This window comes from Vespula vulgaris, chromosome 1, assembly GCF_905475345.1.
Source record: "Vespula vulgaris chromosome 1, iyVesVulg1.1, whole genome shotgun sequence".
NCBI classification, from domain to species: Eukaryota; Metazoa; Arthropoda; class Insecta; order Hymenoptera; family Vespidae; genus Vespula; species Vespula vulgaris.
Genome location: NC_066586.1, coordinates 5,519,873 through 5,590,551, shown reverse-complemented (window position 1 = coordinate 5,590,551; position 70,679 = coordinate 5,519,873). Strand labels below are relative to the sequence as shown.

General features: G+C 35.1%; 7 protein-coding genes and 1 long non-coding RNA gene across 25 annotated transcripts in view; 4 read left to right on the top strand and 4 right to left on the bottom strand.

Moving 5' to 3' along the window:
• LOC127070088 (uncharacterized) overlaps nt 1-4,298 on the bottom strand; it is a 5,700-nt gene extending 1,402 nt beyond the window's left edge. Inside the window, exons 1-2 of the long non-coding RNA XR_007784000.1 lie at nt 3,994-4,298; nt 256-3,848 (exon numbers count right to left, since the gene is read on the bottom strand). This is a non-coding gene — a long non-coding RNA (uncharacterized LOC127070088). The remainder of the gene's footprint in view (nt 1-255; nt 3,849-3,993) is intronic.
• Nucleotides 1-25,245, top strand: part of LOC127070045 (potassium voltage-gated channel subfamily H member 8) — an 83,199-nt gene extending 57,954 nt beyond the window's left edge. For 9 of the 13 annotated variants that reach the window (XM_051007935.1, XM_051007934.1, XM_051007889.1 and 6 more), the window contains 14 exons: nt 7,659-7,892; nt 9,052-9,183; nt 10,886-11,013; nt 12,601-12,829; nt 15,279-15,442; nt 17,976-18,189; nt 19,155-19,334; nt 19,457-19,656; nt 19,834-20,083; nt 20,246-20,514; nt 20,666-20,814; nt 20,920-21,085; nt 21,252-21,627; nt 21,887-25,245. In XM_051007935.1, the coding sequence (XP_050863892.1) occupies nt 7,659-7,892; nt 9,052-9,183; nt 10,886-11,013; nt 12,601-12,829; nt 15,279-15,442; nt 17,976-18,189; nt 19,155-19,334; nt 19,457-19,656; nt 19,834-20,083; nt 20,246-20,514; nt 20,666-20,814; nt 20,920-21,085; nt 21,252-21,627; nt 21,887-22,095 (2,900 nt within the window). In that variant the 3' untranslated portion in view covers nt 22,096-25,245. Of the gene's footprint in view, nt 1-2,016; nt 2,129-7,658; nt 7,893-9,051; nt 9,184-10,885; nt 11,014-12,600; nt 12,830-15,278; nt 15,443-17,975; nt 18,190-19,154; nt 19,335-19,456; nt 19,657-19,833; nt 20,084-20,245; nt 20,515-20,665; nt 20,815-20,919; nt 21,086-21,251; nt 21,628-21,886 lie in introns of all 13 variants that reach the window. The other 4 variants (XM_051007936.1, XM_051007877.1, XM_051007866.1 and 1 more) reach the window with 4 other exon arrangements.
• Nucleotides 25,246-27,105: 1,860 nt separating this feature from the next.
• Nucleotides 27,106-30,353, top strand: LOC127070860 (mitochondrial 2-oxoglutarate/malate carrier protein-like). Of its 2 annotated transcripts, none has more exons than XM_051009405.1 (6): nt 27,106-27,451; nt 28,065-28,280; nt 28,386-28,516; nt 28,588-28,758; nt 28,844-28,943; nt 29,019-30,353. In XM_051009405.1, exons 1-6 carry the CDS (start codon nt 27,393-27,395, stop codon nt 29,218-29,220), a joined length of 879 nt encoding a protein of 292 aa, XP_050865362.1. In that variant the 5' UTR covers nt 27,106-27,392; the 3' UTR covers nt 29,221-30,353. The 2 variants fall into 2 exon arrangements, with proteins under 2 accessions (XP_050865362.1, XP_050865369.1); XM_051009412.1 differs by lacking the exon at nt 27,106-27,451 and adding an exon at nt 27,645-27,820.
• Nucleotides 30,354-30,376: 23 nt separating this feature from the next.
• Nucleotides 30,377-35,541, top strand: LOC127070836 (DNA repair protein Rev1). 2 transcript variants are annotated; one of them, XM_051009341.1, is made up of 7 exons: nt 30,377-30,512; nt 30,660-30,726; nt 30,902-32,324; nt 32,405-32,846; nt 32,937-34,635; nt 35,091-35,230; nt 35,388-35,541. In XM_051009341.1, exons 1-7 carry the CDS (start codon nt 30,454-30,456, stop codon nt 35,539-35,541), a joined length of 3,984 nt encoding a protein of 1,327 aa, XP_050865298.1. In that variant the 5' UTR covers nt 30,377-30,453. The 2 variants fall into 2 exon arrangements, with proteins under 2 accessions (XP_050865298.1, XP_050865307.1); XM_051009350.1 differs by lacking the exon at nt 30,660-30,726.
• Nucleotides 35,534-41,240, bottom strand: LOC127070847 (GMP synthase [glutamine-hydrolyzing]). 4 transcript variants are annotated; one of them, XM_051009372.1, is made up of 9 exons: nt 41,093-41,240; nt 38,539-38,806; nt 38,228-38,440; nt 37,840-38,137; nt 37,174-37,651; nt 36,842-37,083; nt 36,583-36,753; nt 36,053-36,484; nt 35,534-35,963 (listed from the first exon to the last, which is right to left on the bottom strand). In XM_051009372.1, the coding sequence occupies exons 2-9, from the start codon at nt 38,757-38,759 to the stop codon at nt 35,862-35,864; spliced, it is 2,157 nt and encodes a 718-aa protein (XP_050865329.1). In that variant the 5' UTR covers nt 38,760-38,806; nt 41,093-41,240; the 3' UTR covers nt 35,534-35,861. The 4 variants fall into 4 exon arrangements, with proteins under 4 accessions (XP_050865329.1, XP_050865339.1, XP_050865320.1 ...); XM_051009382.1 differs by lacking the exon at nt 41,093-41,240 and adding an exon at nt 40,081-40,642; XM_051009363.1 differs by lacking the exon at nt 41,093-41,240 and adding an exon at nt 40,190-40,642.
• On the top strand, nt 40,647-43,116 carry LOC127067326 (cytochrome b5 domain-containing protein 1-like). Its single transcript, XM_051002132.1, has 4 exons — nt 40,647-40,720; nt 41,670-41,707; nt 42,337-42,521; nt 42,601-43,116. The coding sequence occupies exons 1-4, from the start codon at nt 40,647-40,649 to the stop codon at nt 42,838-42,840; spliced, it is 537 nt and encodes a 178-aa protein (XP_050858089.1). The 3' UTR covers nt 42,841-43,116.
• Nucleotides 43,117-44,911: 1,795 nt separating this feature from the next.
• LOC127067321 (malate dehydrogenase, mitochondrial-like) lies at nt 44,912-48,283 on the bottom strand. The gene is made up of 6 exons (XM_051002118.1): nt 48,094-48,283; nt 47,681-47,976; nt 45,642-45,899; nt 45,418-45,550; nt 45,138-45,340; nt 44,912-45,010 (listed from the first exon to the last, which is right to left on the bottom strand). The coding sequence occupies exons 1-6, from the start codon at nt 48,281-48,283 to the stop codon at nt 44,912-44,914; spliced, it is 1,179 nt and encodes a 392-aa protein (XP_050858075.1).
• A 21,914-nt stretch (nt 48,284-70,197) lies between these two features.
• The window catches only part of LOC127064415 (uncharacterized), a 4,373-nt gene continuing 3,891 nt past the window's right edge, over nt 70,198-70,679 (bottom strand). Inside the window, exon 7 of the transcript XR_007781670.1 lies at nt 70,198-70,679. This exon is cut by the window's right edge and continues 1,305 nt beyond it. The gene's annotated coding sequence lies outside the window, so the exon portion shown is untranslated.

The following is a 70,679-nucleotide window of genomic DNA, read 5'->3' as shown; positions in this document are numbered from 1 at the left end:
TAATAATTTACGAAACAGAAAGAGCCTTCTCCTTTTTATTTCAAAACGATTGTTCTTTATAATTAATAAATTTACAGTATTTTTTACTTTATACTCGTTGTAATATTTCACAATAATATTTCATGTTCACGGATGCAGATATTACGAACGTTTTGTTTTTCTTCTTCTTTTATTTCTTTTTCTCTCTTTTTTTTTTTTGTTATGTATAAAGACGGAACGGTATAATTATACGAAGTAAGTATAAATAAAACTCACAAAAATATTTTCTCTCTTCGTGAAGAAAATAATCAGGAACTAACAATGGTTATCGCGTTTTGTGATTCATTTAAGGAGAACGAAATGTCTGGGTCTTATACAAATGAAATATTTCAGGTTGCTTGGCAACGTCGATAAGTAAAATTAATTTCTCATTAATAACGCTAACAGTCAATTACAAAATACACAGTTTATTTAACGGATCAATATGAAATTAATGTGACGAGCGAATTTCAGTATGTGACATAGCAAATAATAATTGTACGATAACCGCAACAATTAGCGCATAGTATTATCTTATTCGCTTGATTATTCGACTTATACAGGAAAATCCTGGAATGACAATAGTCATCGTTTCCTATTAATGCTTGGAAAAGTGGTCGATGCTTTCTAAAATAGGATTGAACACTTATGCTATTCAAACTGCATATTATTAAGCATTGAAATTACGGCTTTGTCGAATCGAAATTAATTTCGTCCTTTCATTACATATACGCGATTATCTCTGAAAGACAGAAATTCGAAACAAAATTATTTTGACTTTATCGTTGTATTTAAACGTTCAATTTTTCTTAAAAAAGTTTTCTCGCCAATGTGGATGTTCAACGGTCTGAAAGAAAGAAATAGAGTGCCTTGATGTTATACGGGTAGCAACATAAAGAAGTTCGCGAAAGTAAAGAAATGTGTAGGCACTCCTAAAGTGAAAATTAATGACTGTGCGAGCAAAGAGGAGGATATAAAGAAAGATAGAGAGAAAAGAAAAGTATATTCTTTCTACTTCATCAGAATATGTAGCTCTTATTAAAATAAACTATCGTCTTATGTTAATTAAAATCCAACTGTATACCGCTTTTTGTTTCATTGGAACAAAGTACCAAGCTTAGAACGTAGAATTTGTAATTAAATACATAGGTTATCAGTTCTTGTATATCTTTAATAATGAATCTCCGAAATATTAATGGCTCTCTTAAAAACGTAATCAACATATTAACGATATTCTATTATTACAATTTAAGATCATTCGATATCGCTCTGGTATATAAAATTAGAAAGTTCACAATGAAGCAATTGTGATTTTACATTATTCTATTATATTGTTTTATCAGAATTTATATATGTAAATGTCAAGGTATACAATCGAGAGTAATATCGTTTATAAATAGTTAAGAGGAGCTTTCGTGATTACGCTTTTAAGAAAAACCGATACGTGGGGATATTTTTCTGTCCTTTCTCTCTCTCGCTCTCTCTCTCTCTCTCTCTCTCTCTCTCTCTCTCTCTCTCTCTCTCTCTCTCTCTCTCTCTCTCTCTCTCTCTCTCTCTCTCTCTTTGTCTGTACATTGAAAGAAGAATAGCTATACACACCGATTAACTTCCTCTTATCGGAATTAACGATATTTAAATATATTCAACTCTTTCCCTGTAAATCGAGTGCTTGTTCCACGAATTCGCACCGCTTGCAAATTTTTTTACGGATTAAATACTTGCATCGAAATACGATATTTCGTTCCTAAATAAATCGAATGTTAATTGATCGTTCGTTGACCAAACTTTTTCCTAATCGACCAATTTGTCCGAACAATTTCAAAATAACGAAACTAATTACGAAGGAAAAACGATTCAACGTTTAACGATCTCAACAAGTTTTTTTCTTTTTCTTTCTCTTTTCTTTTTTTCTTCTTCTTCTTTTTTTCTTCTTTCTTTTGTCTTCCTTAAAGATACAACAATGAAAGAGCTAAGAATAGCAGAGTATTCTTCTTTCAGGCTGTTTGAAGATCCCCAACTTTTTGAGGCAAAATAAGAGTCTTTGGGTGTCGTCGACGGATCGTCGTTCCGACGAAAAACCACCCGCAGTTTTCACTCTTCACGCGTATGAGTACGTACACAGACGCAACCCAGGAGATCCCTTTTTTCTCTCCCTCCCTTTTTCTCGTTTATTTTCACCCCATATATCGTCGTAGTAACAACGTCGTAGTAACAACCATCTCTACGTAAAATCCGTATTTGTTTGAGCAGCACTTTTCACGACCCAGATGCGTATCCATCCTCCTTTTAATTATCCGTACTTTCTCTCTCTCTGGCTCTCTCTTTCTCATCAGTTGGCTCATTCACATACAAACTGCTTGTCATTTCTATAAATGCCTGACGCTATTTTTGGTCGACCACTTTTCCCACTTCTCTTGGTTTTTCTCCATTCAAAGAATCCAATCTGTGACACTTATTCTTTTAATAACCTACGTATTCACATATTCATACATTTATCCAAGACAATGAGTATAATAAAAATCTCCACGGACGTATGAGCTCGTTAAATATAAGATATTACAGGAAAATAATAGAACGATCGATTACGTGTCCGATATTGTTTCCTCGTTCGATAAATTTACATCGAGCATTACATTAATCACGAGGAAACATTAATCTGATTTATTACTTATGATCTCGAATTTACAATAGATCGATCTATCTTCTTTTCTCTTTTCATCCTCTCGCATCATTTTCTTCTTACATAATACAAATAGATGATTGATAAATCGAACCATCTTTAACGTGCCAAACAAAATTACTTTCTCTCTCTCTCTCTCTCTCTCTCTCTCTCTCTCTCTCTCTCTCTCTCTCTCTCTCTCTCTCTCTCTCTCTCTCTGTCTGTCTCTTTCTCTCTCTCTCTCTCTCTCTCTTTCTCTATAAAAACGACGTTAATAGATCGAAAACTACATACACGTCAATACCTATCGGTCGCGAGCAATTCGGTTCACTTAACTTCTGATACGAGATATTCGAACGTGTCTCACTTTACCGTTGAAAAATCACGAAAAGCTTCTCTGAAATCGTTCCTCTCGAAAATACTTGCTCCTTTCCCATTCCTCTCGCCATTCTCGATTTTCCTTCTCGTTCACTCGCGAAGAAGTAAATGTAAAGATAGAAAGATAGATGGAGGTATGGTGAAAGAGAGCAAAAGAGATAGGAAGAGAGAAACGGAGAGAGAAAAGGGAAGGGATAGTAAGAGATAGTATATGAGATAACAAAAGAGAGAGAAGGAGAGAAAGAAAGGTATTATGAGAGAAAGCAAGAAAGATAAAGAGAGAGAGAAAAATAAAGAGGAAGGGATAATGGTAGCGAAGAAGAGAACGACCAAGAGAATGACAGAGAGAGAGAGAGGTATAAAGATAGTGGCTAAGAGATAGACAGATACGATAAAAGAGATAGAGAAGGATAGAGAGAGCAACAGCGACAAAAAGAGAGAGATAGCAAGAGAAAAGGAGAACAAGAGAGATATCAGCAGAGAAAGATTAAACGGACTACTGTCCATGTTCAAACAAGATTTTCGTTGCCAATACAATGCTCGATGTATAGATTGGTATGTTTAGCGTGCACGAGATAGAATCACAGCGTACGCATTAGAGAGAAAGAGAGAAAGAGAGAGAGAGACAGAGAGAGAGAGAAAGAGAGAAAAAGCTTTGGTGTTGGTATGTACAACAGTCTCCATTAGTCTTTGTCCATGGCTGCTCTGAAATTGCCGTAGCCGCTTTACGCTGCTCTTAGCGGCCGATGAAATGACCGTAAACACTACCCCCTGCCTACGTGAACACGAGAGCCTATAACATGGTAATCGATTACGTATCTAACGATCTAAACTGTGGAGGTGAAAGGAGGAGGTCGTTAACTGTACTCCCAACTCCTAATTAATTATAGATAAAATGTTAATGTTCACGATATTCGGCAGTTCTAATAAACACTCACAAGAAATCCCTTATAATGATCTAATTTCTATGCGATCTATTATTTGTAATGATCTAAAGATGGATTGTTCTTTTCTTCTTCTTTTTCTTCTTCTTCTTCTTCTTCTTCTTCTTCTTCTTCTTCTTCTTCTTCTTCTTAACTTATTCTTTTCTTTGTTTTCGTCTATGTACAATCACTAAGATCTCTCAAGAGAAACTAAGCAATGTTTTTGTTATACTGAGTCGTGCGGTCGTTTGATGTAACCTTGAATATATTCTATAAGGATAGGTAATTTCGTCTTTCGTTATAATTTATAAATAAGAAAGTCTTGCGTGTGTACGAAATGGAAAAGGTATATTCATCCTATATTTACTTTCCATCGTTATCAGAGAAAGTTTTTCTTTCTCTAATAATGTAGAAAATGTTGAGAATATAAAAAGTATGTATATATATATTTCTGTATTACAATACCTTTCCCTCGGAATTTATTCTAATAAGAATTGAAAACATTTGCAATAAAGTTAGTTTTTGATATCGAAACGATTGTTCCGAGATACTATGGCATGTGACATTTCTATTCCTTTCGTAAAAGTTTTTCCTTTGCAAGGAAAAACTCTTCTTACTATACTAGCTTACGAGAAAAACTTTCAAACGAATTTCTTTATCGATATGCTACTGTCCGCTATGTTACTTTCTCTTTTTCTTTTTTTTCTTTTTTCTTCTTCATCTTTTTCATACTTGCCGTGAGGAAAGTCTTTAAATCAAGAATGAAAAGAATGAGAAAGAAAAATATAGTATTTCTCACCCGATAAATCTCTTTCTATATCTTTGCAAACGTTTATGGAAAATCCTAGGGAAATGTTTCCGTTTATATTCGAAGCGAGCTTATATACACACACACACATATATATATATATATATATGTTTGTATATATACTATAGGGGGAATGTTATAAAACTTAAGGATGAATTTTAGTGACACGACATTTTTTATGAGCTCCGTACGTGTCACCATTAAACTTATGGAGAAATTCTGTATCAATAAAACGGTAAAATTAATAACGTTATTTCACACGTAGTTACTCTTTTCTTTTTTTTATTTTTATTTCACGGTTACTACTTTATGATTTAATTTTATGATACGAATCATATGAAATTATATTCTAGAAGCGTTCTTAAACATTTTCATTCATAATTATTATTATCTAGAGAAGATTCGATATGCTTTGACAATGGAAAACAACTTACGTAATGAAACATTATATAAAATGAAATCTTGTCGAAATAACTTCTGATAGAGGTAATTAGTCCGCTTGTTTCGTACGAATTCGGTAAGTTATACAATTAAAAGAGAAATCTCTCAAGAGTCAGTAATTAGTCAATGTCGGTGCTTAGCTGAGTGATCGCTCGAAAACGTCACATTTTATGGCTGCTCGATCGTTCAAGATCAACAGAGATAATATTTTGTGATTTTACCGACGAAACGTATTAGCAACTGTTTAATTAAAATTTTCTATCAATCTTTCGATAATGTTAGACTCTTTCGTAATATTTTAGAACTATATATACGAAATATCATACCATATATATATATTTATTTATTTATTTATGTACACGTATATGTATATCAGTAACATGGTTCATATGAACATCAAAGTCGTCAATCAAGACGCAGTGACTTTAGCTAGTTCGTAGACTGATACTAATAGTATCATCGTTAAAGTTCCTACTAATTTTCCAATGCAATTACTCTGGAATCAAGCTGACGGATTTAGCTATGTATGGTTTTGAATTTATCTCCATTTAAGCGAATAACTTTGTCTAAAAATTTCGAAGATAAGTTTGTCTTTATTTTACTTAACTTTACATGAATCCGTGTTTATAAAATTTTTAAAGGGAATATATCTGACGATGGCATAATAACCGATATAAATTGTAAGTTGGACAAATGTATTATCGATAGAAAAGTCATTTAATTCGATTATAGCGATAAAAGTAATACCGGTAGATATGTATATAAATGTTCTTTTTGCGGTTACCACAACGTAGGATTGCCTGCGGCAAATGACACTTTTCGAGAATGTTTGCATTTTAAAATGAAACGGACGGATTTTAATAGAGTATACTTGCCTGCGGCGTACACCTCTTTTAATCTTTTACATTTTATCTCGATAATAGTTAATGTCTTTCCGGATTAAAATGGCATAACGTATTCCGAACGAAAATTGACAATGTAATGATTTTTCGAAATTCTATAAAAAAATATTTATATCGTTTTTGACGAGCCAATGAATATTATACTACGTTATTTACTTTTAATTCGTAATTTTGCCTTTGTCGAACAAATTCTCTTGGGATCCCAATTTCTTTGCCCTCGAAAACTCGTTTTATCTCTCAACCGTTTCTAGGTTATTCCAGTTAATACTTTTTCCATGGGGTATAAAGTGTATCTCTTCTAATCTTCGAACCGGCAGTTTCTCAGTTTCTCGAGTATAACTCGTCTTTTTCCTGAAAGGATCTTACGATGAACGGTCAATTTGTTTTCTTCGTTTGTATACATACGTTCTTTGAACATTATAAGAAAATATAAATTGGAATGGCTTCGTTCTTAAGATCAAAAATTTATGCACACTATAACACATCTTCTGTACGTTTTACGACGACGCTCGTATTTTTTCAAAATATGAATCATAATAAAGATTTCGTGCGGCTAAAACATAAAATGACTTTTTACGTTCTCTCGTAAAGTCAGAAAGAAAGAAAGAAAAAGGACAGAAAGAGAGATGAAAGAAAAGAGAAAGAAAAGAAAAGGAAAGATTGAAAAAGCAAAAAGAAAAAAATGAAAAAATATATATTTCACATTCGTACCGAGAGGTTTTGAAATCTTTTATCGCATCGCCGTAAGAATTATATCGAGAATTATCGCGAATACGGTCGATCGAGGAAACGTAGTAAAATTAAAATTAAAAACTCGATTAAAAAATCGATACCCTCAAGTCATGTGGATCTTTTAAAGGGGATGCTTTATATCAATGAATACTTTTTTCGAGAAGGTAAACGTTTCACATTTCCTCTTTTCTTTCTTCTTTTTTTATCGAAATAACTGGGACTACGAGAATGATCCAGGAAAAGAGACGATCAAGGTGGTGCAGCATATAAAGTTAAAAATAGTATTCAGAGTTGCCCTTGAATAAATTATCGTGACGTCAGAAACACGGACAAAGCTATTCACCAATGAACCGCGCCGAACGATGCATTCATCCATCATTTTGTCTGTATATTATCATCAATAATTATATATATATATATATATGCGTATAGATGCGTAAAAAAATTTTGTTAAAATTTTTTTTTATCCACAGTGCGCTGTAACTTAACTAAAGATAAGAAAATTACTTCGTTACTTTATTACGTAGAGCTTTCTAAATGACAGGCAAATTTTCCGTTAATAAAAGTTCCTCGCACGTTCAAGCTGAACGAATATAAAGCTTTGAAAATTTCAATCGAACGATACAAAAAGGACTTTGATGTTTTATGTTTCTATTTCTAAAGGAAACCTTTCAAATCAATCGAACGTCGATTAATCATTTTATCTCTAAGCGTTAAATAATGAATTATTATTTAATTGCAGGATAATTATTTCTGACCGTGTGTTAATCAACGTTTATCATTTTTCTTCTTCTTAGATAGCAACTTCGTCCTCGGAAATGCGCAGGTACCGACGATGTATCCGATCGTTTATTGTTCCGACGGATTTTGTGAGCTGACAGGATTCGCGCGAGCGCAAATCATGCAAAAGGGTTGCGCTTGCAAGTTTCTTTACGGCTCGGAAACGAAGGAGGAAGTAAAGGCGATGATTGATAAGAGTCTCGAAAGTAAAACAGAGCTGAAGATGGAAGTCGTGTTTTATAAGAAGAACGGTAAGAGAATTTAGTTGGTGTACCGCGAAAACGTTAAATAAAAACGTTAAATTCGTTCGCACGTTTAAACGGGATTGAAATTCTTCAAATTTACCTTGGCAAACGAGTCGATCGATAGTCGTACCAAACCAGTTACGTAAACTTGACGGCAGCACGTCATTTAAAAATTTTTTTAATGAACATCGATGGAAACGAAATGTTTTTAAAAAGATTGCAGGTGCTACCGACGTTATTTTGTCGAATGCAACGTATACCGCACGATTTATTAATTTCTCGGTAATATCCCTCGGTCGAAGATTAAATTCGCAATGAAGGAAAGAATCTGCGAATCTTGAAGAAGAATTTAATCTTTCCTTCCGCCGGTTGGATGCGAATAAAAATAAATTATAAGCCGGCGTTCGTGGTAACTATGTATTTCGTTGGAAGAAAAATCACGTCGATCGTCCATTCGTTTTTTCTTGTTCGTATAAATTTTCGTTAAAAATTTATTAGAAATGAAATTGCTTACAAGTTCATTGAATCAATTTAGAGAATAAATCGAAAACACGTACCTATCTCGTATGAAAATGATCGATCGATCTAAGAAAAGCGAAAAGAAAAATATTTTTCTATTCAAAGTCGATCCATTAAAAGAGAGAAAGAGAAAATGGGGACAGAGAGAGAGAGAGAGAGAGAAAGAGAGAGTATTATTTGAATTGTTTGGCAAACAAAGTATAAAGGGCTATTTATTAAAACTGCTCTCTTAACCGCTTGCTGCCATTTTACTGAATATTCTGAAAATTAAATTAATTAGTCCCGCTGTCTGAATACGAGTCATTATTATTTTACATTAATACGAAAACCTATTGTATTTCGCTTTGGCTTTTTAAATCTCACATGACGTGTTTCGAAATAGGATACCATTCTATTTCTCTCTCTCACTCTCTCTCTCTCTTTCTTTCACCTCTTTCTCTCTTTCTTTACATCTTAGAATTTCTATCGTTTTTATATTTTCGAAAATGTCTCGTGAAACGAGATGAACTCGAAAAAATTATAAGAGCAACGAAAGTATGACGTTCTTAATTAAAATAACGATGGTAAATTTTCCAAAATGTTCAAACGTCATAATCCTTATGAAAATTTTATATAATAAAATAATTAATTTTGTTCATTACCGCAGGAAGTCCGTTTGATTGTTTATTGGATATCGTTCCAATAAAAAACGAGAAAGGCGATGTGGTCCTGTTCTTGGCATCTCACAAGGACATCACACATACGAAAAATCTTCAGCTCTGTGAGTTGCACGATAGTGGTGAGTTTTAACCATGCTTCGCTTATAAAATCAGCCTGATATAATCGTATTATATACCTAATCGCAAATAGGTTTCCGTCGTATTCGACTTTGTCGAATAAACGAAGATCAAAGATTTCGTAATGTATGTTAATTGTTCGACATTGTTTATACCATGTTCAAATTGCGATTGGATTATTTACTTCATATAGATACTGATATACACAGCACGCTTTACGCATGGCGATCACGCATCACGTTATTTAGACAATGCAACACCATTTTTAAACACACGGCACATCTCGATTGCACGTTTAAATAGCTTTTTACAAGAACCAAGGAAAATAAAAAAGAAAAGAAAGAAAATAGAAAAAGTAATTTTTCATTTACCTATATTCTAATACAAACAACAAACGTTGTGTTAAAACAACAAACACCCTGTTGTAAAATTATGAGTAAGAGCGGATTCAAGATTAATTACTCAAAAGGTATATTTTATTAATAGAAGATTAAATGTAGTTGACTTTAAAGGTATCATATATTAAGAAATTACGAAGATCACGCTCAACGAGTCAGACATAAGTATAGCTTAATAACTTATCAAATTTTTTATTTTTATATAAAAATATAAATAAATAAATAGCCAAAGTCTCTTAAATATTCTATCAAGTATTATGTGTTATATATCTTTCTCTTTCTTTTTCTCTCTATCTTTCTCTCTTTCTCTCTCTCTCTTTCTCTTTTTCTCTCTCTCTCTCTCTCTCTCTTTCTCTTTTTCTCTCTATCTTTCTCTCTTTCTCTCTCTCTCTCTCTCTCTCTCTCTCTCTCTCTCTCTCTCTCTCTCTCTCTCTCTTTCTCTTTTTCTCTCTCTTCCTTTTCCTAGTTTGATACGAGACTATTTAAACGATATCTTATTTATGATGAAATAACTGACATCGAGTTTACTTTGAATACTGAAACTTTAATATCCGCTATGAGAGAAAATATATTTTACCGAGGCAGAAATCCTTTTCGCAAAAAAAAAAAAATTACAAAAATGACCCATTACGCAATTTGTATTTTGTTTATTGTAGTATGTCTAGAATTAAAAAATGATCGCAGTATCGGGAATGTATAATTACTTTTTTCTATTGTAATGCATTTTTCGTAGTATGTAGTGATATTCGACACGATACAAATCAAATTCAATTATCGCCCATATAATATATGTCTATATGAACGTTGATATTGAGCGAACATAAACTTGAATATCGAGTAAATAAAAGCCGTTTTTGTTCGGTTTGGTTTCATAAGTAATATTAATTCAATTATACTTAAAATAATCGTACTTTGTTAGTATGAAATAAATTTTTACTTGGATCTTTAGAAAGGCAACAATGTCAAGGATAATAATCGATAATTATCTTGTAAACATACGTAAATATTTTTACATATATTTATTTATAAATGAATCGCGTTTATATACTTGAAATGAAAAGTTCAACAAAATTCTCTATGCTAAATTCATGTTAAATTAATAATAATTCTCTTCTTCTTAATATTCTTAAAAGAAATATGTTTTAATACAATTCACATCTGTAGAGCTATAATAAAACGTACGCACTTTGATATCGTCACGCTGGAAAATTTACTTCTGTTAAAACGAGGCTACACGAGGTTATAGAAGAAAAAAAAAAAAAAAGAAATCTTTTACACCGCGACGGTACAATTTTACACTTTTCAGATGCAAATGGAAATCTTGATCCTGAAGCGCCACCAGCTAATTACGGTAGAAGGAGAAGTCGTGCTGTTCTATATCAACTCTCCGGACATTACAAGCAGGACAATAAACACAAGATAAAATTGAACAACGTGAGTATCTAAAATAAATCTTGTTACTGAAAAAAAAAAACACGAAAAAGACAAACTTTCTAAGGCGCAGTAAACGATTAAACTCTTTGTATTGCAAGCTCATATATAACGGAGTGACAGTATTTTTTCTTTTCTTTTTCATAAAACTACTGAATCACTTCTGACGTGATAGTTCATTTAGTTAATCTAACAAATCAGTAGAGAATAATTTTATCGAATAAATTACTTTTAAAGTATATGTGCTCCTAGAAAAAATTAAATTAGATTTAATCGAGAACAAACTAGGAAATTACAATTTTTATTTTATTATATGGACTTATATTTGTATTAATTGTATCATATTATTGTTATTGTTATTATTATTATTATTATTATTAGAAACACGTTAGTTAGATTAGTGTGATATACATCACGATAATTCTTTGAAACAGTTTATACTTTTGAAACTATGATAATAATGTGACTTGCGATCAAACATTATTTGCATACACTTTAAGTTCTAACATACATGTAGTTTACCTATTAAATTCCACGTTCTCGCTTCAGTTAGCTGCTAACTCGCAACTGCTAATTCATTTAAGGGTCCTTCGTAATAATGAAATTTACACCGTGTTGCTCGTTGACCAAATCTCGAAAAGGAGAGCATCAAATGTTATATGAAATCTTTGTGAGTTATGCACGTTCTCGTAATTAATGCTTAGAAATTTTTTGTTTAGATTTTCTTTGCAGTAGCTTTATTATATATGATTTAAAATAATGAATTTACAACGGAGAACTTGGAGTAATATTACGAAGAAAAATATTTAGTTTATTTTACGTATAATTTAAAAACGTATATATAAATTCATAATAATTATTTTATGAATTTCCTTTGAGAAATGCTTGTAGTACGTATACCGTACAACACGTTTTGATGTTTCAGTGACCTCCTTTGCGGCGGTAACAATGAAAATCCTCTTTATGAATTTTATTAAGAAAGATAATTGGAGATTGTAATACGTTACGGTTGTACATCGACGCGGATACAAATTTGTTAAGAAACAACATAATTCCGTACGTGTATTTAGACGTTCTCACTCACCGTGACTCCATATTTTATTTCAAAATCCTTCGTCTATTCGTTTAACCAAACCTTGAAAATTCACTTGATGAAAATAATCAACGCTTTTAATTGGCAAAGAGTAGAATAGTGTACGTATATCAAGCCATACAAGCTTTTCTCTACTTTTAGTGCCACGAATAAACTACTCGGTTAGTTTCTACTTGGAGTTTGCGACTGAGTGACGTTTCCCTTTATATACTCGGAGGCCATTCAATACAAAGGATTTCTCGTAGAGAGCTATGAAACCGGAAACATGTGTATTCGTGTTACCGAGATGATTTCCTAGTTAATGTTCTGAGAGATGATACGTTCTGGAAAACTCGATATCTAATCGATCGTGAAAGTTCGTTAGCCTTTAATTATCCTTTTCCGTAAAATTTATATGAAAAGAAAAAAAAACAAACAAGAAAAAGAAAAGCCTGAGAAAGAAATAATAGTAATCTTCGATACAATCGGTGTTTTCTTTTTTAAATCGATTGTTACAGACCCTCTTGCATTCTACGGCACCTCCTCTACCGGAATACAAAACCTCAGCGATCAAAAAATCGCAATTCATTCTAAGTCATTATGGCGGCTTCAAATCATGCTGGGATTGGTTGATACTACTAGCTACCTTCTACGTTGCTATCATCGTTCCATACAATGCAAGCTTCATCAACATCGATAGACCGACTATGGTCAGTGATGTCGTTGTGGAAGCTCTTTTTATATTCGGTTAGTATAACTCTTTTGATTACTTTTTTATTTATATCTCAATTCCATAGAGAGATTTCTTACGATCGTTAAAAGAAAAAAAACAAAATGTCTACATTTTTTACTCGACATCAAATAAGTAGCAATACCGTAAGATGAGTCTGACCCATATACGGCTTTCACTACTTGCCGGATGTACCGCTCAGTATCGAGCACCTTCTTGACTACAATTGAATACGAACTTTCAATTGAAATGCGAAACTCCCTTTACAAACCTTCGTTCTTACGTCTTGGAATGATTTTATCAATGGATAGTTGATGTGACAACCTTGAAGACAAAACGAAGAAACGTCTCGTTAAAGATTTCTCGAATTCGTCGAATTTTCATTAAGAAGAGTTACGTGTATAATCGGGTCTCGAATTCATGAAATATCGATTGTCCTTACACCTACTCCAACCTATCTCTTTTCTCCTTCTTCCCTTCGCAATAATTCGTTCGAGAAAGGAACAAGAAGGGTTCTCTCTTTATCCAATTGATGATTCGAGAAGCTCGTTACTTCGAAATCGTGAGCACAGATAGATAGCTTCTTGCCCTTTTTTTTCTTTTCTTCTTTTTTCACCGTCTCCGCTTCAAACACACACCCTTCAACCCTCTCACCGTTTTTCTCCCTTACAAACCGAATCTCTTTCTCTCTCTTACGCTCTTACGTTCTCTCCCCTTTATCATACTCCGTCTCGCATTTGACTTTTTCTCCACTCGAGACCGTTTTTTCCCAGACGCGAACACAGCGAAATTCACTTTTTCTCCCGGTTACATCTATTTACCACATTCTCGACATCAAATTAATCCGCGTTATAGTCAAGGGGAAAAGAGAATTTTCTATCGCTTTAAACGAAATTCTCGGATGACGAATTCGACGAATGAGAGATCTGCCATCTTGAAAAATACTTGAGCGAAAAAGGAAACCAGAAAGGTTCCAAGAAGAATTTAATTAAATCCAGATGTCGGTGGAAATAGTCATTACTACAAATTAAATGATTATGACATCGATTATGATCATGACTTTTTAAGTTTCGTAATAGTTAGTCGTTAATCGTCGTAAGATAAGATACTAACGTCTCGTTAATTACCTGAAATAATGTTGGTTATTTTATTAGATCACGATATTCTAGATATTCGAGAGATCGCTATATCCGACATCATTATATCACTTTTGTTATGATATAAGGGTCATAACATTTGTTATAATCATTAACGAGAAACGAATTGGATCATGGCTATTTAAATTTGCTCGTTCGAGAAATATGATTCTTCATAATCGAAGGATTTTAGAATTGATACTTACGATTCGTAATATCTTGCAATCATACAATTTTACTTCGCCTATTTACTTTACAAACTCGACGATCATAGGTACGACGAATAAATTTCGTCAAACATTGGAAGCACTCTCTACTTCGTGTTAAAGACGTTCACCAAATTATTATTTGTATTAGGAAAGTTTCTATGAACTATCAACTGCGTTAAAGCAAACAGTATAAAGCGAACGTCTTCCAAGTTACAAAATTGTTAACTTTGCAACTTTACTAGTTGATCTACTTCGAGCAACCAATCTATAATATACGAATAGCAGAAACAGAGATAGAGAGAAAGAGAGAGAGAGAGTGAGAGAGAGATTTGAGTAGGCAAATTAGTTAGACCCAATGTAATCTTGTTTGTAAGTGGGATTAAATGGATTTCTCTACTTCACGCTGGAAGAGTTCCTTTGCAAAGTGCACAACGTCTCATCATGACAACGAGGGAGAGAGAGAGAGAGAGAGAGAGAGAGAGAGAGAGAGAGAGAGAGAGAGAGAGAGAGAGAGAGAGAGAGAGAGAAAGAGAATGCTTTGACCAATGTCCGATCGCACGATTTACTTGCTACTATGCTTAATGACTACTCAAGTTTCAACGTTACAAATAAACTTGGTGAATCCCATTACACGTATATACATACATGAAGTAAACTGATTAACGCTAACTAACGAAACGTATCTATATACCTCAACATATCTCCAAAAATAAACCAATAGAAATCGTTGAACGAAATGCAACGTGACTACTGAACGTAATAATAAACGAAATAAAAGTTATGAACTAACGCGATGTTGAATGAATTTACGCGACAGGAAACTTTAATTGTATATATTAGTTTTTCAATTTCGAAGATGCAAATTGCTCTTTATTATAGAAATGTTCAATTTTTTCGATGTCAATCAAAAATCGTCGATCTCAGTACGTGACAATTTTGCTCGTTAGATCTATCTTGTTTCTTTCTTTGTTTGTTTGCTTTTTTTTTCTTTTTTTCATACATGAAAGACAATACTTATATATATATATTTTTTTTTTTGAAATAATGCAACATTATTCTCTGATAAAACTTTTTTTCGTTCGATTTCATTTCTTCTTTTTTCTTGTTTTTCCTCCCCATAGATATAGTCTTGAATTTTCGAACAACATACGTCAACAGAAAAGGCGAGGTTGTGAGCAATAGCAAGAGTATCGCAGTGAACTACATGAAGACTTGGTTTTTCATTGATCTCGTAGCAGCTTTACCCTTCGATTTTCTCTATGCTTCCGATGTTTACAGTGGAGAGGTTAGTACATTGTTTGTTATAACAACTTTATCTCATTATCACTCACAAAACAAAATATATTTTTCTAGTTTTCATTTTTTTAGTTTTTTACTCGATAATACAAATCGAATAATAATTGTTCATTCTGTGATATTAAAAAATAGTCTCACTCGTTGTACGCATTTAAAGGAGGTATTATATCTCTTCCGAAAGTGATGTGCACAACGTTCTTTAATGAAATTCCATGCAGCGTTAATGCAGCGTTTCTCAACCTGTGAACCGGAAGTCAATATCGGGCGGCATTAAATTTTTAATGGATCGCTATATATTACCTGTTATCTGATTACCTAACCAAAACGAGCAAAGTAATTAATTTGCAAGAGATTTAGAGATGATTCTCGTAAAATGTTCTTACGAATATTTGCGAGAATATTGCAGTAATAGTCGTATCTTTAAAATAATATACGGTGACTCGAGTTTACTGGATTTTTTTTAAATTGTATATTATAAACATCTGATCGATGGTATCATCGAAAACAAATTTATCGAGCCGCACGATCGTAAAAAGGGAGTTGAGAGACGCTGTGTTAATGCATTAATCTGCGGCATAATAAACGACGAATGCTCGTCGAAAATCCATCATCGAAAGTTTTATGTTTTCGTTGTAAATGAGAATTTAAACGAGATGGAATCTACATATATATATATGTGTGTGTGTATGTATCATATAGTTTCAATATAGAGAAATTTATCTTCGTGAGCTTTTGAAATGAAGAATATTCCTTTTAAGTTAGATACGTGACCAGAGAAATTTCATCACGAATCTATGACCCATAAACGATATCGATATCAATACGCCGAGATTTCGCATGCAGAAATTGGAATCTCATCAGTCAACGATGTGTTGAATGCATAGAACATTATTACTACTACTTTCTATATTTCTCGTGAATTCCCGTTCTTTTATAATTTCTCAGGAATAACGAGACCAATTCGAAGAAACGTTTGAAAAGTTCACGAAGCTGCTAAATCGAATCGAATATGGGATATGTGTATATCATTCGATCAAATCAAAATTCGTGATAGTAAAAAAATAAAAAACGTTTTTAGAAAATGATATAAGGCTTTCGTTTATCAAAGAACAACGTATTATAATACAATATCCATTTCTTTCTGATCCATTGATTTATTTCTTCGTTCGTTTGTTCGTCCGTTCGTTCATTCGTTCATCCGTTCATCCGACTTTTCTTCGTTCATTCAGTTTAGTCAAGTTCTATTTTCTTCTTCTTTTTTTTCTACTGGCGACGAGCCGGTATGCAACCGGAAATTCATCAAATGACATTTCCTACGATTGAATGCTTCAATCACTACTCTTTATAAGTTCGGAAGACTCGAGCGAGAACTCGCAATTATATCCATTGTCGTCGACTACAAGATAAAATTCAAACGCAACGACGTATCCACGATAATCTTGAATACTCTCGAGTAACGGTACGGAAAATTTCATTTTGTTGCCTTATCAAAATTCGATTTACGGTTCAGTCGTTGAAAATAAAAAGAGGAAGAAATAGAGAAAAAAAGGAGGAAGAAGAAGGAAAAGAAAAAGAAAAAGAAAAAGAAAATGAGGGAAAGGTCATCGATTCAGGAATTTATTGAAACCGCCTTAAGCTAACATTTCTTTCGTGACTTTGCAATAACGAAGATTAACGTGTTTGCTTTTATCGTAAATCATAGCTATGCACTTATTTTGCGAATACACGAAAATACAATCTCCGATCGATATTGTTCAATAATATCATATATACACTTAGAGAAGGATACTTTCATTTTTAACAGCTGTGATGATCTCTTGTTTACTTCGTAATATAAACCACGATATTTTTTTTTTTTTCTTTTCTTACTCGTCTCCCTCAGCACGAGTGATAATATCGCGATCTTAAAATGGAAAAATCGACAAACAATAGTTATTTCAATTCTCATTGTTGTATAAATAGAAGAGATTAATGAATGTGATTCGTTTAAAAAACTTCGACAAGAAAATTTTAAAATTTCGCGTGTAATTCCACGCTGTAATCCCTTCTTTTTTCTTTTTCTTTTTCTTTTTTTTTCTTTTTTTTTTTTTAATAAGTAGAATATAATTATTTTATGGATAATAACGAAATACCAGACAGATGAGGTAATTTCACAGTCCGTTGTTACAACCCCATCGGATTTGCGGTCTATGCTAATTTCAAATATCCGTCGAGCGTATCTTCAGTAATTTACCTACCTTTAATAAATATCTTGATCGATAGCATACGCTTCTAACCTGTTATCTGTATTCATTTGAACTAGCTCGGTTGCAATCCATTATAGAAACTACTTATATACATACATACATACATACATATATATATATATATATATATATATATATATATATATATATATGAAATATTCTATTAAAAGATAAATCTAATTAAAAATTAATTCATTCTATCTTTTGAATCATTAATATTATTAATAATATTACAAAATAACGATTTTAATATAGCATCTTCTCGTTTTATCATAGGAATCAGGACACGGTAATATTCATCTAGTGAAATTGACCAGATTACTTAGGCTGGCTCGTTTGTTACAAAAGATAGACAGATACTCGCAATACAGTGCTGTTATCCTGACAATGCTGATGTTATTTTTTATTCTGGTCGCCCATTGGCTCGCCTGTATTTGGTTCGTCATAGCCGAAAAGGAAAGATTACGAAACGACAAGGAATGGGACCTTGGTAAGTCAAACTAATTGTATTTTCTTTTTCTACATTATATCGAATAAATTATTATATCGAATAAATCTTTTCAACGACGAAATTGTATCTAATGTCATAACTAAAATCAATGAAATATAAGTTTACATAAGTTTTTCGAAATATTTTCTTTAAAAGAGCGAAAACAATTTCTCAATTTTTTTTTTTTTTTTGCCTGCAACAAATTTCTTTCCTCTCGCTTCGAAAGTTCTTACTTGTTATAAAGAAAGAAAAAGAGGAAAGTCTTTCGCTGTTTCTACAAAGGTCATATGAAATGTCATAAAATTTCATTTTTCCATTGAATTGAATGACCATGAATCGAACGACGTTCGTTCGAGTGCGTTCAATGAAAAACTTTTTAATAAAATAAATTCAAATTATCTCATGAGAGATTGTTTGCACGTGTACATACTAGCACCTAAGGGAACACGATTCTAAGGATAGAGAAGGGAAAAGGTGAACTTGAACAAACAAAGGCGATATAGTTCACACCCTATGTAAACGTATTCCTCAAGTTTATTTTCTTTCTTTTTTTTTTCAAAATAAAGGGGATACCGTAAGGTGAAATAGATGGTATTCAAGAAGCTACCTTTGTAACTTTTTAACTTGAAAAAACGACCTTAGAATATCATAGAGAAAAAGTATAGGGTGAAACATTAATAAAATAAAAACGTTCTAGAATACGTTTAAAACTTAATCTACGACGAGAAGAAGGATATCGATAGGAAGAACATGGGATTAAAAACTTACTCGGATTACCAACGACTTTGTCGATAATAGGGGCTATCATAAAAATTGATGATTCAATTTCATTCGCGATTAATATTTGTGATCTGATTACTAACATAAGTCGTGTAACTAGCTGGGTATAATACCTTATAAGAGAGAAAGCATAAAAGATAAGTACCTAAACGATAACGAACGATGATCGATCTCATATGTTCTAGGTTGGATACATGCTCTCGCGGAACGTTTAAAAATTTCCGTGCAAAATGTAACGCACACGGAAAGCTATATCACGGCATTATACTTCACCTGTAGCAGTTTGACTTCCGTTGGATTTGGAAACGTTTCGGCGAATACATTTTCCGAAAAATTTTTTTCCATTTGCACGATGCTAATCGGTGGTCAGTTGAAATTTTCTTAAAATTCATATCGTCGAATCATTGTTATCGAACGAAAAATAAAAAACATATGTATGTATGTATATATATGTATATATAAATTCTTTCGATCCTTTTCAATTTAGCTCTGATGCATGCTGTCGTTTTTGGTAACGTCACGGCAATCATTCAAAGAATGTATTCGAGAAGATCGCTCTATCAAACGAAATTGCGAGATTTAAAGGACTTTTTGGTGCTTCATCAGATTCCCGACGAATTGAAGCAACGAATGCAAGATTACTTTCAAACGATGTGGTCTTTGAATCATGGCATTGACATACACGAGGTAATATTATCGATCACCTTACGTATATACCAGACTTATAACGAAATAAATTAACGAGATAGATAGTTATTCGAAACTTTCTATCGAGACTTTGAACTCGCTATAATAATTTCGGTAGGAAAATTTCATGAGAACGATCGAGAGTCAACGATATTAAATATATTAAACACTTTCCAGACGCTGAAACAATTCCCTGAAGAACTTAGAGGAGACGTCTCGATGCACTTGCACAGAGAAATCTTAAGCTTACCAATATTCGAAGCTGCTTCTCAAGGTTGTCTTAAACTGCTTTCTCTACACATTAGAAGCAACTTCTGCGCTCCCGGAGAGTTTCTTATTCACAAAGGGGATGCTCTCTCTTATATTTATTATCTTTGCAATGGTTCTATGGAAGTCGTTCAAAATAGCATGGTCGTTGCGATTTTAGGTAAAACTCAAAATGCATTCTTTATTAATCTCTAAAAGAAAAAAAATGTTCTTTCCGTTAAAAAATGAACGTTCAACGTTCTATGCTATATAACAATGTAACACGAATAATAACGTTCTCTTTTGTATAAACAACTAATGAAAATAATCGGGTTTATTCAAGGAAAGGGTGACTTAGTAGGCTGCGATATAAATGTTCATCTGCAGCATGGAAACAACGGTGGAGGAACTGGAGGTGGTGGATCTGGAGGTTCTGATGTTGTTGTGAAATCCAGTTGCGACGTCAAAGCTTTGACTTATTGCGACCTAAAGTGTATACACATGCAAGGCCTGGTTGAAGTTCTCCGTCTTTATCCCGAGTATCAGCACGAATTTGCACATGATATACAGCACGATCTAACGTATAATTTACGCGAAGGTTACGAAGCTGAGGTAAGCTGTTTCAATATGCAAACTTTCGATGACAAAGTTAGGAGAAAGAGAGAGAGAGACAGAGGGGGAAAGAAAGGAAATTTTAAGATAGGTTTCTATTCTTTTTATCTGCAAGTTATGCATGATTTTTTTATGAGTGTTTTATTATCAGCAGGAGTCAGACATGAACGGTCCATCGTTAACATTACCGTCGATTAGCGAGGATGATGAAAATGTACCTGAAGAAGGGGAAACGTCACCCCTCTCGCCACCGAATAAATCACCATTGCATACGTCATCACCACGACATGCTAAATTCAGGTAAAGTTTTTTTTATGAGGAAATATATACGTGTGTTTGTGTGTGAGAGTGTCGTAGATATATATGCATGAACATTTCTCACGTTTCTTATCATTTATATATCAGAGACGAGTATAGAGAAGGAAGAAGAGGCAGAGGTGTTCTAGTGAGAGGAAGGACAGCACAAATAATCGCTCAAGAATCTATGGAGGAACATATTCGTGGTTCCGTGGAAAGATTGGATACACAAGTTTCCACGTTGCATCAGGACGTTGCTACTCTGAGTTGCGAAGTAGGTTAAAAATAATAATAATAATAATAATAATAATAATAATAATAATAATAATAATAATAATAATAATAATAATAATAATAACAATTGAGTCTCATCACCCTATGCAATGAATAAAAATTAAAAACGATGGATTTAACGATACGAAAAATTTCTTATTCGATAGGTAAGAAATGCCATTCATGCTCTACAAATGTTGGCTTATTCGCCACAAAGCAACCCTAATTTACCAAGACCAGCTAGTCGTGGTAGCGGAATGTTAGCAAGAAGCTCCTCTCATCCACCAGATGCGATCTGTTGGAATCCACCAGAGAGATTACCTGAAGCCACTACTCAAACAGATTGGGCAGTCGATATGTTTGAAGTTTGGGTTCGAGGAAATCCTGATCGTGTTTTAATGATACTAGGTCTTGAGCCTGATTTACTCCTTAGGTTACAACCATCATCTCCGACCCAATCACCGTCTTCACCACCACCACCACCTTACGAACCCTTATCCCCGTTGGCAGGTACACCACCTCAATCACCGTCCCAATCTCAGCGTAAGTACTTTTAAATCCAATGCCAATCATCATCCTCTTTACCTTTTCGATAAATTATTATCAAATGGATTATACCAATTTCGTTGAAATTTCATCGAAATGAAAACTGGGAAATCGATTTTGATAAAACGTTCCTTTGTAAGACTCGAGAAATATAATTCTCTGAGAGTAAGACAAATAAAAGAAAATGAAAAAAAAAAAAGAAAAAGAAAGAACAGAAGAAGAAAAGGAAAAAATCGATCGAATATTGTATTTCCAGATAACGAGATTTGCGTCTTCGAGAATGATGATGAGAATAGGCACGTCTCTCAAACCTATCAAAGCTCTCACGCAACGTGGGATTCGGAAAACAAGTCTCATCGGTTCAGCGCCGGTGACGCGGACAATGTGTCTCTCTATCAAGCGTTTGATGCCCTTCATCAACTTCCGGAATCACGCTCCTTGAAATTCGATCCGTTTGATAGCTGAACAGATATCGAGGAGTATGATCGTCAAGATCTTAGAAAAATTTCCGACTAAAACACGTTCCGTGTTTCCGTTCGTGATACGTAATGTGATGCGTCAGTTTGCATTTGGTCAGTGACGCGGAAAAAAATCGAATGAGAAAGAGAACGGATTAAAAAAAAAAAAAAAAAAAAAAAAAATGAAAAAAAAATTTTGAAAAATCAACTTTAAACATAGAACGTCCGCAACGTTCTGTCAATTTTATCATCGAATATTGGTCCCATCTGTGTCTTCTTTTTTTTTATATTTTATTTTTTTTTATTTTTTTTATTTTTTTTAATTTTTTCAAAGGGACAGGGAGCATTTGATTAAAAGATTTTAACGCGATATGTATTCGATCTATTCGAATAATTCTCGGTAGATTAATATTACAAGTTAGAAAAATAAAAATAGAAAAGGAGGAAAAAGACAAAGGAGAAACGAAATAAGATAAAGTAAAATAAGATTAAATTAAATTAAATTAATTTAAATTAAATTAAATTAAATTAAATTAAATTAATTTAAATTAAATTAAATTAAATTAAATTAAATTAAATTATAAGAAAAAGAAAAGGGAAAAAAAAAGTTAAAAAATAAAAAAGGGAACGATGCGTTTTAAATATTTTCTGTGATATATATTTTCTATCGCTTTCGACGAGGATCTTTCGCCTAACTCGCTAAATCATCGAGAGAATACGTTGCTTCTTTAAAAATTCCAAAGTTCGACAAGTGAAATCAATTTTTGATGTTTATGAGATATGTATATTAAGTGTTATGCGAAGCACGTAATGCGAATCGTCAGTCAAAGTCTTCTACTCTCTTCGAGTCTAAGCTCTTTGTTCGTTCGTGTCTCTATCTTACTACTCTTCATCTATTTATCTATCCATTTCTCTCTCTCTCTCTCTCTGTCTGTCTCTCTCTCTCTCTTTATCTATCTATCTATCTCTATCTCTATCTCTGTCTCTATCTCTTTCTCTTTCTCTTTCTCTTTCTCTTTCTCTTTCTCTTTCTCTTTCTCTTTCTCTTTCTCTCTGTCTTTCTGTCTCTCTGTATTTCTATTCTCAAGATATCAGCGATTTTTAGCAGATATCATCGTACATACACATACATACAAACGCATTGACATATCGATCGTAAAAGATAAATGATCATGAGACATCCTGCATATCAAATTCTATATATATATATATATATGTATGTATTCCAAAGACTATGAACGGACGCTGTTATATTTGTCATTATGATAGACCTTCTCCACGAAAGTGTTCTACATTATATTTCGAGCGATAAATGGGAACAAATGGTTCTTTGCGAGGTCAATATATTATATAACCTTTACTTTTCTCGAGGGAAAGAAAAAGAAGCTATCGTTTTTCTAAGCTAAACGATTAGCGAAATTAGTTTGGATAGTTGTACGTATGTAGGTATACATACACACATACGTTGATACTTTTCTTTTGTATCTGTCAAAACTCTTTTGCTTGAATCATTCCATACGCGTACTGCTGTGATCGATTAAACGTAGTTAGTGAGAAGAAGAAAAAGAAAAAAGGAAAAAGACGATGATGAAAAAAGAAAACGTGCGATACATTTAGGGAAAGGTTGTTAAAGGATATGAAAAAGGAGAATGAGAATGAAAGAATCGATGATATGGTTAAGGAAAGTTTTCGTATATATGAGGGACAAAAAAAAAAAGAAAAGAAGAGAAAAGAAAAGAGAAAAGTACGTATCGATCGTCGCCTAATTTAACGCGTAAATCGTATCAAACGATTAGTCCTTTGACGACATTATAGTAGTAGCGTAGCAATAACGAGCACAATTCTTTTCAATGTATACTCCTCCGAAGTCCAATATTAGAATAATGATAAATAATTATTGAGATGTAGAAATCTCTTTTATGATGATCGTCTCTCTTGGAGACAGTTGTTTAAAGATGACGAGAGAAAAAAAAGAAAAAAGAAAAAAAAAAGAAAAAGAAGAAAATAAAAGAAAATTTAAAACATTGACGAGCACGGAACGTCTTGTACGAATCATTTGAAACATATTAGTGTATCGTATGAAGTTATAACTAACATGGATACGCGTAATATCTAGTAATTTTAAGAAACATTTATCGAATGAAAATGTTGGTGTAAATAATAAAGAGATACCGAAGATACATATGTGATAAGGCACGGCTTTTGGCCATGCACTACCGTATATTCGTTCGACTTCGTCGTTACTTGTGAAAATTCGATGTCGATTTTGCCAATTGTCTATTAATATCATTTAAAATGAAAATCCAATTTTTGGAAGTTAAAGAAAATGTATCGCGAAATGCGTAATAATTTTGAAAATTAAATGGAAACAATTAAAATAAAAAAAAAAAAAAAAAGAGAGAACTTACTCGTTATATCGATCGGTGGTACACATAAGAAAAAAATCAATGTCTATAAAATAAATAAATAAATAAATAATAATAATAACAATTTCGTCTAAAAAAATCGTCGTTGTTTGTTGTTTGTCAAATTTTCACAAGTCATGGTAGAAGCAGCTGTTTTATAAATATTTCATATATTTTGTTATACTGTTTCTATGCTCCTCACACTATGATCCAAAAAAAGCTACTCTTATAGTATTAATCTGTATACTTCATCTCCTCTACTCGTAGTTTTTACACTACTACCCACCGAACTATGATTAAATGTCACATACAAGAACACGAATTTATCAGAGTGAGAAAAGAAAAGAAGAGAATAATGAAAGCACAAAATTTGAAAGAGTTAAGTTATTTCTTACTGTTCGTCCACAAACTTGAATAATCTTCTTGGAAGATTTTTTAATGATCAAAGTATTCTTCGCAGCATTGTATTGCTGTTGTAAAGTACGATTAAAATAAGAATGTTAATAACAAATGTTATGAAAAACGTTAATGTATATATATATAGATATATGTGGTGTATCTAATATTGTCCCATCAATGAAATTAATTTATAAGTTTACGTTAAGGGAAAAGTATTGAAAAAAATTATGAAATTTTTAACTTAACTCTATCAAATTTTTTATCAGAAATTTTTTATCTGATATAGATAAAAAATATTTGAATCGACGGCCTTAAATATAAAAAAAAAAAAGAATAACTTATTTTTTTCACAACACATATTGTAACAGAAATACTTTTAAAACGATTTCTATGGGATCGATAACCACGGCACATCCGCATACACACATACATATATACACATACACATTGTCTAGCGGAATGATTAAAGAAAAAAAAAGGGAAAGAAGAAAAAAAAAATTCTATTCGAGTGATCAACACGCCGATTATAAAATTTTATTTCTAATAAATTTCGTTGCGACTTTTTTCGAATATAGAATTGTTATTCTAATTCGAGATTTTATCGAAAATCGATCGTGCGAGATCGATTTTGACCAAAATGTAAAATTGTTTTGATAATTTTCGATGAATACAAGTTTCGTTAAAAAAGTACGAGTATATATATCCGCGAGAGTAGAAATGATCATCTGTCTGGTACATATGGATTGGAAACTGGCTAAAAGAATACGGATATTGTACAAATTCTTAAAAAAAAAAAAGATATATAATTTTAAAATATAAAAATGTATTTATTATATCGTCGGTAAGAAATGAATTTCTTAAATCTACTACAAGTTGGAATTTTGCGGTTCGGAGATATAATATTTTTTAAAAGCATATATGCGTTGTGAAAGGGACATTACGTAGCCCCTCTTTGCGTGCAAATAATTTTGCAAAATTTCTTGTAAAAGGAATACATGTATGTTATTTATTTAAGATTATTAATTAAATATACTTTATTTCATTTCATCGATGCGGTTATAAAAGTAATTATGGCGATTCATGGAGTAAACTAAGTCTAGCTTACCTCTATTACGAAATGTTTATGTAAATTGTAAATATTCTTGGATGCTGATTGTACAGTGTGCATCATATAATTGATTCCTTTGTTCTGTAAACGCATTACGAATTGTTGCATAAATAAATCGCAGAAGTAATGTAAAAACTATATAATATATTCCTTATATATATATATACACGCACGCACACTCACACACTTACACATGTTTTATAATAAGTTTATATATACAAACGAAAAAAAAAAAAAATATAATTACTTACTTAAAAATAATTCATCATGAAAAAATATAGATAACTTTACGATAACGATGTTTGACGAGAACTATTGGAAAATTAACAATTACGGCGCATGCACACAACATGTAATCCTTTATTCTATTTCACACATTGTATTTTGAAACTCGAACTTCTCTTTTACAAACTACACACATATAAAAACAAATTTTAAGTATTGATTTGATGCAAAATGGATAAACGGATAAAGGTTATAAATATATATTCTTGAAGAAGGTTTAACAGAAAAAAAATGACAAACGACACACACGTAATACATTTTACGTTTTTCCCTTCGTATCATTTGCGTTGGTATTATTTTTGAAAATTTTAATCAATGAAATTAAATTTCAACGAATTATCTTTATAATTATTGAGATAAATAGTAAAACAAAATATTTGTTGTATAAATATAACGAGATTATAATATAGTAATTTATTCGTTCGTCTTGATATCTTACCAACTGTCGAACTAAAAGCAATTTGGTTTGGAATAATGGTATTAATGCGCGGATACAAAGATGCTGATTGGCTCTTTCGATACAGTTATCGTAAGTGAAAAAGTTAAAGGACTTAAAAAGTTAAGATATTAAATTCATCGTACATTGTTCCAATGAAAATGATTAATAATGAAATAACGTTTAAATTATATATAATTTTTTCTTATAAATCATACATTTATAATAAATCATACACATAGATAATAGTATGAATATTCGAATCGATTTTTTCAACTTTTTTATCTAGAGAGTTTTAAATTATTAGTTGAATATGCCGAGCAGATGGCGCCAGGAGTATAGAAAATTATCTACAATTTACATGACCTAAAAATATGGAAAATAAATTGAATATCTACTGATCATTGCTTCATAGTCCAACACGTTTCATCGTTCAGTACACGGAATTAAGATACTTTAAATGCGTTGAAGCGCCTCGAAAATGGTCTCTTAGTTTTTTTTCTCTTTAAATATTAATCATAATCTATTCCAAAAACGTGTGTAAATCCGTGTACTGTCTAAGAAATCTTAATAGTTTGAAGTAATTTTTTTGAAAAGTTATTCGTTCATTTAACACATACATGTTTATTTGTTGATATTTAACTTTATTTGGAGATAATAAAGAAATTAAAATGAGTGAGGAAAAACCTATACCAAATAGTGTCAAATTCGCCATCGGTGGTCTTTCTGGGTTTGTACTAATGATTCTTTTTTCAAAATGTTTTATTGCTTATTTTCAAATTATTTTTCCTGTTGTATTATCTATTCTAATATTTTATATATTTATATCTTGTTTTTATAATGAGAGACAAGTTATTTTCATTTTCTGCTTACATCAATAATTGTTGTATTATTCAAAAAATCGGCGATAATGAATTCAGAGGTCAAATCATTAATTATTGCTCACGTCCAAAGAAAAACAAATTATATTATTTTTAACTCTTAATAAAACGCGTTGATATCATGAAGTGACGTAAAAGAATTTGAAACTTGTACCCTTGCATTTCTCAACAATTTAGGCTATAAATAAAAATGTATCCAACCATGAAGATTTAAACTAGCTGGTATTTTTGAAAATTTAAACGATTAAAAAATATTTTATGTTTCTAATTCTAAATAATTCTGAATAAAAGAGAAAAAATTTCAGCTTTTTCAGTTATTTTTTAATAAATTACAATTTATTAAATATTTATTTCTATAACGTTTATATCATTTTATTTGATAAAAATTTATAAAATATAATTTAGATATAAGATAAGATGCATTTAAATGTAATGATAAAAGTTTTTTTTATATAATTATAGAATGGGTGCAACTGTCTTTGTACAACCATTAGATCTAATGAAAAACAGAATGCAATTAAGTGGACAAAAAACTACAACATTGGCCGTTGCAACCAGCATTCTTAAAAATGAAGGTATACTTGCTTTTTATAATGGTTTATCTGCCGGTTTATTGAGGCAAGCAACGTATACGACTGTTAGGCTAGGAGTATACACTTGGCTTTTCGAAGCAGCCTCGTAAGTATAATATACGGAAGCATTTAGTTAAATTAATGTAAATGTATTTTATATATAAAAATGAATTTAACTAATTATAGTTATTTATTATCTTGATATATTTAGAAAAGAGGGCCAACCAAAGTTTATTGTAAAAGCAGCCTTAGGAATGATTGCTGGTTGTATAGGTTCATTCGTAGGTACACCTGCAGAATTAACATTAATACGAATGACTGCTGACGGTAGACTACCACCTGGTAAATCATTGTTTGATAACTTGTTAGAATCAGTCTCAGTCTCATAAGTTTAATGTGCTAATTGTTTTCAGATCAAAGACGTAATTACAAAAATGTGTTTGATGCACTATTTCGTATAGTTAAAGAAGAAGGATTATTTACATTATGGAGAGGCGCAGTTCCAACCATGGGCCGTGCAATGGTTGTGAATGCAGCTCAATTAGCTTCATACTCTCAAGCAAAACAAATGTTACTTGAGACAGGTACATCATAAAAATGTATAACAATAATTCATTTACTTCAATATCTGCAGTATATGTTAATTTCTTTAATTTTATTTTAAAATAGGTCATTTTAAAGAAAATATTACATTGCATTTGATATGCTCCATGATTTCGGGTATCGTTACAACCATTGCATCTATGCCTGTAGATATTGCCAAAACGAGGTAATATATCGAACAACTTTTTAGATATGGGTGTTATTTACCAGTTGTGTCTGATCATATGTTTTCTTCGTCTAGAATTCAAAATATGAAAATAATTGATGGAAAACCAGAATATACAGGAGCATTGGATGTTTTTAATAAAATTATTACAAAAGAAGGACCATTAGCACTTTGGAAAGGTTTCCTTCCATATTATGCACGTTTGGGTCCTCATACAGTCTTAACGTTTATATTCTTGGAACAACTGAACAAAACTTACAGAAGATATTTTTCATGATTAGAATTGTTTATGTAATGTATTATTATATGCAAAGATCATAGAGAGACACCAAAAATGATTTCTCATATATTTTTTTTATTACATAAAAGATAACTTACATACCTTGCACAAAGTGTATGTATACTATAAACATATAGATAAAATTGTATGTTTCTATCTTCTTTTTGTAGGATTTGTAAATTAACGTTTCAAAGAATTCCATTAATACTGAAATTCATATTTGAATAACAACTAAGCATATAACAATTTTTTTTATATGCGCACAATATTGTTCTATTTTTTATAGATATATACATATTTATTACGAATCTGTTTTATTAAGTATTCATTATTTTGATTAATCATCATAGTGAATATATTCTAAACAAAATTTAATTCATATTAAAACACATTTTGTAATTTCCTGACTGTATAAAATTTGTAAGGCTAAATGTGAACACAAAAATTTATATCAACAATATTTTAAACTGTAATATAAAATAATATCAATGTATGTACAATCAGAGTAACAATCAGAAATCAAAATAAGTTACTGGATCTTTCATTGTAATCAAACAATGAAACTATACATTCTTTAAATATTCTTTACAGGTAAATGAGTCTGTCTGGTACAACTCTTTATATTACGTAATATATTTGTTATTTTTTGACGTTTATAGTAAATTCTTTGTTTTTATTTCTGAGAAATACTTATTTTATATTTTATTATTGTTTTTTTTAATGAATGATCTAGGAGAAATTAAAGGTGTATAGTAAGAAGATATAAAAATGTATAATACAGCAAGTACAAACAATATATTACCAGTTTTGTACACTATTACAGAAGTAAATGCTTTAATAATAAGCAGATGTATATAATTTTACTTTTCCACTAAGTATCCTTAATATTTTGTAATAAAAAAAATAAAAAACAAACAAAAAATAGACGTATTAAGTGCAACAACATGGTATTGTATTTCTCTAATGAATCAATTAAGAATAATAGCATACAGAACGATATATATATATATATATGTCCATATATATGTTGTACGTGGATGTGTATGTGGTTATCCTGTTTTACCTAACTTTACCCGATACTATGGCTGACATACTGTTTTCTAACAATAATAAATAAAAGTCGAATAGGAGTAGAATGGTTTTATTTATTCATAAACATTTCAAAAAAATTTGCTTTGAATTGAATTTTAATCCTTATTTTACTATCATTTATATTTTTATACATAATAAATGAGACAGATAGATAATATGAAGCATAATTTAAATAGGAGACATGGACTTGTGTTAAGGTTATATAATACAATTTTACATTGAATTTAGAAAAATGTGCATAATACTGTTATATTATGTATAATACTAATATAGCAATTAGTAAAACAAATTTTATAAAAAGATTTAAATATGTGCATAGTGTATAGTGTTTAATATTTTTATAGTTTTTATATTAAAATGGCAGTGAAAAAAAAAATCCAAAAATGGAATCAAAATGGTTTTGAAGAATGGGTATATAAATATTTTTTATTTGTTTTCACATTTTATAGTAGCATTAAGTTTGTAATATAAGAGTAAATGTATATAATGTATAACATTATAAGTTATATATATATTATTAAAAAACATGACGACTTCTTAATATACACATTGACATATTCAAATTAAAACGATAATTTGCTTCTAGGGTGGTTATATGGAAGCTAAGAAAGCAAAATTGGAAGAACAATTTAATGAAGAAGCAAAAAAAGAGCATAAGAATGCATCAAATTTATTTCAAGGAGTAGCTATATTTGTAAATGGTTATACGGATCCAACAGCCGATGAATTAAGAGAGTTAATGATGGCATATGGGGGAATATACCATCATTACATGCGACCTAAAATTACTACTCATATAATTGCATCAAATTTACCATATTCTAAAATTGTAATGTATAGAAAAGCTCAATGTCCAATGCCTGTTTGTAAACCCGAATGGATAACGGATAGTATCAAAGCTGGGAAAGTTCTAAACTATGAGAATTATTTGCTTCTTACTAATTGTATTGGTAGCCAGCCACAATTAAAATTTGAAATATGTGACAAAAAACATAATGTAAATAATGATACGAAAGAAAATGCTAATACAATACAAAGTACTGTCGAATCTGCTGTATTAAATATTGCTACTACTAGCGAGGACCTCAATCAACATAGTAATAATTCTTTGAATCCTATTAAAACAAAAGGAACATTACTTTCATCAAAAAATACAGAATTTATATCAGAATTTTATAACAACTCACGATTACATCACATTGCTACAATGGGAGCAACATTTAAAGATTACATAAATGAATTAAGAGATAAAAGCGATGGAAAATTTCCTGGTTTAGAACAATTGAAAAAACTAAAAGAATCTAAACAAAACTCTCAACATTCCAATGATTCATACTTATCAGAAGACGAAATGTTTTCTCCTCGAGAAAATGACAATGCAATAATAAAACAAGAACCTGTCATAATGCACATAGACATGGATTGCTTCTTTGTTTCTGTAGGTCTTAGAAATAGACCACATTTAAGAGGATTACCTGTAGCAGTGACGCATGCTAAAGGTAATAAAAGCACTAATACTAAATCAAATAACGCGAATAATAATGATCAGGATGAAGAAGAATGTACTTCTTTTTCTGAAATTGCATCATGTTCGTATGAAGCAAGAAATGCAGGTGTGAAGAATGGAATGTTTTTGGGTGAAGCATTAAAAATATGTCCTAAGTTATATACAATAAAATATGATTTTGAAGATTATAAGGAAGTATCATATAATTTGTACAACATAGTATCATCATATACGTTAGATATTGAAGCAGTAAGTTGTGATGAAATGTATGTAAACTGTACTAAAATACTTGAAGAATCACACTTAATGCCTATGGAATTTGCAACAATCATAAGAAGCGAGATTAGTCGGACTACAGGTTGTCCAGTGTCAGCAGGATTTGGAAGCAATAAATTAAGAGCAAGATTGGCAACAAAAAAAGCTAAACCTGATGGACAACTGTATCTAGAAAATAATAATATTATTTCATACATTGACACATTTAATGTACAGGATTTGCCAGGTAATGAAATTAGTATTAATTATTGTTTCTAAAGAATATAATTTCCTTATTAATGTCTATAAAATTATCTATTACAATAGGAGTCGGATATACAACCACAAAAAAGTTACATAAAATGAATATAAATACTTGTGCAGAGTTAAGATTGGTATCTTTAGGAACATTACAGAAAGACTTTGGAAAAAAAATGGGAGAATTATTGTACAATACGTGTCGAGGTATTGATAAAACAAAGTTAAATTTAGAACATGTAAGGAAATCCGTGTCGGCAGAAGTCAATTATGGCATTAGATTCGAAAATAATGGTGAAGCAGTAGATTTTTTAAAAAAGTTATGCATAGAAGTACATAGCAGATTAAAGAAAGCTAATGCAAAAGGTAGATGTATTACATTAAAACTCATGGTTAGAGCTAAAGAGGCACCTGTAGAAACAGTGAAGTTTATGGGTCATGGCCCTTGTGATTATATAACAAAATCAAAAAATCTAATGTCAGCCATTGATAATCTTACCATTATTACAAAGTAAGTATTTAAATCCTTTATTTGCTTAATTTATTCGATTATCCAAGATCAAAAAATTATTAAAATTTTATTGGACAATTTATGTTACAGAGAAATTATTGGTATATGGAATCAATTACATCAGACACCTAAAGATATGAGAGGAATAGGTATTCAAATCTCCAGATTAGAACTACAAAAAAATAAGTCTAATGATAATAATTTGATGAACTTTATTAATAAAACTAAACCACCTCAGATGAGAAATTTTTTTTTAAACGAATGTATAAATGATCAAAGTAACAAAAGAAATTTCGAAAATAATGAAACATTTTTTCATAATAAAGAAACAACGTCAACAACTACTAATACTAACGATTCTTTTTTCAAGCTTAATAATTCACGTTCGGTAAACATGAAAATAAATGACATAGAAACTTTGCCAAATAATAATGATACAAGAAATTCAAAAACTGACCTAATACAAAATTCTTCTTCTACATTTAATCGCTCGATAATTGTATTACCCTCTCAAGATATAAACGAGAGTGTGTTAATTGAATTGCCTGAAGAAATAAGATCTGAGATACTCGAAGCTAAATTGAAAAAACAAAACTCTTCGAATAATAAATTCAAATCGCAAATTCAAACCAATCAAGAAAATAATGTAAATATGAAAATTAATAATCCAAAACCAAATGAGAAAGAGGGAGAAAATTCCAAAGTAGAAAATACTTCAAATAATTTACAGTCTTCAGAGATAGCTAAAAGAGAATTGTCTAATAAAAATATAGAAGAAAATAACGTGCAACACTCTACTTGTCAAAAGAAGTTTTTAAACGGTACTTCCGAAGTTTACATGTTATCGCAAGAAATAGATGAATCCACATTAAATGAATTACCAGACAATATTAGAACTGAAATAATGAGTACAATGCTAAACAAAAAGAACGAAACTAATGATAAGAATAAAACATTGAAAAATGTACAAACACATCAGGAACAATTCTTCAAACAAATTAAACCAAATTCGGGAAAAAACACGAAAGCTGAATTACCACCACTTCGAGAATTAGATATGTCAGTCTTATTGGAATTACCTGAAGACATACGAAATGATATATTTAATCAATATAAAAGCAGTGAACATCAAAATACTAATAGTTCCAGCAGCAGTGCAGGTGTATCAAATGAACAAATAGATCATCAGAAAAATACGAAAGAATCGGTCAAGCGAAGCACGGCTATAGAAAATGTATCATTTTCGCAAGTAGATCCTGATTTTTTAGCAGCATTACCAGCAGATATGCAACATGATGTGCAACAATATTGCATTGCTAAGAAGAAAGAAGATCAAATAAAAAATACGAATAATTTGTCTGATAAAAATACTGTTGTTAATAATCCCAATAAACAATGGAGTGTATTACAATATGCGAAAAATGCAAGACCACTTTCCAAATCAAAAAATAACGGTAAATATTCTAAAGTCCTTTCGAGTAAAAATAAAACTAAGAAAGATATAAAATCAATGCCGAAAGTTAAAGAGCGCAGTAATAGACACGAAATAGAAACGGATAAAAAGAGTGATAATGTAAAAAATAGCAAATTAGATAATAAAGAAGATAAAATAATCAGCACATTAATATCCGATATAAATAATACAAATAATGAGAAAGATATTGTAGATGAAACCGAAACTATATTGGCATATAATCGACTTATTACAAATAATAAGGAAACTACGGATACATATCAAAGGACATTGATCGATATCGTCAATTCATTTTTCAGTCTTTCGATAGAACAAGTATGTCAAATTTTTACAGCTATATTAATTTCATGTAATAGTATTGTTACTACGAATATATATCATGTATAGTATTATATACATTTCGAAATGTACAAGAAAAATGATTTAACTTGATTATCACTGGATGCACTAATAAATAAACGTAAAGATTGTTAATTTATAAAAACAATACATTATTAACGAAAAAAATGCTCGTTAGCAAATATTATTATACATGGACATGTAATGTATATTACTTAATTAAAAAATCAATATTAATAATTCATGAATTGCATTGTGCATTATTTAGAATTTATGATAGATCAATGGAGAAACATACGTAATGTTGTAAACAACGTACATTTCTATATGCATAATAATATATTAATATTTGGACATGTTCAAATATACATGTAGTTAATAAGGAATTATAGTTGGGCATCGACAGAAATAAACAGGGCATATGTTTACAGATTAAAATGCAGATACAAACATGGATTGCTTCGAAAACTGAAAACGAAATCGACTTTTTCTCGCTTGCAATATTTCTTAGCATGCTTCCCAAGAAGAAACGCATTGAAGATTTATATATTCTCTTGAAAACCATGCACAGGTGGGAGTAATTTGTTTTATATGCAAAAACAAGATGTACATGTAAGAAAACGTAGAAGGGAATAAAGAGAAAATACCATTTCACTCGTGACTGATACTTAAATAAAAATAATATTTTGGACATGATACATTAACTTACTACATATTCTTCTGTTTAGATGTACGAAAAAAACTGGAAGTTGCATTTGGCATGGGATATATAGGAAAACGGTGGAACACGTTCAATGTTATATGCAGATCGAATACAACAGCGATCTAATGGTACCACCAATTAGATGCGATTGTTTCAAATATAACAACGATGTAATATAAATTTCCGGAATTTAATAAATTAATGTTTTTACAATGCGCTTAATAAGAAACGTATTTACAAGCAAACATAATACTTACCTTTAATTTCATCGAACACAGTAACATTTCTTAGATAACATAATAATGTACGATTATCAATAATGCATTTTTCGCAAGATTATTGTTCAAAGGTTTCATATAAATCGGTAAGAAGTCATAAACCTTGAATTCGTACGTATTTTTGTAATATATATATTTTTTAAATATATTTTTCACTTTGTAGTCGGTACGCGCAGGGGTGGTGAAAAAATAGAAAGGGGTGAGTTAGAGACGAGTATTTACTATTCCCATTCGGTGGTACCCGGCGGTTTAGGCGTTAGATCATATAAAACGCGCGAAATGCCGGGTACCGTAGATATTTCAGTCACCATTTTCTTCACCACCTGAGAAAGAAAATGATATTGTCAATATAATAGCAGACATATATTTCGGACGAAGAAAAAATTAATCGATTAAAGAACACGACACTTACGTGAATTGGTAATTCTTTTCCGGGAATAGCAGGAGTTCCTGTCATAAAATCGTTGGTACAGAATGGCCTAATCACGATCGAACGCTGACACGATGGCGTTCGAGAAGCGGCATCGCGATCGAAATGTATAGGAATTAGAACTATAGGCATCTGATTGATGACGCCCATGCAACCGTTTGCAGCCAAAACCTGATTTGCTAAATGATCTGCTTGTCTTAAGGTAGCTATCACATTGGATGTAAGATGTGTCTGTGTAATGTCTGTGACCGGATGATGAAGCTGTGGTCCAAAGATATAACATACGCGATTTACATTGTGGCACACACGTGGAATTAATCTCGCAAGGAACAACATATCTTCCCACTCCACTCCTTCTGAGATACTTTCTTCACTTGATAATCCTACTACATAGCTATAAGATCTACAGTCTCCCTGTATATATATATACATATACAAATTCTTCGTGTCATACGTTTTTGATCATTATTTTCAAATGCAATATATTATTTTTCAAATTAGAATTAACATACCTGAACTCCTACGCTACGAATAGGCAAAAGTGTAGCAGCGATATGACGACGGCTAGAAACTCTTCGTAGTTGTTGACGTTCTGTTTCGTTTGTCGTACCTTCTACGCGATTTAATAATGCATGCTTTTTCTGTAGCATTTGTTCATATTCCGCCATTATTTTAACTATTACCTGTCGCGCAAAATTAACGATTATATATTTTTTAATGGACCAGTAAGAGGCAATTGAATGATATTAGTTGGACGTCGTGATACGTTACCTGGGTTTCTGAGAAATCTTTGTCCATATACGGTTCATCAGCACAAAGAATGCGAATGGCAAGGCCGGGCCCTGGGAATGGATGACGAGAAACAAGTAACGCTGGTATTTCAAGATCGCATCCCAATTGTCTTACTTCGTCCTTATGAAAATCTTTTAGAGGTTCTACTACATGACCTCGTGCTCTCAATGCTCTCACAAGATCGCTATCGTTGTGATGCGTCTTTATAGCATCAGCTTTACCTGATTTTTGTGATCAATCATTAAAATATCTTCATTGCTTTTACAGGTGTTTTAACGTAGATGAATAAAGTTATATGAATGTGACTTTACCACTCGCCATGGCATTTGCACTCTCTATGAGGTCAGGCCTGAGAGTGCCCTGTCCAAGGATTACTTCTTCAGGTTTCAAACCTAATTCTGCAATTGCTTCATTGGCTACCCTTACAAAAACGTCCCCAATAATTTTTCGCTTTTCTTCTGGATTGGTTGTCGCGCACAACATTTTTGTTAGTCTTGTTCGCGGAGTAGTTCCCGTACTAACAATTCCTTTGCTGTTTATAGTGTTTGCATTCAAGGCTGGATTAATGTTATCCAAAGGAACTGAGGTAGTGCCTTGCATGAAACAATGTGCAGCGTTTACTACCCTCAATCTGATTCCTAATTGGGACAAACTCTGTTCCACGAATTGCGTTTCTCCTTTGCGCATGAAGCCATTGTTGATATGCAGCGCGATAACTTGATCTTTACTGAGTGCCTTGTTCAATAGCACTGCACATACCGTCGAATCCACGCCTCCGCTCACCAACAACTATGATCGTTTTTTTCTATTTCAATTGACAATTACACTTTCGCATATGTATCATTTATATTTTTAATCACTTTTAAATATCTTTAGAAATATTTTATCTCGATATAATCGCTACATAACAACTTCAATAATTTGCTTACTTTACTATATGAATCTTTTAATTCGCGAAAAAAACGTATATTACTTACCAAAACTTTCTTATTATCAACAGCGTGTCTGATATACTGAATACATTGTGCTTCCCTATCACGAAGCGTATAATTACCCGTAAGACCAGCTATTCCGTAAAGAAAATTGTGCAGCATTATTTTTCCATTAGGCGTTAGGTCTACTTCCGGATGAAATTGCACTCCGTATAAATTCATTTTATCACTGGCTATGCCTACAATAAAGTTTGATGATTTGGCAGTAATACGAAAACAGTCTGCAATCCTGTCTATACTGTCTCCATGCGTTAGCAATACCATTTGTTCTTTCTCCAAGCCCCTGATGCATAATATATCAAATATAAGTATATGAACATTGGATATATTTTATATATTTTCAAATAGTCACTTTGAAATAAAATGTACACACTTAAATAAAAGGCACTTGGTATCTATTTCAATGGAATATTGACCATCTTCACGTCCTGATTTTCTTACAATAATACCCCCAAATTCTTTATTCATCATTTGCATTCCATAACATATTCCTAATACAGGAATTCCTATTCGGAAAATATCTGCATCATATCTGGGTGCATCTTCTGCATATACTGAACTAGGTCCACCAGAGATAATAATAGCTCTATAAACAAAAAAGAAAACAACGAACAAGTTTGATTTTAAATTTCTCTAATGATTAATAATTTTTTTTATTAAAATTCAGTATATTGTTATCTTTACTTATATCCTTTTTCCTGAAGAGTAATAGCTGGTGTGTCCAGAGGCAAAATATCACTATGAATATTAAGCTCATGAACCTTTCGATCTATCACTTTGCCGTATTGTGCACCTGCATCCAAGATAGCAACACGTTCATCGATGCAGGATATTCCAATGGCCCCCTCATCAGCTCCATTATTTCTATCTGCGCGAAACAATGGGCCGTCCGCGCTTTTTTCCATTTCAAATTTACAGCTGTGCTATGGTCTTTGCTGTTATGTTGACAATCCTACAATAAGAATATATATAATAATATATATTTATAAATTTATGATTAACTTTTATGAAACATATATGAATAATAAATATGTAAATAATTTTAAGCACGCCGATGTAATCTATATTTATTAATACATTGAAATTTTTATATATTATATTTGCTAATTTTTATCTATAAATGTTAAAATATTTATATAGAGAATAATACTTTTATATTGAAAGTGGTTATTACTTTTGGTTAAACTTGGTTATTAACATGTTTTTAAAATGTAAGTTTAAGATCAATTTTTTAAATAATATTACTTTAAAATATTGATAAAGCCGATTCATGATGTCACATTTATATCTTTATTTTTAAAAATATACTATTGAGAACAGTTTGGTTTCAGATAAGAAATGTATAATTATAATTATATGACCTCATTTCATAATAATTTTGATGAGAATAATTTTTTGTAAATAGGTTATCACTTTATTATACTGTCAACTTGACCTATTATATAATCAAATTTATTATATGATGTTCAAATATTATTTTTAAATAAATATAATATGTGTGTGGGTATATATATATGTATGTATATATATATGCATATATATTTATATATATATATATATCTATACACACACACATACACATATATATTTAAATACATATATATGCATTTTTAATTTAACGTAAAAGACTGAGAAAAATAGTATAGAAACATTTATTGTTCTTAAAATATCTTTTTCTGGATCATTCGAGTGAAATAATATTTATAAACTTTTTCATAGTTCCTTTTTTGTAAACTTATATAAACAATAATATTGATTTTATGGAAATTTATTTAATATGATCATATAATCAAATAGTAAAAAAAACCAAGGTCCAAGTATCGTATACAGATATGCAGTATTTCAATCTTCAAGCAATAATCACATAATCGACACAAAAAAGCAATGTTACAACTTAGTTGAATCTATTATCTTTTAATCTATGCGAGCAAAGGTATCAAGGTTCTTATTTAAATGGCATAAAAACGGAAACAACTCTGAATTTATTAATGTCTATCTGCATGAATATATACAGATCTATTCTAATCATTATATGACTGAATATAATGAACTGTCTGACAACTACTACTGTACAGTGTACATCACAAAACATAACGCGCTACTTTGCATTTTCGTTTTGAAAAATACGCGCCCTCTCACGATAAATACGTAATCATTCGATAGGGTAACTTGAAAATAATGAAAATGGAGTAGGAGAATAATTAGTTAAAAACAATTCACCGGTACCGTAATTTTATGAGCACGTTTCGATGCGATCGACGTATTGAGCTGTTATGCGGCTGACTTGCTTGGGTTGCGTCGTTAAGCGATAATCAAGATATACTTAAAGACTTACCGAATGAAATCAGATTGGCAATATTTGAGACGAGTACAATATAATCACACAACGTAAAAGTAATTACAGGAAAACAGAACCTGCACACTCTGGACGAGGCGGCCATTCAATCGCCACAATGCAGTGACTGCTTTCAGGCTTCAAGTAAACGGGAGAGCCAACCTAGCGACTCGAAATTTTTTAAGATACCAGAAGCTTCGCGAGAAAATCGCTTTATCGACCGGGAGTAACTCTTTCACCAATAAAACACATTTTCTTTTCCTTTAACCGATCGATTTCGTTATGTCATTGCACCACACAACTAAAGACTTTTCATTCGTCGAATACATTTATTATTTATCACTACTTTCGAAGTATACTTGCGTTACAAGACCTTCTTATACCAATTAATACGATTCTTTTTCTTTCCTCTGTTCTAGATTTAGTCCATTGAGTTTATTACTACTGTGGCAGAGACATGCTTACCTTCCCCTTGTTGAAGGAGGATCAACAAAGAAGGAGATATATTCTATCTCAAGCTTTTGCAGGGATGTAAATACACATCTGAATACCCTGCACCTTTTCTTTTTTTTTTTTTTTATCCTTTGGATTTCTTTTTGTTCTTAATTTTCATTATAATACATGTGTCATTTAAATGATTAACGAACAAGCATGAGCAGATGTGTATGTGTATATATGTATATGTATGTATATATGTGTGTGTATGTATATCTATATGTATGTATATGTGTATGTGTATATATATATATAGAATGTAAAAATAAAACAATTAAATAAACATTGTATCTTTATGTTAAATACAACGTTATAAAATATCGAAACATTAATAAACACAAACGAATTAATATTTTAACTTTCAATTTTGCATACACAATGAAACAAATATTAATCATAGATTCTTACACTATTAAATAGGCCTTTTCTAGCTCACTAAAATGATAGGCACCATTACGAAAGTAGTGAAAAAGAAGAAAATATCTTGTCTCTAAGGTTTGGCTTTTTGTGTTATGTAGATACTGTAGCAGTTTCTTCTTAAACGCGAGCGCCACCTACGAAAGCTGAAGAGAAATTAATATGAACAGTGCTGTAATTAGAATTTTAGTGAGTGGGTTTTCGTACATAGTAATCTTCTCCTGACGTGATCCGTGCAATCGATATATTTTTCAATAAGATTATGCATCGTTTAAAATAATGTAACTGATTGACTATGTAAACGTAGAAATAAAATTTCTATTTATTACGTTGCTATGAATTTCTCCAAATAATCAGTGCAGTAAATATAAGCGAACTATTTAATCGTCTCGTTTTATTATTATTCTTATATATACTTTTTTAACTCTTACATTTTTAAAATAGCCACGTATTTGAAAAATTTGATCTGCATTATCGACTGGTATGCCGATCGCAGTGTCACAATTGGTACATATTGGTACTAAAATTAGTCAATCGCAAAAATTTGAAAAGTGCTAATATCGAGTAGTTCGTTACGAGGCACCGGATCGAAAACTTCGCGAACAGGTATTTCATTTATTTGATTTATAAAAAATATCTAGACATGTATTTATCTTCATTTTATTGAAACGTTAGATACGATTTTCTTATTTTATCACTATTCGGATCTGATTAAATACGTTCGAAATGCGTAGTGGTATGAAAACAAAATTATTGTCGATGTTAAGGTGACGTAGTGACCGTTAAAAAATATGGTAGCTAAGTAAGTTTAACGGATCTAAATAGAATCTCTTTACTTTTGTTTCGAATAAGTATGTAGTTTCAAATCGTAAGTATAGTGAACGTAATCGAATCAAACACGAACGAATGGTACATATATTAATTTTTTAAAATGTCGTTCTATCGTTCGGAAAGTACTATTCTTATCGATTACAAAAATTCATTAAACACTTTAGACAGTCTTCATTCTGACGAATACTTTTTACCCACCGAAGTAGCGATACACAATAAATCAAACGATTGTTGGGTTTCTTGTAACGGCGTCGTTTACGATCTGACTGATTTATGTAAATTGTGGTTATGTACACGAGCGATAAAACCTATAATAGCGTACGCAGGAAAAGATATTAGTCATTGGTTCGATCATAATCGAGATGATATTAAATATTATATTCATCCTGTTACCGGTGTATCAGTACCATATTGTCCACATGGACCAATACCGGATGTATCCGATTATGTCGTACCTTCTACAGATTGGCGACCGTTAAACAAATGTCCATGGTGGTTAGACGAAAAATATAAGTTAGGCAAACTCACAAAAAATCCACGACCTTGTAGAATTATCAATGTTCTTACCAAAACGAGTTGTGTTATAATGGTAATTAATTATATTAATCTTTGATAGATTGAGGATATATCGAAATCTTTTTCCGACTTCATACACGTTTTTCATTTAGGTTTGCGAAGAGGATACGATTAAACGTATTCAAGAACGTGCTTCGTTATTTATTCCACATGGACAAAATTACTCATGGACATTTGAAGGGAAAAATATCAATCTCGATGGTACATTAACGGAAAATAATATTCCGGATGAACGCGAACGTTTCGTAGCTTGTGGACTTCCCGAGGATTATTATGTTCCAAGTATTATGTGTTATTACATCGACGAGGAAGATTTGTACGAATCCGATTAATCCGAAATTAACGGGCTACGTAATAATAATTAATTATTGTCGAAATATTAACGAAATTATTATCGGATAATGCAATTATTCTTTTTTTTTTCGTGAATTTTAACAAGAAATTTTCTACCTTATCGAATGTCGTACATAATACTTCTCCTTCGTGAAAGATGGCAGCACCATTCTCAGATGCAATTGTAATTGCAATTACTACACACACACACACACGTGTGTGCGATGAAAAATTATTAGACAATAATTAATATAAGCAAATATTTTATAATTCATAACCGGTTTTGTTTAATCAACATTTTATATTTAAGTTCGATGATGTACTTTTAGTTCATTTTTTCTCTTTTTCGCTTTTTTTTATGTAAAAAAAAAAAAAAAAAAAAAAAAAAACAAGAAGAAAAATCGTCGTATATCATCATTTCGAAGTACTCTGACGATATTCGCGGAAAATAAATGCGTCCGATCCTCGCGTAGATGTGGTTTGCTCGTAAAAGCGAAGCCCCGTTGAGAGAAGAAGCCCTGCCACCGCTTACGATCCGCTCGTCAAAACGTTTTACGGGTTTATTCTCGGCCGATCTTCCGTGCATCTTGGTCCATTGTTTCGATTTATATCTTCTCTCTTTCTCTCTCTCTCTTTCTCTCTTTCTCTGTCTGTCTGTCTTTCTTTCTTTCTTTCTTTCTTTCTTTCTTCTCTCTCTCTCTCTTTCTGTTTTCTTTTCTCTTTTATATACGTAGCATAAGTAGTATAAGTATTTTGTATAAATAACAAACGTATTTTTGTTTACATTTTTTTTTTCAAATTTACAAAACGAATAAGAAGAAGAAGAAGAAGAAGATAAAAAAATATATATATATTTTACTATAATTAAGTAGAATAACGTTCTTGTCGTCGTAGAGAAGGCGAAGGATTCGTTTCAGTACCGTATCGTCGGTTGGTCGATATGGTTGTAAATCATTTTAGAGCTACCACCCGCGTCTTTCGCAATGACAATCGGTAATAACAATCCCGAAGGAAGGAGGCCACGGTAGGAGAAAAGAGGAGAGGAAGCTAAAGGTATAACTGGAGAATCGACGGTCTCGTCTTTTAAGATTGCTTCGAAGTGTGTATAACAGAGATAGGAAGAAAAAGAAAGAGAAAGAAAGAGATAGAGCGATAGAGAGCGATAGAGAGAGAGAGAGAGAGAGAGAGAGAGAGAGAGAGAGAGAGAGAAAGGGAGAGAATATGTATGTGTGACATAGGAAGGAAAAAGACCGAAGCACGGTCATTAGGGCACACGCGCGGCCACGAACATGGTGTAATCGTAAACCGCGAGGAGCATAAAACGACTCGGTAGAAAAAGTCATTTACTGCGTCTTTCATACACGTGCGGAGCCAAGCTGGACGTGAAGCTATCTAGAGAGAAAGAGAAAGAGAAAGAGTAAGAGAAAGAGAGAAAGAGCACTGACCCTGAGATGCGATCGCAACGTAGAGAGAGAGAGAGAGAGAGAGAGAGAGAGAGAGAGAGAGAGAGAAGGTATCTTTGTCATAGCTTCTTTCGAAGATGGACGTCTCCAAGATGAAATTAAGTATTAAAAGGAAAAAACTGGATAATAGTCGGAATGAAGTTCTTGCGTATCTCTCTCTCTCTCTCTCTCTCTCTCTCTCTCTCTCTGTTAGTAGGTATGAATTTTCTTCAATTTGAAAAAGCTACCTTTCTAGTTCGCGCGATATATATTTTGTCTTTCATGTATAGATATACATATGTATATAATATGTATGCACGTGAATACGAATCATCGTGTCATTACGGTACCCATCGAGCGTCATCAACCAATCTCCTCACGTAACTGCGTCGCTTGAATCGATTTCCAAACGAACCGTGCCTTCCATGACGTTTCCAACCGCAATTCGCATAGATATCGCAAATGAGATTGCTACAGTTACCGCGCGTCTAGAGTATAACGGAATAAATGATAAATCGCTTGGTTGCCTTTATGACGTACATATATATATATATATATATATATATATATATATATATATATTTATTGTATCCTTTACGATTATTTATACAAGATTATAAAATCTCGATCAAATTCGACGAATGTGAGTCGGTGTGAACGCACGATGACAAACGTCGGGATAGATGGGACACTTTTCCGATGACGATTTAGATCCAAGAGCTAATGTCTGTTTAAGAATAAACGAGATAGTTATTAGAAATTAATTTTTAATAAACGATAGAACGGTTTTTTACAAGTACACATACGCATGCACGCGCACACACACACACAACTTTCTCGAATTTATCGATTACCTCGCCTTGACTAATAGCTTTTGTTAAAACAGGTATCGCGTCGAGCAACAGTTTACATTCGTCGTCGTTAAGAGGTTGGATACCAAGGTACTTTTGGATACCGTCTGGACCTAATTCGAGTTGGGAAGCAAAGTACGTCACTTCCGGTATCACGCAGGAACGAACGTAAGCACATTCCACTACTCCACTTTGTTGTCGTATCGCTAACGACAATATCATTAATTATTATCGTCGTATACTTTATCCTTCCTCGTAATCTTTCTTTCATCATTGATCGTACCTTTGCAAAGGGAAATGCAAAATCTAGCGATGGCAAAAGCCGATGCATATACCGAAACGTTTTGTCCATTATATCCTTTTGAAACTTCTTCGTCAGCTTCTCTCACGAAATTGGTTAAATCCTTCATATCTTTCTAAAATAGCAATTACTTTTTTAAGATCCTTTTCGAGTCTTATCGATCTCTTGTAAAAGTTGCTCGTTGAATATTTATCAAAATCAATAACCGCTGATAAGAAAACGCGTGGTATCATTTGCGAGAAGAGAGGGATACGTGTATACGGACAACATCCTCCGATAACCGGCACCATCACACACTCCGGTGCTATATTAACCATTTTTGCGACGAAACTATTTGCTCTTACGCAATCGAGCGTATTCACTCCAAAGATACGTTTATATTCGTAAATCCCAGCTTTCTTATACATTTCTACTGCTACGGGTATTAAACTATTAATCGGTTGCATCGCGATCGCTAACATCGCCTGTAATGAAAACAAAATGATTATTCGTTCGTTTGAATATCTATCGAATAAACGCGATAAAATAACGTTATAATTTACATTGCTCGCACGGTACAATGACACGCGAATTTTAAAGACACGAAAGTTTTATTTCGATCTAAAAACTTTATATCCGTAGAAGGAAAGAATATTTATTAAAGCGACATTGTTGATATTAAATAATCAAAAATATAAATCTCACGATGTTTCTCGTTTACGAGAACAAAGAGGATAAAGAGGATATGAGAAACGCGTCATTGGTTTTGGTAAAGAAAAAACAAAAAAATCAAAAGAAAGAAAGAAAGAAAGGAAGAAAGAAAGAAAGAAAGAAAGAAAAGATGTGGTGGGAGAAGAAAAATGGAAGACGATCGACGAGCGACATCCTTGTCCTTGTCGAGACACCGTGTCGAGAGGAGGAATGTCGAAAACAGCTTCGGCGTAATTAATGAAGCTGCGAGGGCGTTAAAAGCCGAGGCCAACCGCTATACATAAGAAATGATGTTCGGTCGTACATAAAACACGAAGACTGGCCATTATTCGGCCGTACAACGTACTTTCGCTGCCGACCACATCTTTTCACGAGCAAAATGCCAGACGCTCGCGCATACGCCTCGGTAGGATAAACACGAGCGGGAAGATTAAAAATGTTTTGCTTGGCCAAGAGCCGACATACTGGAAACGAAGCAATCTTTTTGTTTTTTTTTTCCTTTCTTTCCTTCTTTCTTTTTTCAATCTTTCCCTTTTTCTTTTTTTTTTCTTTTTTTCTCTTTTCTTTTCTTTTCACGAGCCATGAGAAAACGTTTCAAATCGTTCGTGAAAATAAATGGGTAACGTGACTATCTACGATTCGTTTCTCATTAGGATATAAAGTAATGACGGTACAATGAAATTGATAGAGTGGAATATAAAAAGTAAAGATCGTTTTCTAAACGATCCCCCTTTCGTTGTAAACTCATCGAGTCGAGTACGTTTAAAAGGTTACACTTGAATCGTTTCTAACGAGCAACGAACGAATCGATCCGAGCTCTCAACTCACTTTGGAAGGGACGACGAATCGAGTGGTTTCGTTGGAAGGAGAAAAAGAAAAACGGGTAGAAGGGACGATTCGTTCTAGGAAGAGTTTCAGATCGGAATAGTTAATGCACGGTTAAATTAGTTTAATTGGATACGGTTCATCGAAGCGATGTACTTACGTTGTTAAAGGGATTCCCTTTCTCTTCGGTGATATAATACATCGAAAACTTTATGTTAATCAAACAGATCTCTCTGACACTTTCTCTTTCTCAAGAGAGAAAACGAAAGAGAGAGAGAGAGAGAGAGAGAGAGAGAGAGAGAGAAAGAGAGCATGATATCTATTGCGATTAGAGTCGAAGAAATCGAACGAGTAAATAAATCTTATCTAACGTTTATGTCGAAGTTTCTGCGTAAGATACGTGAGCTATGTGTGTATACTATATTTGTATACACACCTGTATACGTAAACAGGTATATATGTATGTGTACGTTTAAATGGAAGAACGTGTACTAAGATATTCCGACAAAGAGATCGTTGCATCGTAGAATCGTCTCGCGATCTCGTCGACGGATCGATCCGACGTCGTTTAGGAAATTATCGCGAGAAAGATGCGAGTACTTGCTCGAGAAAGATACTAATAGAAAGAGAGAAAGAGAGATGCTCGCACGCTTGGCAAGCAATTTGCATCGTAATTAAGATTGTCAGTTTTGTTAGTATCTTTCACCCCGTGGTCGTTCTGGCCGCTTACCCGAGGACAGCTTCTAATGACGTTCGGCAGTAAATCCGACAAGATCTCGGCGTTTGACTCGAGTAATTCCGTCGGTGTCGATTCGTATTTAAGATTTTTCCCAGCTACGAGAACGACCACTTTTGCGTCCTGCAGCGTTTGCGTCAGGGATTCCTTGTTGTGCGGATACGTCGTGACTTTGCATCTCGTGTCAACCTGATTGAGCTCCGATGCGAGATAGTCCGTCGACTCTTTATCGTATAGCGAAATCTCGTCGATCAAGGAGGATCGTTTCAGGAGTAGCGACAAAAATCTACCTTTAATATTACGCGAAATTGCGCTTGAATAAAACGTCTTGTAGGTTAATTCGATCTTAACTATTAATGTATCGTTATCACGTTTATATCTTATCGTTAAAAAAGTTGACTTAATACCGGTCTCATTGTTAGCACCGAGTATCGAAATTTTCATTGATTTCGAGAGAAATATATTGGATCCACGAAATCCTCGATTTTGATAAACAGTTACTTCTGGTCTTGCTACGTCGAAATACTTTTCTTTTCCAAAACGAAGAGAACATATGGATAAACTTCGGCGTAGATGACGACATTTTAAAGATAACATTTCGTCCGTCGTTCTTGTTAATTTAATTTAGTTTAATCATTTTCACGACGTCTGTCAAGTGAACACGTAAATACTTACGTACTTGGAAAGGAAACAAACGAATCTCTGCTCTCACGATGATCGTTGCTTCCAAGGAATCCGTTCGTACGTTCAACGAACGATAAGAGAAGAGTTCCAAGAGATCGAGAGCCGTAGCTTCGAAGAGTCACGTCCAGACGACCTTCTTAGGATCCACAAAATGCTTCTTCTCGTGCTACGTCCTCGTCTTCGTTGGTGATATCGCACGATTCCTTCTTCGTTTGTAGTCGCTTTCCAAGGAATGCATTCTCCGTTTGTAGATTACAGGAACGTCGATATTATTTCTTGGATTTTACGAAGGACTTTCCATTGGTCCAGGGCCGTCGAACGACGGGGAGCCTGTTTCTAGTATTGCTTCGACTCGATAGTTTCTTTCGTACGACATGGCTTACCGTATCATAGAAAGAGCTCCATAGTATTGCTGGCTTATTCGTAAAGCTATTCGTGCAAGAGACAAGGACAAGGATACGAGAGATAGTGGGAAGATGGTGACGAGAAAAGAGGAGATTAGTAAGAAGAGGAAAAAGACGAAGAGAGAAAGAGAGAGAGAGAGAGACTAAAAGCGACCGGTCGCATCGGTAATGATATCCCATTGCTATTTTATGCCACACTGATGCTGATGATTTCCTTCTGAAGAATTGCTTTGACCGCAAAGACCTTCCTCGAATCGCCCTCTTTTAACCTCTTCGAAATCATCGCTTGCGATCTTGGTTCAACGTGGAAAGAAAAAGAGAGAGAGAGAGAGAGAGAGAGAGAGAGAGAGAGAGAGAGAGAGAGAGAGAGAGAGAGAGAGAGGGAGGGAGTGAGAGAGAGAGAGAGATTCTTCTCGCTTTAGGAAAATGATCTGTGTGCCGATGTAATGTCGGTAATCAACTCGGCTACCTTCCACGATACCTCTTAACGAACCGTAATCAATATAGCATTCCATCGCGGTACCTTTTATTTCGTCCATCATGCGTAACGAAGTCGTGTAATAGCACCGAGCGGTAACCTTGAGTCGTGTGAAAGCTAAAAGATAGGTTGCTTTCGAGCTCTTTCATTTCTTTCTAACGTGTTTTTAATAATCGTGGATGCATAGCTGAGTCAATATAGTCTTGCGAAATTTATAGCCATGCCTACCGATTCGTAAGCACGTCGCCAATGAGTCACGCTTGACCCAGAATATATGTATTAGCTCCTACATTGAGTCAAGGTGAATCTTGACCTACCGTAAAGATTTGCGCGTTGACTTTGATCGTACAGATGTCTTCTTTACTCTTCGATGCGTAATATTTCTTTTTTCCTTTTTCTTTCTGTTTCTCTTTTTTCTTTGTTTTTATTCTCGTTACGTCGAATTTATATGTTCGTAGTAAATACAATGGGCTGTTTTGAAGACGATAAAGATAAATACGTATTACGATCGAAGATAACCTTGACGCGTCGTTTCTTGTAAATATCGTCCTACGAAAGGTCGAGTCATTGTCAGTCAACAGCTTGTACTACGAGGTCTCTTAATTACGACTCATTACCTCGGAAGCGTTTGAGCCGTTTAGACGTGTATTTAGATTCGTTTTATATATTTCGTATTAGAAGAAGGAAGACGAGAAATAATTTAGAAAAATATTTTATCTCAACTTTTTAAAGACAGTGCGTTCTTGTTCTCTTTTCAATTCGGAATATAATTTTTCGTCACGAATATTTTCGTCGTTCGTAATCTAATCTTTTCTTGGTTTCTCTTTTCTTATTTAAACCTGCTCGAAAAATTTGCGTAATAAGATAATCATAATATATTCGTTAACAGTTACGTCTTCAATTAGTGATTTAACGATAGCGATGGGAAGTACGATGAGTCGATGGGACAAATTTAAAGACGGAGTCAAGGAAACGCCTAGTCTGCGATTGAGTCACCGTTATCTATTAATAGTAAGATGAACATTCAAAGTATCCAAAATACTGTTATTTTTTATTGTCGCGAAACTTTCAACATTGCTGTATTCGAGGGATAACTAGAGGTAGAAGAAAACGATTTGAATGCGTGAGAAAAGATAGAAAATGAAATTTTATTAACTCGTTAACTGCAACCTTACCGTTCGTTTCAATCTAAGTATTGATAAAGTAATATTGCCTTAATGCAAATAGCTAACTATTACCAGTGATTATGCGAAGGTGTTAAACGCGACGTTATCGAGAAGGTGATATTACCGTGGATGGATTATCTCGAAGGTGTGAGACTCGAAAGTAACAATTACGTTACAACATTGTCGATGGTTTACTCTTTTACAGCGGGGTCGTCGGTTATTATCTTTGGTAGCGTCATAAACCTATCATTAAAGTGGACGTTGAAAGAAGCGTCAGTGCCAATAAACGATCGCTAAAGTTCAACGTTTTACTCGTGATTTAGATCGTTCTTGGAAAGTCGTTAGCACGAAGAAGAAGGAGAGGAAGAAAAAGAAGAAAAAGAAGGAGAAGGAGGTAATCTTCACATGGTATCGTAGACGTTAAAGATCGTGACTTTTCACGAACCATAATATCACCTTAAACGCCATGTCATATCGATGAATACGCTCGATTTTTATATGGGGAAAAGAAAAAAAGATTACCTAGAATTTTGTTGATATCTCGTCGATATTTAATCGTCTGTAATATTCGAAAGATCATAGGTAGATAGGTATATATATATATATATATATATATATATATATATATATATACACATACGTACGTACATACATACATTATTTATTTATCAAACTCTACACTATCCGACTATCCGATCCGCAAGAGAGAAATGCAAATGCATTTTCAATTTCTCGATCGTAAAAGAGAATATTCTCTTACCGCAGAGAAGATCGAGCTGTTGCGGCCAGAACACGTAGCTCGAACCACGGATAAATTCGATGCGAAGAGGATGGCATACGGGTTGCGTATACGACACAAAATTAAACCATCGAGAGAAGATTCCATCGCGACCGGTAGCGGCTGAAAACGTTCTGAAAAAGAGAATAAAATGAAATTTATGTTCATAGCATAGGGCGTGTCCACATAAATTGGTGTCGTATAGCTTTTAAAACAATAGAAAAAAAAGGAGGAAACACCGTAATGATTTTATATGAACGGACGATCGACGATTGCTTTCCCAGCGAACGATGTTACATCGATGAAAATGAAATAAATCATACGTCATCATTCTTAGTATGGAACTTTGCGTAGAATTAAAAAAAAAAGAAAAAAAAGGAAAAAAAGAGAGAGAAAGACAAAAAAAAGTTCCTCGCTCTACGAAAAGTTATTTTCACGATAGTAATCCCGCAAGACACACCCTTGAGTATCGTATCTGAAAAAAAAGAAAAAGAAACGAAAAAAAAGAAATGAAAAAATCAATAATTAATATCGCTCTACTATAGCATATTTTAATTACACGCTCGATGCGAAATGAAAAGAATCGTTACGGTCCGTAATATGAAAAGGATGAATTATCGATGATACGAGCAAATCCGACAAATAGTTCTCTCATAGGGACTCTACGAAGCGATCGCGCGTAGGAACGTAGAACAAGTTCATAAAACATTTAAAATGTCCCATTCCGTGGAACATTAAGGCGTTAATAATACGAGCTAGAAGGAGATGGCAGGAAGGAGGACGGAGTACATTTATTCGTTATATACGGTCGCGAGCGTGGTAACCCTAGAGGCTGCTGGAGTCTGTTAACCGAGGAAGCCTTTGAATCTTGATAAGAGCAAATACAATCTACCTACCCTTGGAGAGGATCCTAGAACGTACATGTGTATATACGTGCGTGTGTGCGAGTGTTGGTCAGTTCGCGCGGTTTTCCAAAGAGCCATCGCATCGCGCGTCTCGAGTTACTTGCATCGTACGTACATAAGTACACATACCCACATATGTACGTATCTCTACGCGTGTACTTAGGTATATATGTATGTATGTATGTATGTGTGCGCAATACAAAAGTAGAAGAGAAAGAGAAGTTTCTCGTTCTTTCCGCATTCTCGACACGCCGCGGTGTTCGCGAGTGTTAAAGCGGACAACGCGTTCGAGTACAAATGCAGCTGGGCTCGTCTCTTTAGCTCTTTACTCTTGCCTCAAGTGCCAACGAGAGGAAATGAGGAGGATGAGGAGAGAAGAAGGAAGAAGAGGAGAGGAGGTTGTACTAGAGGCGGGTGTTACCCATACTGAGTTCTTAAATTCCACGACGTTCCGATAGGATTCAGGCTCAACTCGGCCATCGCGAGCTCTCACCATAGAGTTGAGGACTCTCCTCGAGTTTGCCTTTTCCGTGTAACCGTCCTCTTAGAAGAGTTACAACTATCGTTTGGATCGATGTAAATCCAAGTTGTTAGCATGTACGAGAGAAAGAGGGAGAAAGAGAAAGATCGAAAGGTGATCGTGAAATCGGCCATTTTCTTTATCTCGCATTCGATATATATAAGTAAATACTTACGTTTATATAAATATAGCGTGTATCTTATTTACATCTTATTTAATTTCCGGAAGGATGTGAATTTTCAGTCGGTATATAAATATATGTACATACACACACGCGCGTTACGTCTATATTTACGTTCGTATTTATTCAAGCTTTACTCTTTTGGATACTCGTTAATTAAATAATAATCGAAGACGTCGTCCAACGAGCTTAATGAGACACAGACGGTGGCTATTTGAATGGCTTAAATAGCCACGACGAGTCATCCATCTTTTCTTCCGACCTGCTTCTCGGATAACTCATCGTGTTCCCATCTTCTTACGATAGATGTACCGGTTGGCCTTGGTAATATAGACGACGCCTGACGATAACGACGACGACGACGACGACGACGACGACGACGACAGAGGAGGACGACAAAGATGACAGCGACAAAGACAGCGACGAAGACGTCGTTGGCGATGCGGATCGCAATGATTCGCAAATCTCGTGATTCGATCTATACAAAATTATCATCGAAGTCAATAAGACCTTTCAGATTCACCGACATATTCGAAAAATTATCCGCAATTCTTCGCGTAACTCGCGCGCCACGTCGAGTCTCATTCATAATCAGGAAGATGGATGCTAGAGAAACCACTTACGAAAGCACTTCGTAATCCTCTTATTTTGCTCTCTCTTTCTTTCTCTATTTTTCTCTTTCTCTCTTTCTCTATCTCTTTCGCGTGGAATACAGCTCGATTCGAGTCAATTATTCTGAACTTCGAGATATGCCACTACGTGGCATTAACTTGGCATTATTCACGCACGGCTGAAATTAAGAACTGCCTGTTTTATCTCGCGGCACGCGGTGAATTTACAATGAAATCCTTTCATAATTTCCAACGTGTAAAAGTTTGTCGATCTACGGTGGCCTTGTAAAATTAACGTGGTTATAAAGGCGCTTTTTCTTTTCTTCTTCGAACTATATATTACAATACGTCGTTGATTTTGACCTTTCATTCTCAATTTATGTCTTATCGTTATCGCTATACGTTAGTACGTACGTATGTGTATATAATAAATTATCTACGTGAGATCGGATGTTTACATTATTTTGAATAGGGACCGAGATATTGATTTTCCAGGTCTCCTTTCAAAACCTTCCGATCGATCGAATGCGATGAGAAAAACAAAGAAAAAAAAGAAAACAACTAAGGAACGGTCGCACGAACGTATTACTTTATTCGTGGAATCTCTTGGACAAATGTTTACGACAGCAAAGCGGCGAACGCAGAGAGACGACGGTGTACGGCAGTTTCTAACGTAGTGTCATCGCGCAGACGTATACGGTTCTTGCTTCTGCGGCTCGTATATCGACCGCGCGCCGGTAAACTCGCGGAGCAGGAAATTAATCGCATATTTTCTCACGACATAATACTATACCGACGATATCCACCTGCCATCACTCGACTCGACTCGTTGCAATGTGTCCGTAGTTCTAGACCAGAAACGGACGGTGCTTGCTGATAATTGATTTAATTGCTCGCGATGCTATCGACGATACTGAAATACTAACAATAAAATTGCCGGTGTTCGTAAGACCGGTGTAATTACGGTAGGTCGGTGGACCTAATGTGGCAGCATGCTTTGTTGGAAAATGATTTACAAGAACGTTATAAATGCCGTCGATCGTTATATATACATAAACAGAGAGATACATAGGAAGACTTTTAAACGGCACTCGAGCGCTCTCGATTTATTTCGTTCGGTTTAACGAGGACGCTCGTTGGCGAATTAAACGAAAGCTACGTTTAAACATTGTGCGAACGTCGGAACGATAAAGAATGTTGTCCCGATAGCAAAGGCCTTTGGTGGCGTTGGTACATTTACGATTGGAGAAACGCAAGATCGTTTAATCGTTTCAACGAATAACCGCGTTGTCGGTATACGTAGTAAGTATAGACGGCACGGTGATTGGCATAACCGTCGACACCGTCTGACCGAACGGTTATGCTATTTAGAAATAAATAAACGCATTGGCATTCGAGCATTAGAACTCCTCACTCGACCGCTTTTTCTCAGCGACGCGTTGGCTGGCGCCGTCTCGACGTTTCTTGCTGAATTCCTCTAATCAAAGGGGTTATCGAGGATTGCGTATGGTGCTCATTGAACGTTCTTACTTCCAAGGACGAAGACCGGAGGACATACGTCGCGATTAAGAAGAGAAATCGCTCTTGCCTCGGACGCCAACGACGAGGAAGAACTCGTCTCGCTGGTAAAACGCGTGAGAAGATCCGCCAAACGAATTCCACCTTCGTCCTCTTTCTCCGATTCCTCTTTCTCCATCTAACGTTCTTCCTCTCGTCTCTCGTCGCCGGCCCACCACTGCGTTATTCTTATCGATAAGGGAGCGCAAACGTATTCTCTCGTAAACTATGCTCCGTAATAAGACCTAGTTGCATTAACGTAGAAGAAATTTCAAATTCCTTTTATTGAATGTAAATGCGTATAAAACGTTTTTAATTATATCGATTGGCCATATATATTTATGCAGGTATGTTTAACCGTTTAAACGTTTTAAGCCGAGAACGCTCGTTCGAAAGTTTAAGCGACGCGATATTATCCGACGTTTAAATATTTCCCGACGAGATAGCCTCTCGCCGTAGGAGAGACATTCAAAGGGTAGAGCGATACATTGTGGCGCGATCGAAAAGTGAAAGGATCACGATACCGACGATAGTCAAGAGAGACTATACCGAGTGCTCGTTCGAACGGTCGATCGGCATGATCGACACGGTTACGAGGATGAAAGGCAGAAAGGGAGCACGGATGTAAGAAACGCGTTCGATTCGAACGCGTAATTTGCACGATCGAGCGCGTGACCTAGCGCAATGCCTTCGAAACGCACTCTGCATATAGAACGAGAGAAACGTACCTACATAAATATCGTTAGAAATATGCGTAAGATTTTATTAGACGCGATTACGATTTTTTTTTATCGCTCGCTCGTTCAGCGAAATCATCGATATAAATACCCTCGATTTCGTTGATGAAAAGGAAACGAGAAAAAATGCGGGCATTGGCTCTTTTTTAACGAGTACATTAAATTAAATTAAAAAGGAAAGAATAAAATGCGAAAGGATCGACGGAACCGATACGTGTAGTTATAAGAACACGTTCGTTTATTTGTCTCTCCCGGATATTTCCTATTAGAATCAATCTTATTTCCCAGCGTGATCGCCTCTCGATCGACCATAGGAAATTGATGACGTTGCGCTATACTCGTAGAGAATATAATAGTATGATCAATGATCGTCACACCTAACTCGTAAAAATACCGCAAAGCCGGATCCATAATTTGTCACCTCCGTGAATTTGTCGCTGAAGGCGTTTGCCCGTACGATAAACATATTCTAAGGACCGGTTATGCGGATGCGTTAGACTGATAAGGTGACGTAGAAGGACAAAAGGACGAAAGGTGAACGTCCTGGTTACCCTTTGCCAGGCGACAAGCGAGTCAGGAAGGCGTTAAGGGACGCTAATCGCACCTATCGTAGCTCGTCGCTCTTTCTAAATCGTCCTTCGTAAAGACCTCTTCTATTGAACTCGCAAGGCCTATACTTATCTCTTCTTTGCTGAAAAGCATCACGATGTCCGGTCATTGTCAGGAACGTCACGCGAGCCTATAAAATGCAGTCGATCGTAAGAACGGAATGTTCTAAGCGAATACAACGAAATCGACCGAAGATGATCGTCGATTATATACGTGCGTGCGTATGCGTGTGTATGTGAGAGAAAGAAAGAAAAAAAAGAAAAAGAGAGAGAGAGAGAGAGAGAGAGAGAGAGAGAGAGAGAGAGAGGAAGAAGAAGTAGTTAAAAGAAAAGAAAGAAAAGAAAAGAAAAGAGAAAAATAAGGTTGTACAGTCGCGTGGCTCGTTCGAGTAAATTCAGTTGTCCTTAGTATAAGTACATACGTAGATATAGGTATATACGTGAAGGAATACTTACATGGAATATAGTAGATATGGTAACAAAGGCGGGATACCTGAGATAGGTTAGAAAACGAAGGGGAAGAGCAGAAAAAGAAAGAGATGACGGGTGAACGGCCGCTGAATGGCACGACCTTCCGAGGAGGCCGGCCGTCGGCGCGATCCTGCATCTGCACTCCCCCGCAACGAGCTTCCGCGTTGTAGAAGCGTTCTCTCAGCGCAGCGTTAAAACAGCTCCGTGATATTGCTCGATCTCCGTTAGTCGCGTTCGATAAATTCGATCGTTTCTTTTTACCTTACTTCGATTATTTCGATCGATATTGCTTCTATCGTCGCCGAACGTAAAGCCAATGAAAATGATGATGAATGAGCGCATAGTTTATTTATCATTTATCTTTCAAAATTTATCTTGAAATTACACCAGGAAGATATTTCCGTGTTTACTAGTTTGTTGAAATCGTTGACCTACGTGCTTCGAGAAAATGTAAGTTTAACGAGCGGAGTTAAGAAAAAAGATAGAGGAGGAGAGAGAGAGAGAGAGAGAGAGAGAGAGAAAGGGGGAGGGCGGGAAGCAGGGAGAAAACGGAAATATCGTTCGTAAGCATAGAGAGCAGACATTAGTTCGAAAATTGCACGCACGTTACTACGTAGGACGTAACTCGTAGCAGCTGTGAGGTAAATGCAAACATGAATCAACATAATTAACCATTTCATTACAACGTTTCATCCCCGTTTTACGCTTTACAGCGTCGTAAATAACGATTACTCCTAAGCATTACGGTGGTCACGATTGAAGCAGTTTATGCGTCTCAGACACTGCATATATTACTCGATTATGGTCACGTATAGCTTGGGTGCACGCGTTTGCCGCGGTGCGATAATGTAAAAGATTAGCGAGACGAATTTTTCTCATCGTTGAGACTTTCATCGCATTGATCGAGTTTAAGCGCTTCTTCTTCTTCTTTTTCTTCTTCTTCTTCCTCCTCTTCGAGAGAGAAAGTCCGCTCGTTATCGTCTCATTTAGATATTACGCGCGTTACTCGATGTCCCGACCTCCTGGTAAGCACGATCCTTCATTCGAATTAATTCGAATGAAATCTGTGCGAGCTTATCGTCTCGAATCAAAAGAAATAGGACTCGTTCGTTTCGCCGATTCTTCTTTCTACGTCTCTCGGAACGAACGAATCGTTTTAACGGAGGTGAAGAATTTGACAGATTTATCGTTAAATATCTACGAGTCGAAAGGGTGAATTGACGAAGTGTAAAGCGTTGCTCGTTAAAAAGCAATAATATCGAGAAGCCTGGACCACCTCTGGGAGTCGAGCGAAGTTAGCCAAGCTCATTAGATTCAGATCGATAATTCGAATAATCCTTGGATTCTACACTTGGATATGGAATTCCGTATGAGAGGAAGTTAGAGGCGCGGGACAGAGCGAAGGTGGCGCGCCTACCTTGCATACCTGATTTCTCTCTCTCTCTCTTTCTCTCTGTCTTTATCTCTTTCTCCATTTCTCTCGACAATCCACATAATCTTATTTAAGCAGAGTTCTAATAATAGTTCAAGACGCGTTTTTATGCACGTTCGCGGCATTAAACAGACGCGCCGGCGATCCTCGTTTTCTCTTATTGTCAATGAAAAATACTTCGTGCTGGCAAACCGGCTACGCTCACAGCTCTAATGCGCCTCTATCTCGGCGCGGAAGGACTCTTGCCGCGAGAGAAGCACAACGGGGCACAAGAGTGCAGTGACTTTGCCTTGCCGTGAGGCTGTGCGCCTAAGCTCTTGCGCGGATCCGAGAGTACTTTTCCTTGCGTTACCTCGCCACCACCACCACCATCACCACCACCATCGACATCACCACCATCTTCACTATCATTGCCGCGAACAATAACAACAACAACAACAACAACAACAACAACACAACAACAACAACAACAACATCAACATCAACATCAACGTGTATTCTTCTCCCCCACTTCTCTTTCTATTCGCCTAGTCCTCCTTCCCTCTTGCATTCAGATCCACCTACATCATTGCCATTGGCGCCTCTACTATCCTCCAACGGAGATCCTGTTCGAGTCGTGGCGCTGGCATTGTTGCCAGGAGCCCTTAAGGGCAAAGGCGTAGTTCATGCGTCGGGATCGCAACGAGGTCGACTTGTTTATGGTACCGTAGTAACGAGATATCTTCCCTTGAGATTAATGTCCGCCGCGCTTTTGGCGTTTCCACGAGCCAAGGGAATCACGTTTTCCGTGATTTCGTTCAAGCGGATGGGTGTTTCGATATCATGCCTCTGTCTTTCCGCGTTAATGTTTTCCCTCGTCTACCGTAGTACAGTTGTACACGAATATCTACGATGTATACGTCCGACCAAAGGCGTCTTGGAAAACGGAATACCGCCGAGAAATCTTTGTGAAATCTATCTGTAAATTTACGTCGATCTCTCGATCTCGATGTATATTCTAGGGACTTTACAATGTATACGCCGTGTCACAACACAGATACGATAGATAGATTTTTCTTCATCTCTTATATCTCTAGTTTCTATGACATTTTAATAGAAACGCCAGAAGGTAGTACGAAATCGATGTTGTACATCGCAACGAACGTAGTTCTCAGCGATAAAGTTCAAACGGACGTCGACACTCGTAACATCTTAAGAGTCGCAAAAATCTTGAGCTCTCGTCGTGTCGGCTGACTCACGCAACAAGGTCCCTGCGTTTCGCGTACAAGCTCACGAAGTCGTGATCAAGATTCTGCCTGCGCTCGTGCGCGAACGAGCGAACGAGCTAGCTAGCATACAGGGTAGATCACGTTTCCCCGTTCTTCCCAGGATTCTCCTCTGCGAGAGAACGACGAAAGAAATTAACTATCTTCTTGAAAATTGAATTAATCGATTATCGAGAAGTCGAGACACGATCTCGTTCGAGCGTGAAACATCGATAAACCCTCGGTAATTTTATAGAAAACGAACGCGATAACGTTCCTCTAATGTTTCATCTCCTATTTGCGTTAAATTAAAGAAGACAAATCGAGTTGCATCGTATAGAAACAAATATCGCGCGCGCGCCTGTGTGTATCCATATCATATACTACGATTACATGCGGTAGTACTATCGTTTCCTGGATACCATCAACGTGGCAGGACTTTCTGAGAGTGCAGAATTATTCTGGACATGCCGACGAGCTAATAATAACGTAGAATCCGCCTAAATGCGGAGCTCCGCGTTCTTTGGTCCTTAGCCAAACCAAAGCTCGAGCAACTCGTCTTATTTCTTTCTCCTTTTATTTTTCCTTCGAATTCGACTTCTCTTTCGAATTCGTCCAATTAACCGAACCGAACCGTGCGCCACGCGTACAATAATACACCTAGTAGGATCTTTCCTTTTATTCTTTTCCTCGCATCACTTTCGACCGTAATTTGCGATCGATTAGATTATTTCTAACAGAGGCAGATGTACATTCGCGCACATTTATTTTTAAATAAGTAATCGTTTTATAACATTAACGTACAAATTTTTCTTTTTACGTTTTTTTTTTATTTTGTTTTATTTTATTTTATTAGATTACTTTATTAGAACTAATTCGATAAGCTCGTTTATAATTCGATTTGGACGAACCTAAAGGTTGACGAGTGAATACAATCTACGGTTAAAATGCAGAAGGTATCTTCAACGTTCGGCGGATATCAACGAGCAGAAGCATATACTCTGTTATCATCCTCATCGATCTACCATCCATCTGGTACTTCTTTCAATTTCAAGGTGGGGGTTACGGGCGGAGAATCTAAGTGGTAGGACGGGTAAAGACACCGAGGGCTATTATTAGAGTTATCGCTGCAGGAAGTTCAACCCCATTCGTTGGTTGGTTGGTTGGTTGGTTGGTCGGTTCGTTCGTTCGTTCTTCCCTAGTTGCTACGTGTTTCTACTTGGCCGTTACTTACAGCAGAGATCTACTCATCGCTGTCTCCGTAGCGCCAGGTTACCCTCGGGATGTCCGTGAAATAGGTCCAAGCTAGGCTACACGTTATTATCTTCTCTCTATCCGCGCCCCTATCGCCAGATGTTCGATGCTTCGTAACGGTGACTGTAGCCATAAATAGAAGACGTTCTTTCATAATTTACCAAGCTGTTGCACTCGAGCGTAGACTCGAACGAGTCAAGAATGGAAGTCTTTTTAGCATACTCGTGTATACTTTCTACAGGAGAAGAGAAAAAAGAGAGAAATAGAAAAATAGAGAGAGAGAGAGAGAGAGAGAGAGAGAGATAGTGCCACTGTCACACGTCGCCTACTGACAAACGTAAACACTCGAGCGAGCAAAACAATGCACCTATCTTCGCACGGCATCGCGTCTCGAATCCACGACAGGGCAGCCCTGTCTCTCGAGCCGACGATGCTAGAGGGGGGAGACCCTCCTCCTTGCATCAGAGTGTGCCGGTGTTCGCCACGGGCGAACCTAGACCTCGAAAGCATCCTTGAACTTGGCGAATGCTCTGAGAGGGGTGAGAGGGCAAGCTATGCGTGGCGCCCAAGGCGTTCGCGCCGAGTTATATATTCCCGTCCTGGCTTCGCCTTGCGGTGTTCATCATCCCGGAACAGCGATTCGTAAATAGATAGGTTGCCTTCGCGGCATTGCTCCGTATCTGGAATGCGAAAGTCGGCCGAACACGGCCCGAACGTGTATGGGTTCTTCGAGTTTAAGTTTCGAGCTGGAAAGAAAGAATGTAGATAGCTAAGTACGTGAAAGCTCTCGATCGATTTTATGGTTTTAACGGTAAGGTGAAACGTGAGAAGAAGGTATCATCCAACTCTCGATACTTTGAATATTTATTCGAAAGTTATTACTTACTTGCTTAATGTAATTTATATGCGTAATGAAGTCGGATTAATGCGATTGGAAAAAAGTGTAAACTCCTGTCATACTTCTCTCTAGGTGGACATTATATTAGTAGGTACGTGTACCGCGTGATCGTGCTATACGATATAGGAGACAAGAAACTCGCGTAGCTGTGAGGACGTATGTACATGAGGTATGCGAATAAGAACGGATGAAAGTGAGGGAGGAAGGAGAGATATTCGTATTTACGTCGCGTCCCATGTTCCTCGGGATTATCGCTTAGATTATCGCTTATTATTATCTGAAAAGAAGAGAGAGGAGAGTGCCAAGAAAAAGAGAGAGAGAGAGAGAGAGAGAGAGAGAAAGTACTCCGAGCTGAATCGTCGAGGTTATCTGCGATAGAGGGGTATGTGCGCGTGCGCACGCGTATTCGCGATACGCCGTCAAAAAATTCGATATAAAATTTATGTAAATACCGCCAGTTAAATCCTCGGTGTATCGTATTCTCTTACACATGGACAAAACGTACACATCTCGACGAAGTCGTGGTTGGTACCTACGTTGAATAAAATAACCCTTCTTAAGACCGGTTGTTCCAGCTTGTGGATAACTCTATTAGAGATACCACAGTGAACCAATCAGAGCACGTGGCCTTCGATATGGCACAGAGTGATACTAATATTTGAACGTAAGCGTGCACGCGTTCGCACGTAGATACTCAAAAAAGAATATTTTCTCTTACGTAGATACGCAACATATATATATATATATATATATATATATATGTATGTATGTATGTATATGTATATATACATCTATGTATATGTACGTGCACTATAGTCTCGACACAGTATTGTTGTTCCTGTTTCCTCTCGACGCGGTGAACTCGCTTCGGTGGTATAGATAAGAACGCGTTAACTTCCTTCGAAGAGTATAAATCAGAAATGCGTGCGTTTCCTTCGACCGAAGAATATTTCCCAAGTACCAACGCTAGGCTATCGTTCGCTTGGGATAGCGATAATCTAATACACAGGACGGTAAATTTCATAGCTCCGTAACATCGTGTTAAGGGATATTTTTAAGAGGCGCGAAATGGAATCTACGCGTTTCCGTTTGCATAATTTTCATCGCTCGATACGAGTTCGAGATCGTCCGTTTAACGATTATCTCTGATATTATGAATCTTCTATACGGTACACTCCGGCATACACCTGACGGTCGTTATTAATTTAAATCTGTCTGGCTGTTTCTTCTTCTTCTCCTCCTCCTCTTCCTCCTCCTCCTCTTCTTCTTCTTCTTCTTCTTCTTCTTCCTCTTCCTTCAGCTCTTTCTTTCCTTCTTCGTATATGTTGACTCGCTCGATCTCCTTGGTACGAGCGTACGAACGTGAAATAAATTTCTCGCCAAACGAGAAGATCAAACCTTACGTGCGAGGGCCCGTCTTTTACGATGTAGGACATACCTACCGCTTTACAGGATAACCACCGAGACCGAGAAATACCCGTCGTCGTCGTCATCTTTGTCGTCGTCGTTGTTGTCGTCGTCGGGTACCTGCATTCTCAACATTTATAATGTAAACGTTGTAAACACATTGGAACCGGTGCGATTCGAATAATAAGCGCGGACGGATACCGTGGAATAAGGGTGAAATTATTGTCGGTAGAAGTATTCCAAGTACTCGTAAGTTCCTACAATTTACGCGTCCGCCATTTTTACTGCGCGAATAAGTGATTATTTCGAGGAATATCATTTTCATAGCCGTATCAAACTAAATCCAATAAGAACAAAATTATTTCGAAAGTTTACCTGCCATTGATTACGACACTTTTCCTTCAAATTGGATTTTCAAATTTTTTCGTTCTTTTCTTAGTCTATTATAACGACGGTATATCTACGTTTACGATAACGATGTAAAACTATCGCCAAGAGGAAAGATAATACGCGTCGCGAATTACTGTCAATTTAAGCGCACGTCGTTTTTCACTTGCAATTCCAGACTCCTCTGGTGCATTGTCCGGCGTCGTATATATTTGGCTCATTGTAGACGCGCCACACAAACGAGCATACAATTCTAAACATTTTATTATTATTGTGGCCTTTCTCGCTCGTATAGGCGAGCTTTTAAGAGACCAAATATACCTCGGAGCTAAGCTCGGTCTGCATGGAACTTATTGCGAATTCTGCATAATCGTGTATTGCACACTGGCTGCAAGTCCTGACTGCACAACGAGAAACTCGCGATAATCATAAATTTTCTTAGTGAATATCTTAGAGATACGCGTTAGAACGGATAATCGAACGAAACCGCTTAATGTTCTTTTCCTTTTTTTTTCTTGTTTTAATAACACTCACAATAGCGTTAAAAGAGAAAGAGAGAGAGAGAGAGAGAGAGAGGGTTAATACACGTTTCGAGTTCGACAGGATCGAAAATAATTTTGTCGCATGAAATTTCTCAAGGCAGTTGTTGTTCGAGCATAAATCTTAACAATCTTGAAACAAGATGGCGAAAGACGTAGGATTTATAGCACCGTTCTATTATCGATACGGGAATCGGTAGTTCACGTAGTCGAAGACGAGGCAACACGGCTAGTTTCCTTTTCCTTTACGCGATACGTTAAGGAATCGTTCCTCTATCTAGTAATTTCCTGAACTCGTAAATTACGTTTCAAGTATTCCTATAGATAAATCGAGTAAATTCAGGGGATCCAGAAAATGATAATAATCGTGCGAAGAAATAAGAGTCATCGGGCGGACGTGAAATAGTTCGTTTTCTAAGAGAATTTCACGAAAAGTATGATCGTGCGTGTGTTACTCAATTTTGACGAGAGCTTTTTAGTTTACAAATTTCGTATTATCAAAAATCGTCGATAACGTTGAAATGTTTGGTTTTTGATTTGCAAGAAAAAAAAAAGAAAGAAAAGAAGCAGAAAAAATGTAATACCGTTAGCATCATTATTTCGTGATGCGAAATGAAATAAAAAAAGGTCTTGTTCTCGTTCTTATACATATGTACTTACATAGGTATTTCAGTTTAACGAGTATCTTGTTGTCTGTTTGTGTCTATCAGATAGGTAGTTATTTCGGAATTTCCAAGATTGATTTGAAAGTCAAAGATTTTGATTCGGTTAAGAGAAAGAGAGAAAGAGAAGAGAGGGTGGATCGGAAAGAGGAAGATAAAAGGACATGCCCTTCGATAGGTTGACTTCGTAAACCATGTCGTAACTCGCGTTACGAGTTCTTACGCAGTTTGTCAATGAGTCCGGGTGCGTTTATCCTGCGGCTTACCGCACGGCTGCCTTCATCAGGCTCTCTAATGGTCTCCGAGATACGCCGTAATAATAATTGTACGGAATAAACTTTCGACTCGTTCGTTAGTAACTACGATGATTATTATAGGCCTGAAATTATATCCTTGTCAAGAAAACTGTCGTATTAAGACGCGAAGATATTATCGAAATCGTTTCCTTATTATTAATAATATTATAGACGTACGAGGTAAGTCCGAGGAATCGAGTTTGATAGCGTGATAGTGATCCCGGAACGATGTTAATAAAAGTGTCAAAGAAGTTAATAGCTTTAATAGAAATGATTTGAACAAATGTTGGATTTATCGAAATGGTAGAAAAGCGATACTTGTATATCAACATTCGAGAAATCGTCGGTGTTACGTCAAAAGCCACATTTCAACTCGAGAAAGGTCGTAGGCACGATGTGAAAAGTTGAAAATTTTCGTCGGCGCCAGTAATCATAATATAAACAAGGAGAAACAACTTCCTGCGATTCCACGAAACCGTGAAACTGGCATTACGTGGTGGTCTCTCGAGACAGTCGTCGCTTTTAATACCCTGTTTACCCTTGTTTTTGTTTGCCGATTATCGGCATCGCTGCATGGATTATTTATTTAGCCAGTAAAAGCTACGTTCTCGGTCGATGCAGTCATTCTTGGAGTCGGACTTTGTTACGGTAGAAACGAGCCACAGTTGTGATCTTGAAACGAGCCGTAAATAAGACCGAACGTGATTAAACAAAGCCGACCGAGTGAAATAATGGAAGAAGAGCGTTATTCCTGTTGCTCCAAGTTCTTTGACTCTTCTCTCTCTCTCTCTCTCTCTCTCTCTCTCTCTCTCTCTCTATATATATATATATATATATATATATATATATATATATATATATATGTTCGTTCCTTTGTTCGATTCCCATGCCGGCCGTGTCAACTCACACTAACCTAACGCCTAACGTTTGCGGAAGTCGATAAAATTTCGTGACTCGACTATCACGGAATCATAGTCCCCGTCGTTTCTAACTTCACCCATTGAACTTTCCACCGGAGTAGTTCGAACGCGTTGGAGATGGGAATAATACACGGACACCTGGTCCATAGACGACCATTGCGTTCGTCCAACGTTCACCGGATGAAGACACGCGAGCACTATTAGAAGGCGGACTGAAACTCGAGAGTCAGTACAGCAGCTTTCCTGGATTATAAATTATTCCATCCTTGGAGAAGACGAAAAAAGAAAAAAAAAAAAAACAAAAAAGAAAAGAAAAGAAGTCTCTAAAGGGATTCTGTAACCGTGCACCGAGTCTTAGAAAGCACTTAGATAGAGATGGACCTAATTTCCCTGGGTTTCTGACTTCCGGCTAGTAAACTCGAGATGTACATAAATACGTACGTGTATACATGTACGTACTTACTTACGATCAAAATTCGTTCCTAGCGTAGAAAACTAAGAGAGATAAATATAATTATAAATAGAAGTATCTTCGTGTAAACGACAGCCGGTATATTTCTGTTATGTAGCGCGCATGAATTCACCGCAAGAGGTTATTATGTAATGCTTATAACTATATACTCACGACTCCGAGGATTCGATAAAAAGGCGAGATAGCGTGAGCAAAACAAAGGGGAACTTATCCACGTTTCTCGTGCTCGCACCGTGCCGCACTCATATTGTCTCGAACAACCGAACAACGTCCGACATAAGTTGCTCCTTTTAGCGTGTCAGGCCCTGACAGTAGTCTATGTCCGTGTAAAGGCGGACCGACGGACGAGCTGAAAGGAAAGCCATAGGAAATAAGTATAACAGCATTTACTCGCTACGTAGACTACTTCGTTCGAAATCGTTTAGCTTTCGTTCTTCTTACAGCTTGGAAAGGACAGATCGAGAAGTCGGAAGAATCGAAAAGGAGGTAAACGTTCTTTGGTCGACGCTCGTTCTCCTCGACGACAATGGCCTCGGTTCTCTTACCATAATGTCACATTGTTCCCGAGTACCATGCAGATCGCAAGGAGACACACCCACGATTGCGTTTCGCTCCGCAACGGGACAAGGAGCCTTGGCGATTGTCATCAAATCATTTTCCTTTCTACCGTGTGTCGTTCTTGCATCGAACTCGATGCACCGCAGGCAACGTGCCATTCTCGTGTCGATATAATACTCTTACATAGTTTCTTTTACATACACGTATATACTTGTATTCCTCGTGTTTGTATATACGTGTATGTATGTTCTTCGTTCGGTTAAAACTATCGGCCAGATCGTGTCTGCCTACTTTTTTCTTTCTCTCCTGTACGAGCCTAAAGCGTCTGACCGCGTAAGGCTCTGACTCCACTTACGGAATAACTACATACATATGATATATATATATATATATATATATATATATATATATATATATGCAACGTAGCTTTTAAACTCGGTTACCTTCTTTACGTTTCTCAATGGCACTATCCTTTCCTCGTCCTCTCTATTCCAAACTCGCCGATCTACTTGAATATATCCCTATCTATATTTTTAACAAGCGAGAAAAGATATATATGGGGAACACATGTCACGTCCGACGGTGCCGGGAAAAATAGGATAAGAATACAAGATATAAATGACTTACAGTGGTTTAATCCGCACGATAAGTGGCGTTTAATAAATCTAGGCCCCGCTGGAGCCGAACGTCTTAAGCGCGTGCTAAAGGGAGAAGAAAAGAGAAAAAGAGCTAGATAGTTGGAGAGAAAGAGAGAGAAAGAAGGAGGAGACCGCAAACGGGGTTGAGAAAAGACCAGCTTGTAACAAGGAGCATCGTGATATCGCAAAAAGGAAGTGGTGGACGGAGGAGGAAGAAAGAAGGAGAAACGTTCATCGGTCGGGCGTGCCGTGGGCGTGAAATCGTGCCGAGATTTATCTTCGGCTCGTCTTCATTTCGTCCTTCGACAAGCCTGAACGTCGTTCGAGGAACGAGCCACGAGTTTTCTCCTACCGACGTTTTCACCTCGGCTCGTAAATCTCAAATAGGAATAGAGATAGAAAGAGAAGAAGCGAGAAAACTACTCATAGTCCGTTCCCTTCGACGAAGGGAAGATTATCGATCTTCGTAGATCGATCTTTGTAACAGATGGAATACTAGAGAGAAAGAGAGAGACGATCGGTCCTTTACGAAGAACGAGCGAATTATACGATCGCATTTTTACCTTCGATCCATTCTGCAATCAGAGATCGTTCGATCTGTTCTAATGTCAGGAATACGTCGTTGAAATCGGCAGGGTGCGAAGATATAGAAGAATTGCCAGGGGCAAAGTCGTGGTTATCTCTAACGGTTCTTAGACGAGTCGTTACCGTCTTTATTACATTCGTACGTGTATAATCTCTTCTCGATCGTGTATAACAGAGATTTTTCTCTCGGAAAGAGCGAGAGGATCTTTTAATCTTTTGTTTCCTTGTACGAGAGGAAACAAAAAAGAACGAAGATTCTCTTTTCGTTCGTTCACTTTTTCTGTTTTTATTCTTCTCACTCTCAGCCAAGATCATTATTCGAAACAATTTATATCAGCAATGATAAAAGGTTATGTCGGATCTAAGAATGGGTATATAAAATTTGTTTCGTATATAATATTATATCGTACACGAAACGATCGATTAGGCTAACAGCAAAACGCTGTTAAACGATAAGTTTTTCTTTCTCTCTCTCTCTCTTTTTTTTTTTTTATAGAAATCATACGATGTTTGTTAAGGTAGAAAATAGATGGTTTCCACCACGTGGAGGAACGACGCGGATCTAATTATGATTTACCCTCGGACCTTCTCTTAGGCTTCGTTTCTATCGAGTAAAGATCTTTCATTCTCTCCGACGTTTGAGCCCTTCTCTCTCTCTCTCTCTCTTTCTCTGTTTTACTCTCTCCTTCTTTGTATCCTTCTATACCTTTCTCCGTCTATCGCACGGTTAAAGTCTTTGGTGTGTTTTACATGCTTCGTAATCAGAGTCGTGACTACCGTTGGTTCGCACGATGGAGCCACACAAGAGATTTCGTTCGAGGCTGTTATATATGGAGTGAAGCTTAACTCGCGATCAACTATCAACTAAGATCGCAGGTTAGTTGGGGTCGGCACTCGTTTAACGCTTTTACCTGGCCCGTTAACGGACACCTAACCCGTTCGTTCCTTCGAGAGAAGTCTTCCTATCGTTGCGTTCCCTTCGAAATTTTTCTATTCGACGAACCTTATGAGTTAAAAAGAAAAAAAAAAATGAAAGAAAAGAAAAAGATTCGAGCGGAAGGTTAGTTACAGGCTACGCTAAGCTAAAAATATTTCTAACATCGACTAGCTTTCAATAGAATACGTAATGGACGTTTCGACGTTTTATTGGAAAGTGTTCGTTGCGAAAGAATGTCCAGTGGTGCATTGTTGCATTCGAAGAAGAGAACAACGTTCAAGAAGGAAGAGATGCCCGATAGGATAAACAAGAGGAGAGATTATTTATACGACTTGATTATTATTAGCAGAGAGAATTTTTTTATATGAGGATATTATTAGACAGTTTGATCGACAGATAAACGAGTTTAATAGGACGAATTAAGTTTAATTATGAACGTTTATCGGAGATTCACCTTGCGCTTTATTTCAGTTGCAGTTGTTTACCGTCATCGTTGTCGTCGTCGTCGTCGTAGTCGTCGTTGTCGTACAGGTTCACCGTCGCATGCATCACGCGCGTCCGATTTAAAATTGCAAATGAGTAACGTGCATGTAGTATCGTGCTGGTTCGCGGATGTAAATCTTCTTCCCTCGAACAATAAACGGCCTTTTAAATATACGAGATGCCAGCAAGGGAAAGGGTGCGATTCTTTATTCTAAGCTTTCATCGATCGAAAAACGGAGAAACGTAATTTCGAACGTTCGCGTAGTTTGTAAATACGTTCAATCATTTTGGAGAGATCACACACGAAGTCCGTTGAATCAGTGCTCGACACGATCGACGATCGAACGGCTGGTGTCTTCTTACGTCCATCAAAATGAATCCGAGCAAAGAGGATCGGAATTGAAACTAATGTCAGCGATTTATCCTCTGACATCGTCCGACGTATAAATCGTCTCTTTCTGTACACGTGCGTCTCTTCTCGAAATAGAAGCGTGCCAAAATCTTTCAACCGAATTGTTTCGAATCGAACGATCCCAACGATTCAATTTAAACGAATTAGAAATCAAATAAGACGACGCATGAGTACGATCACGAATTTGTAGTTTTCTTTTTCTTTTTTTTTTTCATTCTTTCTTAGCGCATTCGAAAAAAAATTAATACATATTAATACATAGTTTTTACATACCTAGGTATCCTGCATCACCTGCATATCCATTAAATAGTTAATAATATCCGTGCGCGGTTATGATAATTATTCTCATCCCATAAAATTTTCTAAAAAGACTTGTTGAAATACGACAAGAAATCGTTAAAGTCGTTTCGACCTCTAAGGAAAAGGTAGGATATCCTATACGTACGTATAGATATATTATGTACATACGTAGATATATAGATACGTATAGAGAGTTACGCATTCTTAGCTTATCTATCTTTAGTAAAGAAAAAGAAAAAGTAAAAAAGAAGGAAAGAAAAAAAGAAGAAAGAAGAAAAAAAGGAGAAAAACGCTGGGGTTACTGCGTACTGCGAGAAGATCGGCTTCCGCCATCATGAGAATCCGTATGGTTTTGAACGATGATGGGACTCACGATGATCTTGGTGTTGGTGGTGTTGGTGTTAGTCTATACTGGTACCGAAGTTGCCGAGTTGCTCGTTTAAGCTCGTACGTAACGTAGAAGGTGCAA

Excerpts from the sequence above, each read along its gene's own strand:
- LOC127070860 (XM_051009405.1), top strand. The coding sequence starts at position 27,393 with ATGAGTGAGGAAAAACCTATACCAAATAGTGTCAAATTCGCCATCGGT. Across the intron at positions 28,281-28,385 it reads TGGCTTTTCGAAGCAGCCTC|AAAAGAGGGCCAACCAAAGT; the intron begins GTAAGTATAATA and ends TGATATATTTAG. Across the intron at positions 28,517-28,587 it reads TGACGGTAGACTACCACCTG|ATCAAAGACGTAATTACAAA; the intron begins GTAAATCATTGT and ends AATTGTTTTCAG.
- LOC127070836 (XM_051009341.1), top strand. The coding sequence starts at position 30,454 with ATGAGACAGATAGATAATATGAAGCATAATTTAAATAGGAGACATGGA. Across the intron at positions 30,513-30,659 it reads AGACATGGACTTGTGTTAAG|TTTTTATATTAAAATGGCAG; the intron begins GTTATATAATAC and ends ATATTTTTATAG. Across the intron at positions 32,325-32,404 it reads TAATGTACAGGATTTGCCAG|GAGTCGGATATACAACCACA; the intron begins GTAATGAAATTA and ends CTATTACAATAG.
- LOC127070847 (XM_051009372.1), bottom strand. The coding sequence starts at position 38,759 with ATGGAAAAAAGCGCGGACGGCCCATTGTTTCGCGCAGATAGAAATAAT. Across the intron at positions 38,441-38,538 it reads CTTCAGGAAAAAGGATATAA|AGCTATTATTATCTCTGGTG; the intron begins GTAAAGATAACA and ends TTTTGTTTATAG. Across the intron at positions 38,138-38,227 it reads ACCAAGTGCCTTTTATTTAA|GGGCTTGGAGAAAGAACAAA; the intron begins GTGTGTACATTT and ends ATTATGCATCAG.
- LOC127067326 (XM_051002132.1), top strand. The coding sequence starts at position 40,647 with ATGCTTACCTTCCCCTTGTTGAAGGAGGATCAACAAAGAAGGAGATAT. Across the intron at positions 40,721-41,669 it reads TCTCAAGCTTTTGCAGGGAT|TTCGTTACGAGGCACCGGAT; the intron begins GTAAATACACAT and ends AATATCGAGTAG. Across the intron at positions 41,708-42,336 it reads ATCGAAAACTTCGCGAACAG|TACCATATTGTCCACATGGA; the intron begins GTATTTCATTTA and ends CCGGTGTATCAG.
- LOC127067321 (XM_051002118.1), bottom strand. The coding sequence starts at position 48,283 with ATGTTATCTTTAAAATGTCGTCATCTACGCCGAAGTTTATCCATATGT. Across the intron at positions 45,341-45,417 it reads TTGCATTTCCCTTTGCAAAG|CGATACGACAACAAAGTGGA; the intron begins GTACGATCAATG and ends TATTGTCGTTAG. Across the intron at positions 45,011-45,137 it reads AAGCTATTAGTCAAGGCGAG|ACATTAGCTCTTGGATCTAA; the intron begins GTAATCGATAAA and ends ATTCTTAAACAG.